The sequence below is a fragment of the Lactuca serriola genome, chromosome 5, assembly GCF_051521515.1.
Source record: "Lactuca serriola cultivar US96UC23 chromosome 5, Lser_US96UC23_V15, whole genome shotgun sequence".
NCBI lineage: Eukaryota > Viridiplantae > Streptophyta > Magnoliopsida > Asterales > Asteraceae > Lactuca > Lactuca serriola.
Genome location: NC_136412.1, coordinates 268,524,872 through 268,596,960, shown reverse-complemented (window position 1 = coordinate 268,596,960; position 72,089 = coordinate 268,524,872). Strand labels below are relative to the sequence as shown.

The window sequence follows — 72,089 nt, the reverse complement described above, 5'->3', positions numbered from 1 at the left end:
ACACCCTGTTCCGAAAGTATCCGTATTGGATTTCATAGGCCCGGGCTAAGGGCATTTCGGTCTTTTATGGGTCTTGAAGTTTTGATTCGAGAGGTTTGGGGTCAAGGTGTGTTGCTAGAAGCGTAGGGCTCCTTGCTACCTTTTTGTGGATATAAAGTTCATCGGAAATGAACTTAGAATGAATGCGTTATAGACTTTGAAGTTATTGACATTAATGGTCCCTTAATGGAAAAAGTGGCAAGGAAGGTGGCCAGCATGAGTACGCCCAACGTAGAGGGGTGAGGGATCGCGGGTGCAGAGAGGTGTACGCCCAACGTACACTCAGAGTCTCAAAACCCTAACTTTTAGGGTTGAACCACTATATAAAGAACATAACACCCTAGTTATCATCCTCCCTCTCATGTTCATACAGCCCCCACGAAACCCTAATCCTCTTTGAGTGTTCTTGGAGCATGGAAGGCTTGGTAAGAGCATTTTGGTGTTTTGGATCCACTCTTCAAAGAAGCAAAGGTCAAGGCAAGGTGTTGGTGTAAGGGAGAAGGTTCAGATCGGGGATTGTTGCTACACTTCAGACCTTTTTAAGGTATAAAGTCATGAGCTTGATGATTAATCTTTTAGATCTCTTTAGGGTGGGTTTATGGACTCTTTTAGTCCAAAGGATGGATCTTTGTGAGGAAATCCCGTTTGTGAGCTTAGGGTTTCCACCCTCATAGCTAAAAGGGTCCCTTAAGCAGCAAAGTTGCCATCTTTGAGGTCTTAATGAGCTCATGCATGAGTTAAGACAATTTCCATGGAAATAGAAAGTCATTTTTGAGTTTGGTCTAGTTTGGGGCATGCAAAGTCACCAAGTCAGTGACTTTATCGATTAAGACATGGAAAAGGACTTGGATCTGAGATTGTAGCTTCTAGATCGGAGTATTAAGCACTTAATGAGAAAACGGCTTAACAGGGGGTTACGATAAGCGTACGTGTAGGTACGCCCAACATACTTTTACTCAGTACGCTTAGCGTACGTTAGTGTACGCCTGCGTACTCTAATTGTTTGGGCTTTGAGTTATTGGGACTCGGATTGGGCCATGCTTTGGACTTTGGGCCTTAGTGGGCCAACAAAAGTCAGATAATATGGGCCAAGGAAATGTTTGTGCTTAGGTAAGGCCCATTAGAGGAATTGGGCCCAATTTAGCAAATTGGGCCATTAGTGGGCTACTAGTAGGCTTGGGAAGCTTACTTAGTATTGGGCCTTAGTTTTAGGCTTTAGATATGGACCAAGTTGGACTAGGGGTATCATGGTCATTTTACCCTAAGAAGGATTATCGTAATGGACAAAGTGATGTTTGACATTGGTAGTTCGGGAAGCCGAAGGGTCAGCAGTTCGGGAATCTGCCAGTCAGCAGTTAGAGGAGTATCAGCAGGGTTCAGCAGTGCGAGGTGAGTCTCCTTATTGTGTTAATAGGTCTACGACCATAATGCCGGCCCATTTAGTTTATGAGTAGGAATACCCGGGGGTTAGCCCTAGGCACTGTATGCTAGTGTGTGATTCATGATCAAGGTCCGATGTCGGGCGGGTGCCTGAGAAATGCTTGCATGATATTTTATACTTGTTGTCTGTGTGATACTCGTATGTGCCTGGTAGGGAGATGAGTGTGGGCGAGGTCCCATATCTCACCAATAGTAGAGTATGGACAGGGTTCCATATATCCTTAGTAGCAGAGCAGGGGCGAGGCCCGAGATAGGAGAGAGGTGAGTGTGGGCGGGGTCCCGTATCTCACTATCAGCAGGAGCATGGACGGGGTTCCATGACTCACCAGTAGCAGAACAGGGGCGGGGCCAAAGATAGGCGAGGCCTTAGTACAGGAATACAGTAGAGTATTTAGTTTATGTGTTATGTGATATGTTATATGTTTGTATGTGTTTAGCGGGCAAGGCACAGACACAGGTGGGGCCAAAGAGAAACAAATATGTATACTGAGCAGGGTTCGATGCTAGGCAGGGCCTGATGCCCGACCTAGTCCGATGTCGGGCGAGTCCCGATGCATCGGGCGGGGGGCCATTATGTGGTATGTGTTAGGTTGGGGAATTCACTAATCTTCATGCTTACGGTTTTTAGTTTTGGTTTCAAGTACTTCTGGTAGCGGAGGGAGGAGCTCGGGGTGATCGCATGGCACACACCATTGTTTGTTTAGCATGGGATGTTTTACTCTGATAAAATAAAATAATGTTTTTTGACATGATGCTCTGGTATGATATGTTTTGAATGAATGGTTGACACTTATGGGTTTATTATTAAATTAAAACGAAATTTTTGGTTATCATTTTTGGGATGTTACAAGTTGGTATCAGAGCCTTGGTTTGAGGGATTCGGGCACACTCTAGGGTGTGTCTAAACTCAAACTAAGGAAGTGGTATAATGTTTTCAAAAGACAAACCATGTTTATAAAGGGATTTTGAAAATAGAAAAGAACTTTAAAAAGAGAAAAGGGTGTGGTGCATGCAATCAGCCGAGCTCAAGTAAGTTCTCCCAAATTACCCATACATGTTTATGTTATGATATGATTATGTGATCAACATGCTAGATTTAGGGCTAAGGATCTAGTAGGATGCCTTATATGCTTGTATATGTGTTTGTGAACTGCATGCTAGTATCAGTTAGACACCGGTAGGACAACATGTTTAGGTTATGCCTGATTATATGAGCTTAGACTCGCATGCTAGTACATGTCCTTGATGTGTGAATAGAATTGCCTAATTATATTCTGGTTAGATTTCTTTTTGTCTGAATGCTACTTGCTTTGTGCTTTGTGGGACTCTGAGTGATGGGAGTTAGCCATTAGGTGAATGCGCCAAGTCACATGTGACCAAGGTTGAATAATCTCAAAGTGCTGGATTTGGCCCTATTGCGCAGCTCTTGTCTGAGTCCAACCATTGTAGGGAGGATTCCTTTACTCAAAGGATTATCTAACCCTCGTCACATGTGATGGTATTCAGGTAGTGGCTAATTGGCATTACGAAGATACCTTAAGTAGTTGAGGATTGGGTGTGGGTTGGAGGTTACCCTAGAGCAAGCCTATGATGAGAGAAGTGTTGGGAGCAGTGTCAGTAGCGATGAAAGGGACTTGGTGTAGTCGAGGCAATTCTTGAAGAAAGTACGGATAGATGTGGAAGGTAGTAGGGGCCCATACTAATGAAAGCAGAGGATTTGTACATGATTCAAGAAGGGTTAAGATAAGACCAGGGAACTTGTAGTGAGTGTGTGAGATCCCTTAGTAGTGATATGTATTTTGATGGTTGTTATGGCATGTTTTCAGCATGGTGACGCTACGAGGTAGGCCAGTGGGCGGATCAGGCGCCGGTGAGGGATCAGGCTCGGGTTCAAGAGCCGATCCGCTCAGGGAGCAGATGAGGGAGTTTATATTAAATGAGATTACCCGCAGTATTCTAGACCATACTCCTTTGATCTTTGTTATGATCAAGGAGGGAATACTATAGATTTTGGATGAGAGGCTAGGAGCCTTCCGCACTGAGATGGTGACCATGATGGGGGCGCGTACACTGACATTCCGAGAGTTTAGGGCTTGTGGAGCTCCAGATTACCATGGGGCAAGGGACCCTATTGCTAGCAGCAGGTGGTTGGCTGATGTCGCCAACACTTTTCGTACGAGCCAATGTCCCGAGGGGCACAAGGCCCGACTTGCCTCCTGTCTTCTGAAGGACAGAGCATGGGATTGGTGGGAGGAGGTTGGTCATGCCATTGGGGATGATTCCGCATTGGACGCGATGACATGGAGTGATTTGTCGACCAGGTGCAGGGCCGAGTTTGTACCAGTGATTGAGGTGCAACAGTTAGCACGAGAGTTTCAGGATTTGCGGCAAACTATAGAGACAATGGCGGAGATCACCGACATTTTCAGGGAGAGGGCTCTTATTGTTCCTCAGTATGTCGCGGATGAGGATATGAATAAGGCCCGATATCACGAGATGCCGAGGAGTGACATCAGGGAGTTTGTGAGCAGGTCCAACTACAAGACGCTGGAGGATATGATTGCTAGGGCCAGGGAGAGGGAGATCGATCTGGAGCACCTCAGGAAGAGGAAGCCGGAGGAGGCATCGATAGCCTCAGGTTCAGGCAAGAGACCCAAGGGGTTGGACGTGAGATAGAGGGATCATCAGGGACACAATCGTTGTGTCAAGTGTGGTAGGACGCATGAGGTTGCATGCAGGAGTGGTAGTGGTGGAGATTTTGACTGCTTCAAGTGCGGCCGGACTGGTCATTTCAGCAGGGATCAGGGCTTTTCAGTTGTCTACGGTGGAGACTCGAGCAGCACCGGACGTCGCAAGTAAGTATCTTTTGGCTTTCATGTTAGTTTTTATTTATGATCTTATTGGTATGGTACTGCATCTATGTTAGCAAATGTATGTTAGAATCCTAATTCTGTTCATGTTCGGATCATATGCCATCTGCATACCATGGGTTTCGGGCGATAGTTCATAGCAGTACCCTTTTCTTTTGGGTTGGTTTTCGGGACGCAGTCGACGTAGCAGGTGAGAGTGAAACTCGGTAAGTGTCTTGGTAGTCTACATGAGTCTACATGAGTGGTTCGGGTTTGGTATTGTTAAGTTTTGGAGCTCCAGCGATGGTAAGCATGGCTGACAGTAGATCGACCTTTTGGATGGAGAAAAGGATTAGGAATCCTTTCCAAGCTGGAACCTGTAGGGATCTAGTTGAATCGAAGTGGGGGAGTATTATCCCAATAGTAGGCGTTGGGGTAGGAGCGCAACATGGATGCGTTCACCTCCTGGCTAAGAAGGAAAGCAGTCGTGGCAGTCGTTGGATTGAGCAGCGGGGAGTCGGAAGTTTGAGAAACATCCTGATGTTGAGTTCATGTATTTGCATTAGTAGAGGACTGGTTGGGAAACCAGGTTGTTGTTTCCCGATAGCACGCGAGTTAGTCAGGATGTTAGTCTGTGGAGCGCACATTGTTGGACGTTTTTAGGCTGGTAGCTAGTAGTTAGAGGAGTGTGGGCGGGGGGGGGGGGGGGAATCTCCTAGTTAGTGGGTTGTGGGCGAGGCCCATATCTCCTAGTTAGTCGTATAGAGATCGGGAAATGATAGCTTGTTGAGGATTCAGGATGGTTTAGGATCCGTGTAGCCCTAGATAAGTGGGTTTGGGTGAGACCCGTGGGCGATGCCCGTAAGATTTTAGCAGTGCAGGTGGGACCTGGTAGAGACCTTAGAGTCAAGATAGGGGATCGAGGATCCCAAGACTTATGGAGCTAGAGTGGTAAGGGATATAGAGCAGTTTTAGTTAGCCGAAGTTTTCTTCGGAAGTCGCTGAGAGCGATTGAGCTTGGATGCAGTAACCGGCGGGAGTCCGGTAACCCAGTTTATGGCAGATTTGTTGGGACCAGGGTGGTCTCGGTTCGTCCGGAAAGCAGACAAGAGATAGCAGGACCTTCGATCGGGGATAACGTTAAGAGAATCCCCAGTAGAGCAACTAGTTGACTGAGAGGTGGTACGCCACTCACAGAGGGGTTGAATAATCTCAGAGGGAGGGTTTGACCATGTTTCACAACTCTCATATGAGTCTAACCGTTGCAGGGATGAATCTTTTACTCAAAGGATTATCTAATCCATTTGTTAGGTTGGGTGTTCAACACTGAGATATAGTATGAGGAAGCATTTGGGGGGTAGCATTGAAGTGACCAGCACTGGGAGTGTCTGGAAATGCAGATACATCGAAGAGTATGTCCTTCACAGAGATAGGAAAAGGAGTTGATTGTGTACCATTGCCTTGGGAAGGCCGTAGAGGCGCAGGGTAAAGGGTTGATCCCTTTGGATGCCAAGTGAAAGTACTCGGGGAGTACTGGAGGGATTGTCAGTTGGATAAGAGCCATGTTCTCAGGATTGTTAGTGTTCAGAGTGCTCGCGAGGTTTTTTACCTTCAAGGTTTAGTTTTAGCCGAGTGATCGGGCGAAAGGTCAATGGAAGTGATTCCTTGAGGATCGGACTCAGTAAGAGATGTATTCACCAGGCAGAAACATTGTGACCAGATTGCAGGATAGTTGGTCGTAGCGGACTTCGAGGACGGAGTCTGGTTTAAGTGGGGGAGAGTTGTAACACCCTGTTCTGAAAGTATCCGTATTGAATTTCATAGGCCCATGCTAGGGGAATTCCGGTCTTTGATGGGTCTTGAAGTTTTTATTCGAGAGGTTTGGGGTCGGGTATGTTGCTAGAAGCGTAGGGCTTCTCGCCACCTTTTCGTGGATATAAAGTTCGTCGAAAACGGACTTAGAATGAAAGAGTTATAACACTTTGAAGTTATAGAAATTAATGGTCCCTTAATGCAAAAAGTGGCAAGGAAGGTTGCAAGCATGAGTACGCCCAGCGTAAACTGGGGTACGCCCAACGTAGAGGGGTGAGGGATCACAGGTGTGGAGAGGCGTACGCCCAACGTACAAGAAGTACGCCCAACATACGCTCAAAGTCTCAAAACCCTAACTTTTAGGGTTGAGCCACTATATAAAGAACATAATGATGGGTTTTGAGCAAAACATCATTCCTATGGTGTACATGCAAACCCTAATAGCTTTTGGATCTACTTTGTCAAATGAACATGCAATTGAATATCCAAAGCTATAAACCCTAGATCTAGCATACAATTAATCATATTAACATATGAAAGGGTTTTAGATCTTACCTTGATTGTTATGTAGCAATAAAAATCTCAAATCCTCCTTTGTAATGGCTTTAGAAAGCTTAGAGTCACAAGTGTCACTCCTCTAATGGCTCACAAACACCAAGAGCAACAGGATGAAGAATGATAAGAAAGGAGACACCCAAAAACGTGTAGAAACCCTAAGGAAACTCCTGGCCACGTTTTTTATGTTATAAGGATCCTTAAATAGTGAGGTTATTAGGGTTATCTAACAAGGAAACCCTAATTTGACTGCTTAGGCCCTAAGCAACCCATGGACTCCCTTCTTAGAGGCCTTGGAAGATTTCTAATGGGTTTCCCCATAGAATTCATCCACTCCATCCTCTATGGAGTCCATTAGCCCAATATTCAACTATCACACAATTGACAGTTCTAGTCCCTTTTATTTAATTAATGTCTTTTAGCCATAAAATTAATTCTTATTAATTCTTGACTAATATTAATTAAACAATATGATTTCTCCTTTAATATATTATTCTCATAATATATTAATAAATCATAATTAATCCTCTTTCTCCATAATTCATCCTATCAAGTTGCTTTGGTGAAGGCAACCCAAAAGGACCATGCACCATCGGGTCAAGTACATACTAAAATAGTTATGGGCTTAGACACTAATCCAACAGTCTCCCACTTGGATAAGTCTAATAACTATTATTCATATGACTTCAGATCCTGATCTGCAATCGTAGCTTTCAAAAGCCGTTGTCAACTCTAATCCTATCAGAAGCGCGTCCTTTAGATAAGGGATCATATATTCCTCCATTCTAGATATTGTATAGACTGAGACATGGATTTAAATCATTCTCTCATCTATGTGTTGTTTCCTGATTTCCGATTTATGACGACTGACAACAGACTACAATTGAACACATCAACTTAGTCCCAGCTTGGCCAAGCGCTTAGACGTCATCACTAAATCATCGAGGGGACCACATATATCGCTTTCATCCTACTTTGGATAAAAGGAACGGATAAACTTTGATTCAATGCTTGCTTGCACTCACTCACCGAATCACACACAGCAGTATGTTTTATGACACCAAGTTACTGGTGCGTTTACATATTATCAATGTGTAACCGACTCGCAAGGTACAACTCACACATCTCGGTTTCAAGAATATAAGATATTATCGTCTTACCAATCACTCGTGATAAAATCCATGAAGTGATCCAAGTGAGCGTGGGTTTAATCCAATGCTCAAATCATATTCATAAGCACTCATGAACGTTGCAACAAACATTTGCTTATTTCTAATACACTTTAGACAATCCACACACCAATTCACGACAGTCTTCATTCATACCTACTTCCAACATATGAATAACTGTGGTCCGTTCGAATAATTTGATTGTTCTGAACCAATTTAATTATTCAGGAAGTCAAAACATGCAAAGTGAAACACAAGAATAATACTAATCCCATATGGCCCCAAACTCTGGGTATAAATAAAACATTTTATTTAATCACCATATTGATTACTCATTATTTGTTGTTTCGGGTAATCAACTTCTTACTTGAATTATTAATACACACTTCCCATGCTCTCAGCATGCACACAATGTTTACCTACGGTCCTTACTTTGTGAAATAGATCAACTGAACACATTTCCAATCATACTCATTTCATAATTCCTAATCCTTATCATAAGTATAAGAATATCAAATTCTTGTTACTTATGCTAGATTCTAACATTTTATGCAATGATTCTTTCGTAAATTCATAGCTCAAAATCATCAAGACTTGGCTAATCTCTATCAGAAACAATTCTATAGATATGATGTCTCTCACTCAAAGAGCATTCCTTTGAACATCCTTCTTGCATAAAAGTTTCTAATCTAGATATAGATTCTCAATATCAAACTCCCAATATGGAAACATTTCCATATTTGCCATATGACAATTCATTCTTAATAGAATCTTATCTATTCATAATAATGTCGACATGGTCCATCCAATACCATACTTTCAACTACTCACAAGCAACCAATCCTCAGCGAGCTTTGGATTGTCCTTTGATAGTTGTTTAATTATCTTAGTCAAAAACCGATTCTTGTCCTTTTTCCCTCTTAATGCGCTAGACATTTGAAAAATTTTAGAATGGTCAAATTTTATAGCATCTGCAATCGATCCTTTACCCGAAGCGTATGGGATACGATGCATAATGTCTTACATGCTATGTATCCTTAACTAAATTTATTAACATTCCACAACCTAGGCCTTTAGATTTGAAATGAAGCATAATATTCTCTTCCTTAATTATAGCAAAACAACTATTCAATCCTTACAACTTTACAAAGTATAACTCTTGTTTTCTATAATTAATATTGCTAACTTCCAATACTTGCCTTAATAATCATACAAGCACACCATTTATGCTCCCACTATCATGATGATTATTATCATATAAGCATAACACTTATGCTCCCACTAGCTTTGACATGTATTCAAAAAACAACTTAACTTCCAGAAAACAATACCTATTGAATTTCTTAAGTTCATATTTCTAATACCTAATGCTTTGATAATCCTTTATCTAAGCTTCTCAAACTTATACACTTTTCCCTTAGATAGTTCATATGTGTGTCTAAACAATTCTGACTAATTGCCAAATCTCACAATTCGAATTATGGAAAGGGATACCGTAACCATAATCGAATTCGAGAATACAATTTTCACAATCAATATCTTCTTAAAATCTCTCTTAGTGAGAGCATTTCCTCACAGTCATTTGCATGAAGGATGGAATCTTATGACACTTAGATTTTAATGGTGTATGTGTTCCTATCCATGCGGATTTGTCAAAACCAAAGTTTGCGACAAATCCAAACTCATATGGACTGAACTTTCTCAATCTTGATTTCTTGCCTTATGGTAACACGAGTGCCCACCATGTCTTCCAAGTAGTTTAGCAGCTCACCTTTCCTATCAATGTGCTTTTCATTGATCAAGGTGCTTGCCTTTTATGCGTTCAAATGAGAACTCATAGAACTCACATGCATAATTAACTCAATTGGAATGACACAAAAACAAAATAATGTCAACACGATAGGTTGTAAACCTCAAGTCGTGTGCTAGTGATGATCGATAAGGTTTATTCTTGATTTGTTCTTGAAACCTTTCAAGACCATTGAGACTCCCACTTACTCCTTGACATATAAGATTCTCTTGTCAATAAACATTTCTTGACAAACAAATATTCAAGAGTTAGTGTAGTTTTTATCAAGACAAAACACTTCACAAAATTGGTCCTAGTCGGCCTTTGTCTTGTCCAAGACATCACAACTTTCCAATTTCAAATGTGCAAAAAATAAGAAAACCTTTTCCAAATTCCACATTTGATGAATGTTATAAACCTTCTTGAGATTTGTCACTCAATTCACAATCCTAACTCCGAGACTTGTTTTTGGAACGAAGTATGATTGACTTCTTGATTTAACCATTTCTTCAATTTTTTATTCTTTTTCTTATACATACAATTGTACTAAGACTCACTTAGAGGATCAATTGTGACATGGTTCTTAATCATTAAGACCTATCATAAAACATAATAAAAAGTACTCTCCTTTCTTAATAGAGAAACTTTTATCTTTCTGCCTACTTGATTCTTCTTATTCGTTCTGCTATTGATTGAAGCTCTTTCAATCAACTCATAATTACACTTAATCTTATAATTATAATCATATTTACTAAACCTTTGGTAAATCATGACGAATATCTTTGTCACTCTTGTGGTGGACTTGATCAACACACAACTTTGTGTACTCGATCTCCTAGTCCTTCACTTGACACTTTGTCAACGAATTAGTCTAATTTCCAAATATGAAATTTCTCATTCATCATGCAACCAAGTTGTATGATTCCAAGTTTATGTCCAATTGAAACTTGGGCAATGATAAACTTTCCCTACTTGTTAAATTCTTGACATTTCCACAAATAACATAATTAAGAATCAAATCCATTATTGCTAATAATAGAAACCTTCAAACATCAATTTTTCATACACGCCATTGCAAGGATAAATAAGTAATATAAAATCAAAATTTATTTCATTGCGGAAAATTTTGTCCTTACAATGCAATTCAATTGAAAAACTATTTTAATACATATTTCTTAGCAATCTTATTCTAACTCCAAGTAGTAGCTCAAGAATCTAATCTTCAAGTAATGTGATCGAAATCCATTTCTTCACGATTAGATTCTGCTCACTTCTTCCATTAAGCTTCCTCTCTTTTCTTGATCCTACAAAACATCGAAATATAATCTTATCACATCATGTATTAAGAATCTAAAATAGGAACTTAAAAGAATTAGTTAATGGATTTTACCTAATGTATAGTCATACGTTTTGACTCTCCCATCTCTTAGATCTCTTAGGTAAATAGGACAGCTTCGTCTCCAATGCCCCTTCTCTTGGCAATAAAAGCAAATTGACTCTTTTGGAATAGCACACGGAACTACTTCTGACTTTGCCTTTCTTTTATGATCAAACTTTTCGATCATGGCATGCCTTTCGTCGCCATTGCCTATATCCATAGAGGTCTGGAAGGCATATCTACCAATCAACTTTGCTTTTCCAGTGCGCCAAATCATTGCTGATTCAGCAACAATAAGCATATATGTGATATCGATGAGGGTTACGTCGTGGTTCATCATATAGTACTCTCTTACGAACTCATTATATGAGTCAGGAAGTGACTGAAGAACCCAGTCAACAGCCAGCTCCTCACAAACAACAGATCCCAACATTCTTAATCTATAAATGTGTGACTTCATCTCTAGGACGTGTGCACACTGACGTTCCTTCTTCATGTTTACTTGCCAAAAGGGCTTGAGTGAGTTTGAACTTTTCAATCTTTTAAACTTGTGGGTTAAGGAGAACAATAGGAGGAGGTGGAGGAAGTGAAGCATGATCTCGTGTTCCTCGATCGAATCGTGGAATATCATCTTCATGTGAAAAGCTTGTTCCACGGGATTTGGGAAGACCATAGTTGTCATACTTTGACATCTACAAAACAGGAGAAAAAAAATCAAGTTAGTTGATTGATTGAGTCCTTAATAAGTCACCCAAATGAGATATTAAGGCTAGGACCCAACACAATACTCTACAACTTGGAAGAGGGAAGCCGTAACCCAAATTGCAGAACATTTGAAGGTAAGTGAATGACGATTCACTAATTTCCACCATGAAAAACGAAAAAGAAATTTAAGTTTTAAATCTATTGAAAATTCCTAGATCTTTTGAGATTCATTGAACTTTTCAATGGCATGTTTAAATCTCAATATGCCCTTCGATTTGTGACTGGGATGCCGAGGATCACAAAACAGGGTGTGAATAACCATGCAAACTTACATGGTGCCCTTAATGTTACAATCACCTATTTGATGTGCCGGTTAACCACACACGCTCCACCGAACTATGACAAACAATGAGTCACCCTTTGCTACCTTTGCTTAGAACCATTTAGTGTGTCGGTTAACCACACACGCTCCACTAACGTCTTCGCAAGGGCACAAAGTGTAATTTCATGGAATTGCATCAATTCACTTTTGCCTAAAGTAACTAAGATTGCGAATTTTGTAAAAGCATTTAGTTACTTTTGTACTTCATTATACTTATAATGGTAGGTTTCTGTCCTATCCTACTCGTTCGGCTAACGACCCTCCACTAGTCAAGAGTGCGGTGGGTAAGAGTGGATACCCATTCAATCGCCATTTTATAGGCAATTTCCTTAAACACCCCTTATAGACTAGCTTCGTGAATGAGGCCTACTAACGGTAAGACTGACTGTTTACTCATACATATATAATAGTAGACTTTTAATGTTATATATAGTATAGGGTGTATTTTACACTTTTAAAATACTAGGTGGTCTAATTTAATAAATTATACTTTTAATTTAATTAAATGTAAACCAAAACTTTATGGATTTATTAAGTCTCTTTTAATTATACACCTCAATTAATTAATAAAACCATAAGGGTGTGATTTGAACTTTTCAAAACAATACTAGGGTTTTAGAATTTAACATTTTTAAATTAAACTTTTAATCAACTTTTAAATTCCAAAACTTGAGGGCAAGTTTTGAAACATTTCAAAACATTAGGGTTTAACTTATTTAAATTTCAAAAACAAAACTTTTAAGTTCAAATTTAAACTATAAAACCTAAATGGATTAATTTGAAACTTTTCCAAACTTTGTCAAGAATATTCTAGATCACAAAATTCAATTAACGCAATTAACAATTAATTGGTGGTTATCTAATTTGACCTAGTCCAAATTCTTGCAAGATGATTCACCAAATAATTCAAATAAATAAATCTAATCATATAAGGTAACAAATATTTGATTAATTGGTAATTATCTTCTATTTTGGTAAGGATATTCACCCAAAATCAATAAAAATCGGATTTTATTCATCAAAAACGTTTTCGGTAATAATCCTAGCCAAAATAGCACAAAATCCCGATTTTCCCTCTTTCTAACCAGCTGACTCGTCGAGTCAGGCATGGACTCGGCGAGTTCACCATGAACTCGGCGAGTTCAGCCCCCAGAAACCCTAAATTTCGAATTTTAAGCAAGGATAATCCATAATAGCATCAAATACATCAAACAAACAGCCATGGCTCTGATACCACTGATGGGTTTTGAGCAAAACATCATTCCTATGGTGTACATGCAAACCCTAATAGCTTTTGGATCTACTTTGTCAAATGAACATGCAATTGAATATCCAAAGCTATAAACCCTAGATCTAGCATACAATTAATCATATTAACATATGAAAGGGTTTTAGATCTTACCTTGATTGTTATGTAGCAATAAAAATCTCAAATCCTCCTTTGTAATGGCTTTAGAAAGCTTAGAGTCACAAGTGTCACTCCTCTAATGGCTCACAAACACCAAGAGCAACAGGATGAAGAATGATAAGAGAGGAGACACCCAAAAACGTGTAGACACCCTAAGGAAACTCCTGGCCACGTTTTTTATGTTATAGGGATCCTTAAATAGTGAGGTTATTAGGGTTATCTAACAAGGAAACCCTAATTTGACTGCTTAGGCCCTAAGCAACCCATGGACTCCCTTCTTAGAGGCCTTGGAAGATTTCTAATGGGTTTCCCCATAGAATTCGTCCACTCCATCATCTATGGAGTCCATTAGCCCAATATTCAACTATCACACAATTGACAGTTCTAGTCCCTTTTATTTAATTAATGTCTTTTAGCCATAAAATTAATTCTTATTAATTCTTGACTAATATTAATTAAACAATATGATTTCTCCTTTAATATATTATTCTCATAATATATTAATAAATTATAATTAATCCTCTTTCTCCATAATTCATCCTATCAAGTTGCTTTGGTGAAGGCAACCCAAAAGGACCATGCACCATCGGGTCAAGTACATACTAAAATAGTTATGGGCTTAGACACTAATCCAACACATAACACCCTGGTTATCAACCTCCCTCTCATGTTCATACAGCCCCCACGAAACCCTAATCCTCTTTGAGTGTTCTTGGAGCTTGGAATGCTTGGTGAGAGCATTTTGGTGTTTTGGATCCACTCTTCAAAGAAGCAAAGGTCAAGGCAAGGTGTTGGTGCAAGGGAGAAGGTTCATATATGGGATTGTTGCTTCACTTCAGACCATTTTAAGGTATAAAGTCATGAGCTTGATGATTAATCTTTTAGATCTCTTTAGGGTGGGTTTATGGACTCTTTTAGTCCAAAGGATGGATCTTTGTGAGGAAATCCCGTTTGTGAGCTTAGGGTTGCCACCCTTAGAGCTAAAATGGTCCCTTAAGCAGTAAAGTTACCATCTTTGAGGTCTTAATGAGCTCATGCATGAGTTAAGACCATTTCCATGGAAGTAAAAAGTCATTTTTGAGTTTGGTATAGTTTGGGCATGCAAAGTCACCAAGTCAGTGACTTTATGGATTAAGACATGGAAAAGGACTTGGATATGAGATTGTAGCTTCTAGATCAGAGTATTAAGCACTTAATGAGAAAAAGGATTAACATGGCGTTACGCTAAGCGTATGTGCAGGTACACCCAACGTACTCAACATTTACTCAGTACGCTTAGCGTACGTTAGTGTACGCCCCGCGTACTCTAACAATTTGGGCTTTGAGTTATTGGGCCTCGGATTGGGCCATGCTTTGGACTTTGGGCCTTAGTGGTCCAACAGAAGTCAGATAATATGGGCCAAGGAAATGTTTGGGCTTAGGGTAAGGCCCGATTTAGCAAATTGGGCCATTAGTGGGCTTGGGAAGCTTACTTTGTATTGGGCCTTAGTTTTGGGCTTTAGATATGAACCAATTTGGACTAGGGGTAGAATGGTCATTTCACCCTAAGGAGGATTATCGTATTGGACTAAGTGATGTTTGGCATTGGTAGTTCGGGAAGCCGAAGGGTCAGCAGTCCGAGAATCTGCCAGTCAGCAGCCAGTAGAGTATCAACAGGGTTCAACAGTGCGAGGTGAGTCTCCTAGTTGTGTGAATGGGTCTACGACCATAATGCCGGCCCATGTAGTTAATGAGTAGGAAGACCCGAGGGTTAGCCCTAGGCACTATATGCTAGTATGAGATTCCGGATCAAGGTCCAATGTCGGGCGGGTGCCCGAGAAATGTTTGCATGATAATTTATACTTGTTGTCTGTGGGATACTCGTATGTGCTTGGTAGGGAGGTGAGTGTGGGCGAGGTCCCGTATCTCACCAATAGTAGAGTATGGACGGGGTTCCCTATCTCATTAGTAGCAGAGCAGGGGCGAGACCCGATATAGGAGAGAGGTGAATGTGGGCGGGGTCCCATATCTCACTATCAGCAGGATCATGGACGGGGTTCCATGACTCACTAGTAACAGGACAGGGGCGGGGCCCAAGATAGGTGAGGCCTTAGTATAGGAATGCAGTAGAGTGTTTAGTTTATGTGTTATGTGCTATGTTATATGTTTGTATGTGTTTAGCGGGCGAGGCCTAGAGACAGGCGGGGCCTGAGAGAAACAAATATGTATACCGAGCGGGGCTCGATGCCAGGCAGGGCTTGATGCCGGGCGTGGCCTAATGTCGGAGCTAGTCCGAAGTCGGGCAAGTCCCGATGCAGCGGACGGGGGCCCAATATGTGGTTATGTATGTGGTATGTGGTAGGTTGGGTAACTCACTAAGCTTCGTGCTTACGGTTTTCAGTTTTGGTTTCAGGTACTTCCGATTGCGGAGGGAGGAGCTCGGGGTGATCGCATGGCACACACCATTGCTTGCTTAGCCTGGGATGTTTTACTCTGATAAAATAAAATAATGTTTTAGACATGATGCTCTGATATGATATGTTTTGAATGAATGGTTGACACTTATGGGTTTATTATTAAATTAAAACGAAATTTTTGGTCATCATTTTCGGGATGTTATAGGTTGATTGTTTGAGGTTTAAACATAATAATTATATTATTGTGGGTTGAAAACCCTATGTACTCACCAGGTTTCCCAACTTGACCCACTCAAGCTTATTTGAACCACAGGTGCCGATACGAAGTTACATTACACTTAGAGATTAAAGAGGTGTAGATCATTAGTGTAAACGAATGTAAGTTCCGTTTATGCTTTTGTTTCTGTATTAACAATGGCATCCCAAATGTTTTAAATGAACAAAAATACATTTCTTTGGAAATGCTTTGATAATGTATTTATCATGTTTTACTAGGAACAAATTCCGCAACTTTTTTATTAAAAGAAGTACTCTGATTTTTATAAAGCATAAACAAAATTGGTCTTTTCTGGCCGAGAAAAATGGGGATGTGACATATAGATCCAGACTCTTGGCCTCATTTCAAGCGCATTTAAGGTATCAAGTTCCTACCTTGGCTTCTTGTTATGTTTTATGGGTTTAGGGCTAGATTTGTGCTTATTTTTGGGTTTTGAATCCTCCTTGTGAGTTTGAGCCACTCCAGGAGCTAAGATTGCTAGATCTATCCCTTTCTAAGTTTATAAGTTCGTAAAAATGGTATCTTGATCATGGCTTTTGGTCCGTGCATGTTCTAGTTGGGTTAGAATGGGCCTTAATGGATTAAGATGGTTGTTGGGTCCCATTAAGTCATGCAAATGCATAAAGGTGTCGACTTTATGCATTAAGATCTTTATTTTAAGGTTCTCTAAAGTTTGGGTGCAAAGTGCTTAAGTGGTTAAGCCATAAATCGGTGTTAGAGTAAGTCGGGTTACGCCCCGTGTAACTGGGCGTACGCCCAACGTAACTGGGCGTACGCCCAATGTGCCTAGTTTTGATCGCGACCAGGATTCATCGAGTACACCCAATGTAGCTGAGTGTACACCCCACGCATAATGCTCAACTAGGCTTTGGATTTGTTGTGTTTTGGGCTTCGCATCTTTCGGCCACCTTGTTGCTTTGGGAATTTCGGGCAATCTGAGATCAACTTTTTGGGACTAAGGAAATTATTGGGCTTTAGGATAAGGCCCATATGGGGTTGTGCCCAATTTGGAAAATTTGGCTGTAAGCGGGCCTTTGTGGATCTTTTGGGTTTTGGGCCTTTTAGTTTATGGATTTAGGCCTCGATTTTGGTTCGAGTTAGGCCAGGGTTAAAATGGTCATTGTACCCTAGATATGGATTATGGACCATAGATTGGAATCAATTGCTAATTGGGTGTTATCTGTTCTGATAGCTCGGGGAGTCGTCAGGGCAACAACTAGAGATCTCTTTCAGTGAGCTTCAACATTCGAGGTGAGTCTTCTTACTATACTTACCTGTGTGGTAGCTTGTGTAACCGGAGGGTCTTGTTTTCTTATATTGAGATACATGTTATTGCATTTCTGTCCTTGTGACTTATGCTATTATATTGTTTGAGTTGGGACCGGAGGGTCCATACCGAGACGTAAGACCGAAGGGTCTTCACCGAGACATGTGGCCGGAGGTTCCTTATCGAGATATAGCCACGAGAGGCTAATTATTTATGTATGTGGTATTTTAGGGAATTCACCAAGCTTCGTGCTTACAATGTTGCTTGAAATATGTTTCGGGTACTTTGTAGATTCTGGGAAAGCGGAGGCATGATTTTACACATTCCCCGGCTCATGATGTCTTATGGATTTTGAGATACTCTGATAGTGTTTTGACAATGATTTATAACTTATGTAATGACTTGATTTTATGAATAATGTTTGGCGAAATAAAAAATATCAAAAATTTGTTTTGAAATTCGGGCGTTACATGATCAATGTATAAGTTGTCCGTTGATAGTGCGTTTTCCTGTATTATTTCTTTTGGAAATGGAGCAAGATTTTTTTTATCAAGCAACGATGGGATGATACTGCTTGGAGATGGAATTGGAATCGTTCAATTGTAGGTGGGACGGTATTTTCTCACCTTATGGAATTGTTGGATCTTCTTGCTAATTTCAACACTTCCATTTTTAGTGATAGATGGATTTGGGATGCAGGAGGTGATGATCAATTTTCAGTTTCATATGCTCGAAGAGTTATTGATGACAATTATTTGTCTGATGGAGTGACAACAACTAGATGGAACAAGTACCTTCCTCAACAACTAGATGGAACAAGTACCAAGCTTAACTTAGTTGACAAAGGTATTGACATTCCTATGATGGTTTCTTGTATTTGCGGTTCAAATTTCGAAGATATTGGCCATATATTGATCTCTTGTATAGTTGTTGAGGAGCTTTGGAAGTTTTTGAGCAAGTGGTGTGATATCTCTATTCCAAGTTTTCATGGGGTCGAAGACGTCATTGTTTGGTTAGGTTTTATTCGTTTATCTAACATGAAACTGGGAGCGTTGGAAGGCCTAATCATGACAATGTGGTGGCTTTTATGGAATTTTTGAAATGATACTCTTTTGCTTATCAAATAGTTAGACGGAAGATGTTAACTGATAGTTTGGTTAATTATTCTTATAATTGGTTTGTGTGTATGAATAGAAAAGTGAGTGTTAGTTAATTGTCGTGGTTTTTAAACCCTAGTTTAACTATTTTGTTGTAACTGGATTCTGATAGCTTTTTTTAGCCTTTTTTTATTAATTTCATTCAGCTGTTAAAAAAAAGGATGTATAAATAGAGGAGGCATAAACAGATAGACAATTCTTACTTAAATCGAATAAAACTGATTAGTTATTGTGGATTTTTGAAATCTTCACCAATATTTACCAAAAATTAACATGTATTTGATGTGACCTATGCTTTACTTGTGAATTTTGGTAAGACATGCACTTTAGGCTGGAGGGAGTGGTGGCATCGAAACCGCACTCCATTCACCGCCACATATGGGCCATGTTACTTTTTACCACACAAGTGTGGTTTCTTGCCACACCAAGGGAGTGATGTCACACTTTTATTTTCTCTTATTTTTGTTTTTTTATAACTATTTTAATTTAATAAAACCTTTTTTTTAATAAAAAAACATAATTATTCATTACTTGAAAATTAAAAAAACATTACATTGAAAATTCAAAAAACATTACATTGTATTACGAAAAAAAACATACATAACACTAAAATAATCCTAGAAACTTAAAAAACCACAAATAAAATAACTAACGCATACTACATGTGCTACATGTTGAGAGAGAAAAATGAATTTTTTTCTATTAATTTTAAGAGAGAATGGTGATTTTTGTTTGAAAAACAATGAAGTGGGTAATATAATTTATAGGAAAGAAAGGAAAAATGAAAGAAAAAATATTAAATATTCGAAATTTTGACCGTTCAACGTCTTATTCCCCCTAACCAATCAAATTGCACGGCTATAAAGGGCCGACTACGGCCTAAACCGCAGGATACCGCGGTCAGGGGGTGGTGTGCGCGGCCGAGGTGGCAAAGCCGCGACCACTCCCTCACGCCTTACATCACGAGGTTAAAGAACGGTTGAGGTATACATAAGTATCATATGAAAATACCATTACTGAAAACTTTATTAGGAAAAATAAAATTTAGAATGTCTAAGTTGAGGAGACCATGATAACTTATTGAGTTATTTCACTTTTTCAATCTTTTATTACCCTTTTCTCTCACGCTAGAAATAAGAAATCTCCATGCCTAATAAAAGCCTCTATACACTGCCACGTGGCATCTTTTTACACCTGCTCTATGCCACGTGTCAATCTCAGAAATACTATTTCACTGATTTTCCCGCTCATACAATTCTTCAATCTTCAATTGTCAATAACTCTTCCCCTAAGATTAAGGAAATTTGTTTTCATATCCAATACACTGCATTCAAATTAGGTATTCTATATGTAAACAAAAATTTCAAACTTTAATAGATATATGCAATCCCTTAAAATCAGCTAATCATAATCCTCCAACATACAAATATTGATTCCCGTTTATTATCTTCTTCACTTCTTCATTGGCGTCTTGAAACTTATCATTCAAGAATTCTTTGTCGTCTCTACAAACTACTGAAGGTACATCTCCATCTGTTTATTAGTCTACAACAAAAAAAAAATTAGTGATTTGTGTTTTTGTGATCTATAAAAACTTATTTACTTTATTTCTTTTTCTTTTCCTTCTGTTACGATTCTTCTTCTCAATATCTTACTTATTTTGAGGAATTGACTTTCATATATCATTCTACTTTCGTTAAATATGTTATATGTTTTGTTAGAAGGAGATACCATACTTATGAAGAAAAGGGCATATTTGTCCTATTTTTCTTAAACAAATAATGTAAGATGTTTTTGCATACCATCAAATATCCTGTTGCATTTGTAATTTCTGTAAAAGTTGACAAATGATCATTTATGTCATGTTGTTCATGCCACATAGATCTTTCTGAAAATGTTTATCACCAACAGGACCATTTGTGTAAAAAAACTGCTGCCATAGTGACGATTTCTGTCAATGAGTGTTATAACAGAAAGCTTAAGTTTTTCATTTGTTACATCTCTATACATTTTTTTTATCATTTATAAATGAAAAAAGTTCGAAAGAAAAAAAAAAAAAACACCAAGTTAGTACTTCTTATTTGGTTTTTTATGTTGATTACTTTTATCTTTGCTTTATAAACATACGTGGTACTCTTATTTAGTTTCTTATGTTCATAACAAAGGTACTTTGATAACAAACATAATATTGTATATTTTCATATCTAGGGTGAGTTTTGTATAAGTAACCATTTTTGTATTTATTTTGATTTTTGTCAATTTACTTTCAAATCATGGACTATTTATGTAATTTCTATTACTTAAGCAAAAAACAGGGACAATTTGTTAAAAAAAGTAACAATATGTGTGAGTTTGTAATATATATTAAAGTACATTACTATTTACTTTTAAAATGGATAATTTCTGTTAATTTTAAAAATAGGGACCATTTATGTAAAATATATTTTCACCTATTTACATATTTATGCAATTGACACGACTTATGAAATGTTTCATATATTGGTCTTAAATGAAATGTGTTCTTTTACAAATATAGCCATGTCTTTTGAAAGTACATTATTGTAATTTCTGTTACTTAATAAAAAGCTTTGCAACTTTACAAAAGAAAAATACATTTACAACTTATAGCAATGTACTTTGAAAGTACATTGCTATAAATTGTAAAAAAATATGGATATTTCTAACGTTGGACAATTTTACCCTTTATGCCATTGTGTACCATAAGTGGACAACTTTAAGCTTCGGTTCAGAAAAAGACCATGTAACATATATCAAATGGTGACACATTTTGAAAGTACCCGCTAGAACACGTTTATTTAGCACTTAGATAATTTTACCCTTTATGTCATTGTTAACATAATACGTACTCACCATTAAGTGGCATTTGATGAATTTTTAATTTTGAAAAACATGGACCATTTTCGTTAAATAAATTTTCTGTGAATTTTTATACTTTATACCCTAAAAGTAGAAGTAATTTCTGTTACTTTTGAAAAACAGCAACCATTTCTGAATTTTGTTTTCATTTATTTAAAAGAAAGTTTTATAACATATATCAAAGTACTTTCAATGTACATTGCTATAAATTCTAAAAAAGTTGTTTTCTTTTTAAGTAAATTTTTTTCCCCTTTCATTCAATTTTATTTCTTACATCAATGTATTTGAAACCAAACTTACCACGTTCTGCATCCTTTATGTTTTCACCATTTCAAATACCAACTTCACACTTAATAGCCGAACAAAAATATCATCATTTAATCCAAACCGAATACGTTTATCTAAAAGAAAACAACAAGACCCTTAACAAAGGGGTTATGCGTAAGTACCTCATTTGACTACAACAAAATTTTAAGGCATTATATTAAATATTTGGATTTTTAAAGACACCAACAAAACAAATTATATACTTAACTTTTACAATCTTTTTTTTTCTTTTCATTTTTATCATAATACTTGTGTTTATTAGAACAAGATTCCAAAATAAAACAAACACCCATTTATCGAATGTATAACCGAGTTTTTACCCAAAATCATATACTAAATCCCTTAAATACAGGAGCGAGAATTTGATTTTTTTGAGAGATACAATAGACAATTTAGGATTCAATTTCGCCCCAAAATCAACGAATAATACTTACATTCTACATGTCTAAACTTTTGTATTCCATAAGTTGTTCATCTTCTCAAAAAAAAAAAAAAACCTAATTCTTTACCGGTTCTTAATTGCCGTCGCCACTTCATCGGTTCAATATCCAATAGGACTGCCAATAAATAGCAAAATCAGATTACGTTTTTGAATAACACGTTTTCAATATCACTCCTACATCTAACATACAGTTTAATTTACTCCCTGTAGGTTTAGTCTTATTTTTATCTTAGCCCTTCTATTTTATTGAATATTTAAGTTATGCCAATGTAGTTGTTTTTTAAACAAAGTCATCTTAACTATTTCTTTTTCCCTTTACGTTAATTTACACTAAATTATTATAATTATAAAAATAATAACCGTGGTTTCCACGGGTTATAACCTAGTTTTACTTATATATATCGCCTATGACTTTTTCCCTTAAATCCTCCCCTCGTCATCGCATAATCAAAATTATAATCACTAAGGTCCAATGGAAATCATAGTCTTTGAGTCCTTTGATTTCATGTTAGCTTCGCCTCCAAAATGTTCTTATCATCGCATGAAAGAAACTTTTTGGGTGCTTTTTGAGTTTTCTTTCTTTTGCTACTTTGTTCCAATTCACGTAGATAATGTGTTTTAGCCTAAATGCACATGGTTTAAATTTAGAAAAATGGAAAAAAGATTCAACCTCCTGAATTGGGGTTAAGTTAAACTCCCAATAACATGTAAAGAATGGAGAGAAAAAATAACTTGAATATCCTATAATAAGCCACCATTCATTCTTATTTCATCAAAACGGATTCACCCTCCCGAGCTTGAGCCTAATCAATGATTTCTTCAAGTCTATTCAACACAAATAATAGGTAAATATTGAGTTTTGATGGAAATTGAACAAATAAAATATGGTTGAACCCAAAAATTACTTTTGAATCGATGAATCACGATCGTAAAGCCTTAAACACAAGACATCAAGAAAAGAAAATATAGAATCGGGATGGAATCACAGCCAAAAAGAGTAGTGTGGAGGGAACAAACTTAGGTTTGCCTGAAGTTGTCAAAGAAGATGACCATCAATTTCTGATTCTCCGTTCTTCCATAAGCAAGATATGTGTTTTATAGAGAGACCCAAGAATAAAAGCGATTGAGGTAATATATGGAGGCGATGAAGCTTAGTAAATGCAATTCAAATTTAAAAACGATTTTGCTTCCTGATTTCTTGGGATTTCATAGTTGTTTCATTGATTTCGTCCAGGGTATGGCGTCTATAAGAGCACAACAAGGGTATGATCGGATATTCAGTTTTAGAATATATGCAGGAAAATAAGTCGGAGGGGGCTGACAAATTGCCATGTGGCATTAGATGCACTCTTTTATTAGAGCAGGGGAGGGGATAGGGGATTGAAACATGAAGATCAAATGAATTTGATATTTGGATTTTATATATGATCTTACTTGAGTGCTTATGCTTGAATAGGGTTCATAGGAAATGTTGCAAATGAATCCTTTAAATTAGGAACTTCTGACCATGCTATTATCAGGGCCGGTCCAAACATATATGGGGCCCGGGGCGAAAAGAAAAAAAGAGTCTCTCAAATACAAATATAATAAAGATTCAAAAAATTATCATTACTCTTCAATATAGACGTTCTCAATTAGAAATAAAAAGCAAACTAAATTGTTTATATTTTGAGCTAAATTGAGTTTCAACCAACTTTAGGTCCTAAAAATCATTTCGGTATATATATATATATATATATATATATATATATATATATATATATATATAGTCCATAAATTTTGGGCCCCCTGGAGTCGTGGGCCCTGGGCGGTCGCCCGGGTTGCCTACCGTGTGGACCGGCCCTGGCTATTATAGAAGTTCAGTGTGATCTTAAGCTCATAATAAAATTAAAAGTATGAAGGAGATGTAAGAACTTGTAACATAGTTCTATCCAAGAAATGAAAAATGAAATTAACACAAATTTGGAATAAAATTTGTTACTTCATGCTATTCCATAGATACGTGCAATTAAGAGGCGCCTCCAAATCCAAGTCAAAAATTCATTTAGAAGTAGTGTTTTTGACATGAAAAACTCCAAATGCTTAAAAAAAATGAAAGGTCTTTCTCAGTCAAAGGTAAAAGTCAAAGAGATCTGTTTATGAGATAGCAACGAAGGTTAACGTCCAGAAATTTCTTAGCCAAAAAGAATATTGAGAGTTATGTAAATATATTGAATATTCAATGGTGATGGATGCCTTAACGCCTGTGCTTTATAGAAATCAGTTATCAAGCTATTTTAAATAGATAATTTTGTTCGATTCGAGTTGATTAGTAGCTGATTTCGTTGCAATTTGGAGGGACGAAGCTTTAGTAATCCATAACTTTGGCCCTTATTTCGATCATCGATTTTTGTGAAGAAGAAGATTTTACTGCTGCGTTTTGTAACGATTTAGATAGGTTTGCTGATTTTGTTACGAATGTTGTGGATTGAAGAACGATTGGATGAAATGTACCAATACAATAATAACGATGATATTTTTTTGTTAAGGAAAAGGCAAGAAGAAAGGTATCCCACATCGGATGAAAAAAGCAAGAAGCCAAGAGAAAGCTGTGTATAAATTAAGAAGCCATGGACTAAAATAAGCATACCTTTCTCGGCCTTTTGGCTAAGATCAAGTGTAGTATCTGTTCTTATCAGTTTAATATCTGATATGTGGGCCATCGGCCCACTCGATATTAATCTTATTTTTTATGGGGGAAGGCCCGTTACAGTAGCTTGCTGCTGGGGTTCTTCATGCGTCGCCTTGGTCTTACACTACAGCCAAGGCCCGGCGCACCCCTCCAATACTCAGTTCAACCTCTTCCGAGATATATATGAAATTAAGACTAGTTTAAAATTATATCGTTACAACCAATAAAACAAGAATGCTGCACTCGTGTAAATACCATAAAAAGACTACTTTGATGAGCAACATCAAATTTTTATTTTTATCTTAAACCTAAAATTCGTGACTTCAAAGATACATCAAATTTACTTTTTAATATATATAAACAATGAATTTATCAAAAGACTTCTAGCTCATTAACATCACGTATTGTCATTTCTTTTTGAGATCTAAACTCAATCTTACCCAAGATATATGTGAAATTAAGAATAGTTTAAAATTATATTCGATTTTTGTTTTAAAAAAATATAAACAACGAATTTATAGATATTTGTCACATCAATGTTGTAGCCTTCATCACTTGTGTTTTGCATTGTTAATAATAATAATTGTTTACGTATAACAATATGGCATGATAAACTTTGTGCCTGTATTATAAGAAAATTTCAATGTGTGATAACTTCAAGTGTATCTACCAATACAATACAAATTACAACAAAAAAACGAATTATTAAATTAATATTTATTAGTTCTAACTATTATTTTTTACTAGGTTATAACTCATCTAATGCACAGTTGATAAATTAAAATAACGTAGATAATAACTGTAACAAAATAAGTGGACTAAAAGATTATTTATAATTGATTACCACACATTTTGAGTTTTAAAATTTATATTAATAATGTTGATTTTGAAGGACTTAGAAGAAGATTTAAATTTAAATGTAAAATCATAAAAAAAAAAGATATATTTGTTATTTTTAGAGAGCAGGAAAAAAAATTATAAAAAAATAGCAAGTGACAATACTAGAATTTTTTATTAGAAAAAAGAGATTGAATAAGAGGTTATTGTTCATTACATAATTGTTGTTTCTTTTGGTCCTTTACTCCATGTGTTCCTAATTAGAAACACTCCTCGATATTTGGATTCAATTTGTTGTTCAATCAACTTTGAGTTGCTAGAAAGGAATTTATCGAACAGGCTAAATTTGATGACACTCTAGAAAAAAAATCGTTGAATAAATTGAAAACATGAATCCATAATTGATGAGAGAAATCGGTGTAAACCTGTGCTCCGGTGAATCGAGATGAGGGTGAGAGAGAGAACCAATCTTCCATTCCAAAATGAAGAGCACAACCCATAATAGATGTTTTTCAACTACTGATTTCCAATTGTGTTTTGAAATTTCTATTTATACTCTCAGGTATTAGTCCTAAGCACAGAAAATCTAATGAGACTACAACCATATAATACAAATAATATAGGACTTGGTTTCGTCGAAGAAGGAGAACATAGATGGTGGTGGTGTGATTTTGGCTGCATTGAGAAATGGAGGCCATCGTGAAACGGCAAAATGGATGAAAAGTGGCAATAGAGCCATTTTGTTCTTTTTGTTTATTTATTTGTATTTTATTTTTCACATTATCTTTCTCTTCTTCTTTTCTTTTTACCCTAATAAATGAAAATGATTTTGTCAAATGTCCTTTTTTCTTTTTACCCTAATAAATGAAAATGATTTTGTCAAATGTCCTCTATATAATGTATTATGCCACATGACATTTTCTGGTTATTTTGATTTTATCATTTTCCACTTGGCAATTTCTGCTTTTTTTCCTTTTTCTTAAATATTGAAAACCACAGTTGACTGAACGTATGTTATATATGTTATGTATTGATTGTATTAAAATCTCATAATGATTGCTATACAAATATATATTTCCTTCCTTTTTAAATCCATCATATCATTTATCTATTCCTCGAATCCACAGCTAATCTTTGATAAAAATTCCAAAATTATACACTTTTGAATGAAAGGAATTCAAACGGTGATATCAATCATGCTATTTTGTTGTTGTTCTAACCTTTACTCTGCATAATCAAAATTGATTACACCACCATCTACACAAGGTTAGAAAATCATTCTGATTTAATGATGACCTTCTTTTGCAAAGCAGTTTATTATTGAATAAATGCAAAGTTTATGTATTTTTGTTATCTTTTCGTTGCATTTGTCCGTGTTGATGTAAGACTACTATTTGAATCCTTTTGTATGTTGTAATGCATATATGGTGTTTGATAGCATGCCTCAAAGAAATATGGTCATTAACAGTTTAATCAATTGATTTGGTTCTATTTTGTTGCTTCGTCCCTGTTGACAGAAAAGTTTAACTGGTGTGGTAATCATGTCACTAAGTTAACTTCTTATGTGCTTGCCATACATACATGACAACTCTGCCCCTGCCCTTAAATATATGTGGTTGCTAATATGAATTATAGTTGGTGAAATTCATAGAAACTAATAGTAATCCCTCAAGTAATCTGAAAGACTGAAAAAAAATATATGATGTGCTTGATTCAGTTCAGTTGATTTGTTTGTTTTATGAAAGTTGAATTTTTCAATTTTTACTTCCACATTTATACCCTTTTGGTCATATATTTTTGAGGTTGTTTCTATTGCAAATCAGTTGAAAGAGAAGTTGGCGTATATTGTGATTGATTTTAACCAATAACTGCAAAAATCTAATACTTGTTCTGCTGTGGACAAGAGCTTTGAGTTGCTGGAAACACAGGTTTTATACTATTGGGAATAACGTTTCAGTTGCCCGGATGTTTTGTTCCAGCAATTGATGATCAGAATGGAAGGTGTTGAGATTTCATGATATGACTATAATTCATGATTCTTTGATGCCCCATTTACCTAGATCATGGTTCTCTTACTGTTATACAAATTTTCCTTGCTTAGTCCGGAATTGGACCATTTTGCCCCTAAGATTTCATCATATTTGCTACGTTTTTTTTTTTTTTTTATTTTTTTTTTATTTTCTTTTCTGTTGATGAGGTTCTTATACTTAGAATTAAACAGATTGTGGATATCAATAAAAAACAGAAGCATGTAAAAAATTGAGGTTTGTTTCATTGATTCCATATCGTTTTTGGTTCCGGGTGTGACTAGATCTTCAAATCTTGGAGCACTTTGTGTGTATCAAGTGTTATGGAGTACATAGAAGCCTCATAATGCATATATCGAATGTATAGTTCAACCTCATTTATAATATTAATATATAAATACGTAGACTTAATGCATTTTGCAAAAAAGTGATTTCTATAGATTTGAATATGACTTTTAGTATTTATTAATATGAAGACAAACTAATTGTTAATACAAAGGATTAGACATCATGTCGTTTCAGTGGCATAGAAAAAAAATAGAATTTACTAGCTATAATATTGAGGTTCTTGATTATGAATGTATGTTCTTCTGGAGATTAACCATGGAAACCTGATACAATATTTGTTTATTAGAATAGTTTGGGTTTGATGGTGGAAATGTTTGGATTTCAATAGCACATTTGTCCAAAAAAATGTTAGCGTAGTTATATAAATAGAAGAAATGAATAATCTGGAGCATGAAAGGTTTTTTTGAAGGAAGAGGTATTTTGGGAATAAGAGAAAAGTGCAGGAAAGCATGTGTAAAAATCATAATATTAAACTTTTTTTTAGTGGCCTTATTTCATGTTTACAATGTTGATGTTGAAAGGAAATCTTCATATTCTAATAAAAGAATAGTTTTATTCTCCTTTTGACATGTGTCATCTTATTAAACTTCTTAATTAATGCATGTTTTATTCTTCTTTTGTCATGTGTCACCATATTATGTCTCCTAATTAATACTTGCCACATGTCAACCTATTGATTATTATTTTAAATTTTAAATTTTCCACTCTATCTACATTAAATTAATAGCATTAAAATAAAATTAATACAAATTATAAAGTCATATAATTTCACATATTTATTTAAAATCAATAATTATAGTTTTATATAACTAAAAAATCTCCTAATTAACAATTGATTAATAACTTTGAATTTTCACTAAAAAAGCTTAATTAATTTTGTAACCGTGGTTTCCACGGGTTATAAACTAGTACATTGATATACATGTGATCCATATAAGCTACATGTTTGTCATATTATGTCTTTCTTGTTTTAATAGTTAACACTATCTAGATTTCTCACCATAGTGAATTATTGCATCCCCACTTAAAGCATCAAAACATATTTTGTTCAATAAAGCAACAGTATAAAATTTATGTGTAAACAATTCTTTGTGCTAAATGCAACAAATGTTACTGAATCATACTTTAAGTGCAAGTAAGTTCTTATGATAAACAAATAAATGGAAGTAAGTTCATTATTTTATATTGTGTGAATAACTTTATTTTTTATTCTTTTTGAGTCGTTATATATGAAGTCTTTCCAATTTGTGACAATGTTTCTATTTAGGTTTGTTGTAATCAGGGGCAAATGAGAATTACAGTGTACTTTTCTTTTGTTTATTATTATAGCCTCAAATGCTTTGCTTCATTTAAATTTTATAGCATCATATTACTATATAAAGATAATTATTTGGAAATGTATTGTAATTTAAATTAACAACTATATAAAGATATTTATTCATCGTTTTTTTGTATTTATTTCGAATTTCTATTTTAAAAAATGCTTAGTATTTACACTTTTATATATAATTTTTTTAATCAGCCCGTGTAATACACGGGTCTCACACCTAGTAATTTTATTAAATATGTATCTATTAATTTAATTCATCTTTAATCATTGATTGCTTTAAAAGAAAATAATTAAGTTATCCTTATATTCGTGTAATATTTAATAAAAACTCTTTCATCTAGTTTGTAATTATTTAAACACATGTAATATTTATAAAAGAAAGTACTTAACAATAATATTAAAAAAATATATATATAAAATGATATACATAATTAAAATCATTATTATCAAATTTAGAGTTGAATGATTATTATGTGGATAGTTATAAAAAATGGAAAATGATATTAATTAAATATACCATAAAAGCTTAAAACTGTTGGCTGCAGTAACTTTTCTTCTTTTTCATAAATTGACACGAGACTTTTCTTTTGTGTTTTTTTTTAACATGGAAGTATTCTCCTTTCTTATTTTGCCGCGCATGAAAGTCTTCTCTTTTCTTATTTTGCCCTTGTAACTTGTGCTCTCTTCCTCAAAGTCTATTGCCGCCTCTCATTCTAGACCGCCATATTTTCCGATTCTTATATTTTCTTCTTTTATCTGTTTTGATTGTGCCGCCCTTCTCCTCCAATAAGAATCTCCACCGCCATTGACTGCGTCTCTGAATATGTTCCTCATGCTTATCGAATTTCTTCACTTGATAACTCCTCCGCTCTATTCCCATTGTTGCATTCCAATCGAACGATGAGGTCGACTTCTACTACTCCTCACTATTTCAGTTTATTCCAATTTCGTTTTATCTCGGCTTTTAATTATTTGGTTTTAAGAAACAGGTACCAGTCGATCTGAACCCTAGAAATCGGTTTGTTCACCATATGGTTGACTATGGTTTAATCAGCCAGGTACCGATGCCCTTTCTTTCATCTTTGGTTTTCTCAGTTTCATAAGTTAGGGTTGAGTTTTGGGCTTATGATGTGATTTTCAGTGTACAAACGTTTAATCAGCCAGGTAGCATTGCCCCTTACTATTTGGAGTTGCTTTCTTATTTCTCGTCTTCGTAGCAGGTATGATTTCATTGTTTCTAATTCTATCTATCTGTCTTCCAAACTCGATTGCTTCAAAAATTTAGTGATGATTTCTCTTATCATGTCATTTGTGTATGTTTCCTAGGGCTAAATTGAGAATGGAAAGAAAACAAATATTGCCCAGGAAGAGAGAGAAGGGAGATGGAGGTTGTCTTCATCTCGCTCTCAATAAATCAAAAAATAAAGAAAACAAATACCTCTTGCAACGTATGTCAAAACTTATAAGAGATTGACAAGTGGCAAAAAAAACCTTTATTTATTAGAAAGGATGATGATTAAGACCAAATGAACCGACTTTGTCACTTCTGATTGTGTTTTCCGTGTATTTGAAAATTATTTATTATAGCATCTCATTTTTCAATCATTAAGTTAAAAGGAAACAACTTTTTACTTAAGGAACCACCTAAAAAGCTGATGGAAAAAGTATCACACAAACCAATGGTGCAACCGGTACAGTACGAAAGGACCATGAAACAAAGTGGGCCACACCCGTATCGATTGATCCATCTTCGGTAAAGACAAGCTTACAAACATCCCAAAACCCTAACCATGTTAAGAGGGTATTTCATACTTTCAAATCACATTACACATTACATCAAACTTGATTCAACAATATAAGCGACCGAATAACAAATTATCATATTGTCGCATCAATCATGTTCTTTCTTTATAGAAAAACCAAACGTCTCATCAAACATATACACATAAAATCCGTAACAAAGTTAAACATCCTTTTAAATCCAACAAAATTTAGCCTCTGTTACACGTTCCAAGAGTAACAAAACCTCCTCTTCCTGTGCTTCAAACTCAGCCTTGAGTTTATTCAATGCATCATGCCTTTTTGTCTGATTTAACAACATACTATTAAATTTATAAAACAAAAAGAGCAATCAAAAAGATTACAAAAGTAAAAAATTGATACCCTAGTCGCAAAACAGTGTTATAAATTGCAAAAAACAACAAAGTACTTTACTCTTTTTACTGATATAGGTAACATACTTTTATTTTTACCCATAATACCAATATAATTACATTTTTTTACATATAATAGCAACACATGTACGATTTTCACCGATTGCAAACATCTGTGGGCTTTCGAAATAAAGGCCCAAATTGCTTAAACTTAATTACTTATTTACGTTAAGTTTTATGTTTTAACAATAATATTGCAATTTAGCTTAAGTTTAAAAATATAATTTCGAAATATGGATGAAAGTTAAACAAAAATGATTTGAGGTTATTTAAAAAAAACGATAAGAGAAAATTCAACCAACCAAGCAACTTTTTTTGTTCACATGATAATCATAATGTCATTCAAAATAATTCTCTAAAACTCATTCAAACTTAATAAATCTTTTATTTGATATGTAATTTGCAATAATGTGTCAAATTGACCAACATAAAAGTTTTGTAATATTTTAGTAATTTTTATTGCCATAATTGAATAGAATTATTAAATTGTAAACATAACCAAAATATAACGGTTATTTTATTATTTTAAATATTGAAACATCGCTACAACCAATAAAACAAGAATGTCGAATTCGTATAAATATGAAAAACTACTTTGACGAGCAACATCAGATTTCTTTTTTATCATAAACCTAAAATTCGTGACTTCAAAGATACATGAGAGTTACTTTTTAATATATATAAACAATGAATTTTTCAAAAAACTCCCAACTAATTAATATCATGTGTTGTCATTTTTTTTTTATATCGAAGTTCAATCTCCTCCGAGATATATATGAAATTAAGAATAGTTTAAAATTATATCGCTACAACCAATAAAACAAGAATGCTGCACTCGTGTAAATACCATAAAAAGACTACTTTGATGAGCAACATCAAATTTTTATTTTTATCTTAAACCTAAAATTCGTGACTTCAAAGATACATCAAATTTACTTTTTAATATATATAAACAATGAATTTATCAAAAGACTTCTAGCTCATTAACATCACGTATTGTCATTTCTTTTTGAGATCTAAACTCAATCTTACCCAAGATATATGTGAAATTAAGAATAGTTTAAAATTATATTCGATTTTTGTTTTAAAAAAATATAAACAACGAATTTATAGATATTTGTCACATCAATGTTGTAGCCTTCATCACTTGTGTTTTGCATTGTTAATAATAATAATTGTTTACGTATAACAATATGGCATGATAAACTTTGTGCCTGTATTATAAGAAAATTTCAATGTGTGATAACTTCAAGTGTATCTACCAATACAATACAAATTACAACAAAAAAACGAATTATTAAATTAATATTTATTAGTTCTAACTATTATTTTTTACTAGGTTATAACTCATCTAATGCACAGTTGATAAATTAAAATAACGTAGATAATAACTGTAACAAAATAAGTGGACTAAAAGATTATTTATAATTGATTACCACACATTTTGAGTTTTAAAATTTATATTAATAATGTTGATTTTGAAGGACTTAGAAGAAGATTTAAATTTAAATGTAAAATCATAAAAAAAAAAAGATATATTTGTTATTTTTAGAGAGCAGGAAAAAAAATTATAAAAAAATAGCAAGTAACAATACTAGAATTTTTTATTAGAAAAAAGAGATTGAATAAGAGGTTATTGTTCATTACATAATTGTTGTTTCTTTTGGTCCTTTACTCCATGTGTTCCTAATTAGAAACACTCCTCGATATTTGGATTCAATTTGTTGTTCAATCAACTTTGAGTTGCTAGAAAGGAATTTATCGAACAGGCTAAATTTGATGACACTCTAGAAAAAAAATCGTTGAATAAATTGAAAACATGAATCCATAATTGATGAGAGAAATCGGTGTAAACCTGTGCTCCGGTGAATCGAGATGAGGGTGAGAGAGAGAACCAATCTTCCATTCCAAAATGAAGAGCACAACCCATAATAGATGTTTTTCAACTACTGATTTCCAATTGTGTTTTGAAATTTCTATTTATACTCTCAGGTATTAGTCCTAAGCACAGAAAATCTAATGAGACTACAACCATATAATACAAATAATATAGGACTTGGTTTCGTCGAAGAAGGAGAACATAGATGGTGGTGGTGTGATTTTGGCTGCATTGAGAAATGGAGGCCATCGTGAAACGGCAAAATGGATGAAAAGTGGCAATAGAGCCATTTTGTTCTTTTTGTTTATTTATTTGTATTTTATTTTTCACATTATCTTTCTCTTCTTCTTTTCTTTTTACCCTAATAAATGAAAATGATTTTGTCAAATGTCCTTTTTTCTTTTTACCCTAATAAATGAAAATGATTTTGTCAAATGTCCTCTATATAATGTATTATGCCACATGACATTTTCTGGTTATTTTGATTTTATCATTTTCCACTTGGCAATTTCTGCTTTTTTTCCTTTTTCTTAAATATTGAAAACCACAGTTGACTGAACGTATGTTATATATGTTATGTATTGATTGTATTAAAATCTCATAATGATTGCTATACAAATATATATTTCCTTCCTTTTTAAATCCATCATATCATTTATCTATTCCTCGAATCCACAGCTAATCTTTGATAAAAATTCCAAAATTATACACTTTTGAATGAAAGGAATTCAAACGGTGATATCAATCATGCTATTTTGTTGTTGTTCTAACCTTTACTCTGCATAATCAAAATTGATTACACCACCATCTACACAAGGTTAGAAAATCATTCTGATTTAATGATGACCTTCTTTTGCAAAGCAGTTTATTATTGAATAAATGCAAAGTTTATGTATTTTTGTTATCTTTTCGTTGCATTTGTCCGTGTTGATGTAAGACTACTATTTGAATCCTTTTGTATGTTGTAATGCATATATGGTGTTTGATAGCATGCCTCAAAGAAATATGGTCATTAACAGTTTAATCAATTGATTTGGTTCTATTTTGTTGCTTCGTCCCTGTTGACAGAAAAGTTTAACTGGTGTGGTAATCATGTCACTAAGTTAACTTCTTATGTGCTTGCCATACATACATGACAACTCTGCCCCTGCCCTTAAATATATGTGGTTGCTAATATGAATTATAGTTGGTGAAATTCATAGAAACTAATAGTAATCCCTCAAGTAATCTGAAAGACTGAAAAAAAATATATGATGTGCTTGATTCAGTTCAGTTGATTTGTTTGTTTTATGAAAGTTGAATTTTTCAATTTTTACTTCCACATTTATACCCTTTTGGTCATATATTTTTGAGGTTGTTTCTATTGCAAATCAGTTGAAAGAGAAGTTGGCGTATATTGTGATTGATTTTAACCAATAACTGCAAAAATCTAATACTTGTTCTGCTGTGGACAAGAGCTTTGAGTTGCTGGAAACACAGGTTTTATACTATTGGGAATAACGTTTCAGTTGCCCGGATGTTTTGTTCCAGCAATTGATGATCAGAATGGAAGGTGTTGAGATTTCATGATATGACTATAATTCATGATTCTTTGATGCCCCATTTACCTAGATCATGGTTCTCTTACTGTTATACAAATTTTCCTTGCTTAGTCCGGAATTGGACCATTTTGCCCCTAAGATTTCATCATATTTGCTACGTTTTTTTTTTTTTTATTTTTTTTTTATTTTCTTTTCTGTTGATGAGGTTCTTATACTTAGAATTAAACAGATTGTGGATATCAATAAAAAACAGAAGCATGTAAAAAATTGAGGTTTGTTTCATTGATTCCATATCGTTTTTGGTTCCGGGTGTGACTAGATCTTCAAATCTTGGAGCACTTTGTGTGTATCAAGTGTTATGGAGTACATAGAAGCCTCATAATGCATATATCGAATGTATAGTTCAACCTCATTTATAATATTAATATATAAATACGTAGACTTAATGCATTTTGCAACAAAGTGATTTCTATAGATTTGAATATGACTTTTAGTATTTATTAATATGAAGACAAACTAATTGTTAATACAAAGGATTAGACATCATGTCGTTTCAGTGGCATAGAAAAAAAATAGAATTTACTAGCTATAATATTGAGGTTCTTGATTATGAATGTATGTTCTTCTGGAGATTAACCATGGAAACCTGATACAATATTTGTTTATTAGAATAGTTTGGGTTTGATGGTGGAAATGTTTGGATTTCAATAGCACATTTGTCCAAAAAAATGTTAGCGTAGTTATATAAATAGAAGAAATGAATAATCTGGAGCATGAAAGGTTTTTTTGAAGGAAGAGGTATTTTGGGAATAAGAGAAAAGTGCAGGAAAGCATGTGTAAAAATCATAATATTAAACTTTTTTTTAGTGGCCTTATTTCATGTTTACAATGTTGATGTTGAAAGGAAATCTTCATATTCTAATAAAAGAATAGTTTTATTCTCCTTTTGACATGTGTCATCTTATTAAACTTCTTAATTAATGCATGTTTTATTCTTCTTTTGTCATGTGTCACCATATTATGTCTCCTAATTAATACTTGCCACATGTCAACCTATTGATTATTATTTTAAATTTTAAATTTTCCACTCTATCTACATTAAATTAATAGCATTAAAATAAAATTAATACAAATTATAAAGTCATATAATTTCACATATTTATTTAAAATCAATAATTATAGTTTTATATAACTAAAAAATCTCCTAATTAACAATTGATTAATAACTTTGAATTTTCACTAAAAAAGCTTAATTAATTTTGTAACCGTGGTTTCCACGGGTTATAAACTAGTACATTGATATACATGTGATCCATATAAGCTACATGTTTGTCATATTATGTCTTTCTTGTTTTAATAGTTAACACTATCTAGATTTCTCACCATAGTGAATTATTGCATCCCCACTTAAAGCATCAAAACATATTTTGTTCAATAAAGCAACAGTATAAAATTTATGTGTAAACAATTCTTTGTGCTAAATGCAACAAATGTTACTGAATCATACTTTAAGTGCAAGTAAGTTCTTATGATAAACAAATAAATGGAAGTAAGTTCATTATTTTATATTGTGTTAATAACTTTATTTTTTATTCTTTTTGAGTCGTTATATATGAAGTCTTTCCAATTTGTGACAATGTTTCTATTTAGGTTTGTTGTAATCAGGGGCAAATGAGAATTACAGTGTACTTTTCTTTTGTTTATTATTATAGCCTCAAATGCTTTGCTTCATTTAAATTTTATAGCATCATATTACTATATAAAGATAATTATTTGGAAATGTATTGTAATTTAAATTAACAACTATATAAAGATATTTATTCATCGTTTTTTTGTATTTATTTCGAATTTCTATTTTAAAAAATGCTTAGTATTTACACTTTTATATATAATTTTTTTAATCAGCCCGTGTAATACACGGGTCTCACACCTAGTAATTTTATTAAATATGTATCTATTAATTTAATTCATCTTTAATCATTGATTGCTTTAAAAGAAAATAATTAAGTTATCCTTATATTCGTGTAATATTTAATAAAAACTCTTTCATCTAGTTTGTAATTATTTAAACACATGTAATATTTATAAAAGAAAGTACTTAACAATAATATTAAAAAAAAATATATATAAAATGATATACATAATTAAAATCATTATTATCAAATTTAGAGTTGAATGATTATTATGTGGATAGTTATAAAAAATGGAAAATGATATTAATTAAATATACCATAAAAGCTTAAAACTGTTGGCTGCAGTAACTTTTCTTCTTTTTCATAAATTGACACGAGACTTTTCTTTTGTGTTTTTTTTTAACATGGAAGTATTCTCCTTTCTTATTTTGCCGCGCATGAAAGTCTTCTCTTTTCTTATTTTGCCCTTGTAACTTGTGCTCTCTTCCTCAAAGTCTATTGCCGCCTCTCATTCTAGACCGCCATATTTTCCGATTCTTATATTTTCTTCTTTTATCTGTTTTGATTGTGCCGCCCTTCTCCTCCAATAAGAATCTCCACCGCCATTGACTGCGTCTCTGAATATGTTCCTCATGCTTATCGAATTTCTTCACTTGATAACTCCTCCGCTCTATTCCCATTGTTGCATTCCAATCGAACGATGAGGTCGACTTCTACTACTCCTTCTCACTATTTCAGTTTATTCCAATTTCGTTTTATCTCGGCTTTTAATTATTTGGTTTTAAGAAACAGGTAGCAGTCGATCTGAACCCTAGAAATCGGTTTGTTCACCATATGGTTGACTATGGTTTAATCAGCCAGGTACCGATGCCCTTTCTTTCATCTTTGGTTTTCTCAGTTTCATAAGTTAGGGTTGAGTTTTGGGCTTATGATGTGATTTTCAGTGTACAAACGTTTAATCAGCCAGGTAGCATTGCCCCTTACTATTTGGAGTTGCTTTCTTATTTCTCGTCTTCGTAGCAGGTATGATTTCATTGTTTCTAATTCTATCTATCTGTCTTCCAAACTCGATTGCTTCAAAAATTTAGTGATGATTTCTCTTATCATGTCATTTGTGTATGTTTCCTAGGGCTAAATTGAGAATGGAAAGAAAACAAATATTGCCCAGGAAGAGAGAGAAGGGAGATGGAGGTTGTCTTCATCTCGCTCTCAATAAATCAAAAAATAAAGAAAACAAATACCTCTTGCAACGTATGTCAAAACTTATAAGAGATTGACAAGTGGCAAAAAAAACCTTTATTTATTAGAAAGGATGATGATTAAGACCAAATGAACCGACTTTGTCACTTCTGATTGTGTTTTCCGTGTATTTGAAAATTATTTATTATAGCATCTCATTTTTCAATCATTAAGTTAAAAGGAAACAACTTTTTACTTAAGGAACCACCTAAAAAGCTGATGGAAAAAGTATCACACAAACCAATGGTGCAACCGGTACAGTACGAAAGGACCATGAAACAAAGTGGGCCACACCCGTATCGATTGATCCATCTTCGGTAAAGACAAGCTTACAAACATCCCAAAACCCTAACCATGTTAAGAGGGTATTTCATACTTTCAAATCACATTACACATTACATCAAACTTGATTCAACAATATAAGCGACCGAATAACAAATTATCATATTGTCGCATCAATCATGTTCTTTCTTTATAGAAAAACCAAACGTCTCATCAAACATATACACATAAAATCCGTAACAAAGTTAAACATCCTTTTAAATCCAACAAAATTTAGCCTCTGTTACACGTTCCAAGAGTAACAAAACCTCCTCTTCCTGTGCTTCAAACTCAGCCTTGAGTTTATTCAATGCATCATGCCTTTTTGTCTGATTTAACAACATACTATTAAATTTATAAAACAAAAAGAGCAATCAAAAAGATTACAAAAGTAAAAAATTGATACCCTAGTCGCAAAACAGTGTTATAAATTGCAAAAAACAACAAAGTACTTTACTCTTTTTACTGATATAGGTAACATACTTTTATTTTTACCCATAATACCAATATAATTACATTTTTTTACATATAATAGCAACACATGTACGATTTTCACCGATTGCAAACATCTGTGGGCTTTCGAAATAAAGGCCCAAATTGCTTAAACTTAATTACTTATTTACGTTAAGTTTTATGTTTTAACAATAATATTGCAATTTAGCTTAAGTTTAAAAATATAATTTCGAAATATGGATGAAAGTTAAACAAAAATGATTTGAGGTTATTTAAAAAAAACGATAAGAGAAAATTCAACCAACCAAGCAACTTTTTTTGTTCACATGATAATCATAATGTCATTCAAAATAATTCTCTAAAACTCATTCAAACTTAATAAATCTTTTATTTGATATGTAATTTGCAATAATGTGTCAAATTGACCAACATAAAAGTTTTGTAATATTTTAGTAATTTTTATTGCCATAATTGAATAGAATTATTAAATTGTAAACATAACCAAAATATAACGGTTATTTTATTATTTTAAATATTGAAACATCGCTACAACCAATAAAACAAGAATGTCGAATTCGTATAAATATGAAAAACTACTTTGACGAGCAACATCAGATTTCTTTTTTATCATAAACCTAAAATTCGTGACTTCAAAGATACATGAGAGTTACTTTTTAATATATATAAACAATGAATTTTTCAAAAGACTCCCAACTAATTAATATCATGTGTTGTCATTTTTTTTTTATATCGAAGTTCAATCTCCTCCGAGATATATATGAAATTAAGAATAGTTTAAAATTATATCGCTACAACCAATAAAACAAGAATGCTGCACTCGTGTAAATACCATAAAAAGACTACTTTGATGAGCAACATCAAATTTTTATTTTTATCTTAAACCTAAAATTCGTGACTTCAAAGATACATCAAATTTACTTTTTAATATATATAAACAATGAATTTATCAAAAGACTTCTAGCTCATTAACATCACGTATTGTCATTTCTTTTTGAGATCTAAACTCAATCTTACCCAAGATATATGTGAAATTAAGAATAGTTTAAAATTATATTCGATTTTTGTTTTAAAAAAATATAAACAACGAATTTATAGATATTTGTCACATCAATGTTGTAGCCTTCATCACTTGTGTTTTGCATTGTTAATAATAATAATTGTTTACGTATAACAATATGGCATGATAAACTTTGTGCCTGTATTATAAGAAAATTTCAATGTGTGATAACTTCAAGTGTATCTACCAATACAATACAAATTACAACAAAAAAACGAATTATTAAATTAATATTTATTAGTTCTAACTATTATTTTTTACTAGGTTATAACTCATCTAATGCACAGTTGATAAATTAAAATAACGTAGATAATAACTGTAACAAAATAAGTGGACTAAAAGATTATTTATAATTGATTACCACACATTTTGAGTTTTAAAATTTATATTAATAATGTTGATTTTGAAGGACTTAGAAGAAGATTTAAATTTAAATGTAAAATCATAAAAAAAAAAAGATATATTTGTTATTTTTAGAGAGCAGGAAAAAAAATTATAAAAAAATAGCAAGTAACAATACTAGAATTTTTTATTAGAAAAAAGAGATTGAATAAGAGGTTATTGTTCATTACATAATTGTTGTTTCTTTTGGTCCTTTACTCCATGTGTTCCTAATTAGAAACACTCCTCGATATTTGGATTCAATTTGTTGTTCAATCAACTTTGAGTTGCTAGAAAGGAATTTATCGAACAGGCTAAATTTGATGACACTCTAGAAAAAAAATCGTTGAATAAATTGAAAACATGAATCCATAATTGATGAGAGAAATCGGTGTAAACCTGTGCTCCGGTGAATCGAGATGAGGGTGAGAGAGAGAACCAATCTTCCATTCCAAAATGAAGAGCACAACCCATAATAGATGTTTTTCAACTACTGATTTCCAATTGTGTTTTGAAATTTCTATTTATACTCTCAGGTATTAGTCCTAAGCACAGAAAATCTAATGAGACTACAACCATATAATACAAATAATATAGGACTTGGTTTCGTCGAAGAAGGAGAACATAGATGGTGGTGGTGTGATTTTGGCTGCATTGAGAAATGGAGGCCATCGTGAAACGGCAAAATGGATGAAAAGTGGCAATAGAGCCATTTTGTTCTTTTTGTTTATTTATTTGTATTTTATTTTTCACATTATCTTTCTCTTCTTCTTTTCTTTTTACCCTAATAAATGAAAATGATTTTGTCAAATGTCCTTTTTTCTTTTTACCCTAATAAATGAAAATGATTTTGTCAAATGTCCTCTATATAATGTATTATGCCACATGACATTTTCTGGTTATTTTGATTTTATCATTTTCCACTTGGCAATTTCTGCTTTTTTTCCTTTTTCTTAAATATTGAAAACCACAGTTGACTGAACGTATGTTATATATGTTATGTATTGATTGTATTAAAATCTCATAATGATTGCTATACAAATATATATTTCCTTCCTTTTTAAATCCATCATATCATTTATCTATTCCTCGAATCCACAGCTAATCTTTGATAAAAATTCCAAAATTATACACTTTTGAATGAAAGGAATTCAAACGGTGATATCAATCATGCTATTTTGTTGTTGTTCTAACCTTTACTCTGCATAATCAAAATTGATTACACCACCATCTACACAAGGTTAGAAAATCATTCTGATTTAATGATGACCTTCTTTTGCAAAGCAGTTTATTATTGAATAAATGCAAAGTTTATGTATTTTTGTTATCTTTTCGTTGCATTTGTCCGTGTTGATGTAAGACTACTATTTGAATCCTTTTGTATGTTGTAATGCATATATGGTGTTTGATAGCATGCCTCAAAGAAATATGGTCATTAACAGTTTAATCAATTGATTTGGTTCTATTTTGTTGCTTCGTCCCTGTTGACAGAAAAGTTTAACTGGTGTGGTAATCATGTCACTAAGTTAACTTCTTATGTGCTTGCCATACATACATGACAACTCTGCCCCTGCCCTTAAATATATGTGGTTGCTAATATGAATTATAGTTGGTGAAATTCATAGAAACTAATAGTAATCCCTCAAGTAATCTGAAAGACTGAAAAAAAATATATGATGTGCTTGATTCAGTTCAGTTGATTTGTTTGTTTTATGAAAGTTGAATTTTTCAATTTTTACTTCCACATTTATACCCTTTTGGTCATATATTTTTGAGGTTGTTTCTATTGCAAATCAGTTGAAAGAGAAGTTGGCGTATATTGTGATTGATTTTAACCAATAACTGCAAAAATCTAATACTTGTTCTGCTGTGGACAAGAGCTTTGAGTTGTTGGAAACACAGGTTTTATACTATTGGGAATAACGTTTCAGTTGCCCGGATGTTTTGTTCCAGCAATTGATGATCAGAATGGAAGGTGTTGAGATTTCATGATATGACTATAATTCATGATTCTTTGATGCCCCATTTACCTAGATCATGGTTCTCTTACTGTTATACAAATTTTCCTTGCTTAGTCCGGAATTGGACCATTTTGCCCCTAAGATTTCATCATATTTGCTACGTTTTTTTTTTTTTATTTTTTTTTTATTTTCTTTTCTGTTGATGAGGTTCTTATACTTAGAATTAAACAGATTGTGGATATCAATAAAAAACAGAAGCATGTAAAAAATTGAGGTTTGTTTCATTGATTCCATATCGTTTTTGGTTCCGGGTGTGACTAGATCTTCAAATCTTGGAGCACTTTGTGTGTATCAAGTGTTATGGAGTACATAGAAGCCTCATAATGCATATATCGAATGTATAGTTCAACCTCATTTATAATATTAATATATAAATACGTAGACTTAATGCATTTTGCAACAAAGTGATTTCTATAGATTTGAATATGACTTTTAGTATTTATTAATATGAAGACAAACTAATTGTTAATACAAAGGATTAGACATCATGTCGTTTCAGTGGCATAGAAAAAAAATAGAATTTACTAGCTATAATATTGAGGTTCTTGATTATGAATGTATGTTCTTCTGGAGATTAACCATGGAAACCTGATACAATATTTGTTTATTAGAATAGTTTGGGTTTGATGGTGGAAATGTTTGGATTTCAATAGCACATTTGTCCAAAAAAATGTTAGCGTAGTTATATAAATAGAAGAAATGAATAATCTGGAGCATGAAAGGTTTTTTTGAAGGAAGAGGTATTTTGGGAATAAGAGAAAAGTGCAGGAAAGCATGTGTAAAAATCATAATATTAAACTTTTTTTTAGTGGCCTTATTTCATGTTTACAATGTTGATGTTGAAAGGAAATCTTCATATTCTAATAAAAGAATAGTTTTATTCTCCTTTTGACATGTGTCATCTTATTAAACTTCTTAATTAATGCATGTTTTATTCTTCTTTTGTCATGTGTCACCATATTATGTCTCCTAATTAATACTTGCCACATGTCAACCTATTGATTATTATTTTAAATTTTAAATTTTCCACTCTATCTACATTAAATTAATAGCATTAAAATAAAATTAATACAAATTATAAAGTCATATAATTTCACATATTTATTTAAAATCAATAATTATAGTTTTATATAACTAAAAAATCTCCTAATTAACAATTGATTAATAACTTTGAATTTTCACTAAAAAAGCTTAATTAATTTTGTAACCGTGGTTTCCACGGGTTATAAACTAGTACATTGATATACATGTGATCCATATAAGCTACATGTTTGTCATATTATGTCTTTCTTGTTTTAATAGTTAACACTATCTAGATTTCTCACCATAGTGAATTATTGCATCCCCACTTAAAGCATCAAAACATATTTTGTTCAATAAAGCAACAGTATAAAATTTATGTGTAAACAATTCTTTGTGCTAAATGCAACAAATGTTACTGAATCATACTTTAAGTGCAAGTAAGTTCTTATGATAAACAAATAAATGGAAGTAAGTTCATTATTTTATATTGTGTGAATAACTTTATTTTTTATTCTTTTTGAGTCGTTATATATGAAGTCTTTCCAATTTGTGACAATGTTTCTATTTAGGTTTGTTGTAATCAGGGGCAAATGAGAATTACAGTGTACTTTTCTTTTGTTTATTATTATAGCCTCAAATGCTTTGCTTCATTTAAATTTTATAGCATCATATTACTATATAAAGATAATTATTTGGAAATGTATTGTAATTTAAATTAACAACTATATAAAGATATTTATTCATCGTTTTTTTGTATTTATTTCGAATTTCTATTTTAAAAAATGCTTAGTATTTACACTTTTATATATAATTTTTTTAATCAGCCCGTGTAATACACGGGTCTCACACCTAGTAATTTTATTAAATATGTATCTATTAATTTAATTCATCTTTAATCATTGATTGCTTTAAAAGAAAATAATTAAGTTATCCTTATATTCGTGTAATATTTAATAAAAACTCTTTCATCTAGTTTGTAATTATTTAAACACATGTAATATTTATAAAAGAAAGTACTTAACAATAATATTAAAAAAATATATATATAAAATGATATACATAATTAAAATCATTATTATCAAATTTAGAGTTGAATGATTATTATGTGGATAGTTATAAAAAATGGAAAATGATATTAATTAAATATACCATAAAAGCTTAAAACTGTTGGCTGCAGTAACTTTTCTTCTTTTTCATAAATTGACACGAGACTTTTCTTTTGTGTTTTTTTTTAACATGGAAGTATTCTCCTTTCTTATTTTGCCGCGCATGAAAGTCTTCTCTTTTCTTATTTTGCCCTTGTAACTTGTGCTCTCTTCCTCAAAGTCTATTGCCGCCTCTCATTCTAGACCGCCATATTTTCCGATTCTTATATTTTCTTCTTTTATCTGTTTTGATTGTGCCGCCCTTCTCCTCCAATAAGAATCTCCACCGCCATTGACTGCGTCTCTGAATATGTTCCTCATGCTTATCGAATTTCTTCACTTGATAACTCCTCCGCTCTATTCCCATTGTTGCATTCCAATCGAACGATGAGGTCGACTTCTACTACTCCTTCTCACTATTTCAGTTTATTCCAATTTCGTTTTATCTCGGCTTTTAATTATTTGGTTTTAAGAAACAGGTAGCAGTCGATCTGAACCCTAGAAATCGGTTTGTTCACCATATGGTTGACTATGGTTTAATCAGCCAGGTACCGATGCCCTTTCTTTCATCTTTGGTTTTCTCAGTTTCATAAGTTAGGGTTGAGTTTTGGGCTTATGATGTGATTTTCAGTGTACAAACGTTTAATCAGCCAGGTAGCATTGCCCCTTACTATTTGGAGTTGCTTTCTTATTTCTCGTCTTTGTAGCAGGTATGATTTCATTGTTTCTAATTCTATCTATCTGTCTTCCAAACTCGATTGCTTCAAAAATTTAGTGATGATTTCTCTTATCATGTCATTTGTGTATGTTTCCTAGGGCTAAATTGAGAATGGAAAGAAAACAAATATTGCCCAGGAAGAGAGAGAAGGGAGATGGAGGTTGTCTTCATCTCGCTCTCAATAAATCAAAAAATAAAGAAAACAAATACCTCTTGCAACGTATGTCAAAACTTATAAGAGATTGACAAGTGGCAAAAAAAACCTTTATTTATTAGAAAGGATGATGATTAAGACCAAATGAACCGACTTTGTCACTTCTGATTGTGTTTTCCGTGTATTTGAAAATTATTTATTATAGCATCTCATTTTTCAATCATTAAGTTAAAAGGAAACAACTTTTTACTTAAGGAACCACCTAAAAAGCTGATGGAAAAAGTATCACACAAACCAATGGTGCAACCGGTACAGTACGAAAGGACCATGAAACAAAGTGGGCCACACCCGTATCGATTGATCCATCTTCGGTAAAGACAAGCTTACAAACATCCCAAAACCCTAACCATGTTAAGAGGGTATTTCATACTTTCAAATCACATTACACATTACATCAAACTTGATTCAACAATATAAGCGACCGAATAACAAATTATCATATTGTCGCATCAATCATGTTCTTTCTTTATAGAAAAACCAAACGTCTCATCAAACATATACACATAAAATCCGTAACAAAGTTAAACATCCTTTTAAATCCAACAAAATTTAGCCTCTGTTACACGTTCCAAGAGTAACAAAACCTCCTCTTCCTGTGCTTCAAACTCAGCCTTGAGTTTATTCAATGCATCATGCCTTTTTGTCTGATTTAACAACATACTATTAAATTTATAAAACAAAAAGAGCAATCAAAAAGATTACAAAAGTAAAAAATTGATACCCTAGTCGCAAAACAGTGTTATAAATTGCAAAAAACAACAAAGTACTTTACTCTTTTTACTGATATAGGTAACATACTTTTATTTTTACCCATAATACCAATATAATTACATTTTTTTACATATAATAGCAACACATGTACGATTTTCACCGATTGCAAACATCTGTGGGCTTTCGAAATAAAGGCCCAAATTGCTTAAACTTAATTACTTATTTACGTTAAGTTTTATGTTTTAACAATAATATTGCAATTTAGCTTAAGTTTAAAAATATAATTTCGAAATATGGATGAAAGTTAAACAAAAATGATTTGAGGTTATTTAAAAAAAACGATAAGAGAAAATTCAACCAACCAAGCAACTTTTTTTGTTCACATGATAATCATAATGTCATTCAAAATAATTCTCTAAAACTCATTCAAACTTAATAAATCTTTTATTTGATATGTAATTTGCAATAATGTGTCAAATTGACCAACATAAAAGTTTTGTAATATTTTAGTAATTTTTATTGCCATAATTGAATAGAATTATTAAATTGTAAACATAACCAAAATATAACGGTTATTTTATTATTTTAAATATTGAAACATCGTTACAACCAATAAAACAAGAATGTCGAATTCGTATAAATATGAAAAACTACTTTGACGAGCAACATCAGATTTCTTTTTTATCATAAACCTAAAATTCGTGACTTCAAAGATACATGAGAGTTACTTTTTAATATATATAAACAATGAATTTTTCAAAAGACTCCCAACTAATTAATATCATGTGTTGTCATTTTTTTTTATATCGAAGTTCAATCTCCTCCGAGATATATATGAAATTAAGAATAGTTTAAAATTATATCGCTACAACCAATAAAACAAGAATGCTGCACTCGTGTAAATACCATAAAAAGACTACTTTGATGAGCAACATCAAATTTTTATTTTTATCTTAAACCTAAAATTCGTGACTTCAAAGATACATCAAATTTACTTTTTAATATATATAAACAATGAATTTATCAAAAGACTTCTAGCTCATTAACATCACGTATTGTCATTTCTTTTTGAGATCTAAACTCAATCTTACCCAAGATATATGTGAAATTAAGAATAGTTTAAAATTATATTCGATTTTTGTTTTAAAAAAATATAAACAACGAATTTATAGATATTTGTCACATCCATGTTGTAGCCTTCATCACTTGTGTTTTGCATTGTTAATAATAATAATTGTTTACGTATAACAATATGGCATGATAAACTTTGTGCCTGTATTATAAGAAAATTTCAATGTGTGATAACTTCAAGTGTATCTACCAATACAATACAAATTACAACAAAAAAACGAATTATTAAATTAATATTTATTAGTTCTAACTATTATTTTTTACTAGGTTATAACTCATCTAATGCACAGTTGATAAATTAAAATAACGTAGATAATAACTGTAACAAAATAAGTGGACTAAAAGATTATTTATAATTGATTACCACACATTTTGAGTTTTAAAATTTATATTAATAATGTTGATTTTGAAGGACTTAGAAGAAGATTTAAATTTAAATGTAAAATCATAAAAAAAAAAGATATATTTGTTATTTTTAGAGAGCAGGAAAAAAAATTATAAAAAAATAGCAAGTAACAATACTAGAATTTTTTATTAGAAAAAAGAGATTGAATAAGAGGTTATTGTTCATTACATAATTGTTGTTTCTTTTGGTCCTTTACTCCATGTGTTCCTAATTAGAAACACTCCTCGATATTTGGATTCAATTTGTTGTTCAATCAACTTTGAGTTGCTAGAAAGGAATTTATCGAACAGGCTAAATTTGATGACACTCTAGAAAAAAAATCGTTGAATAAATTGAAAACATGAATCCATAATTGATGAGAGAAATCGGTGTAAACCTGTGCTCCGGTGAATCGAGATGAGGGTGAGAGAGAGAACCAATCTTCCATTCCAAAATGAAGAGCACAACCCATAATAGATGTTTTTCAACTACTGATTTCCAATTGTGTTTTGAAATTTCTATTTATACTCTCAGGTATTAGTCCTAAGCACAGAAAATCTAATGAGACTACAACCATATAATACAAATAATATAGGACTTGGTTTCGTCGAAGAAGGAGAACATAGATGGTGGTGGTGTGATTTTGGCTGCATTGAGAAATGGAGGCCATCGTGAAACGGCAAAATGGATGAAAAGTGGCAATAGAGCCATTTTGTTCTTTTTGTTTATTTATTTGTATTTTATTTTTCACATTATCTTTCTCTTCTTCTTTTCTTTTTACCCTAATAAATGAAAATGATTTTGTCAAATGTCCTTTTTTCTTTTTACCCTAATAAATGAAAATGATTTTGTCAAATGTCCTCTATATAATGTATTATGCCACATGACATTTTCTGGTTATTTTGATTTTATCATTTTCCACTTGGCAATTTCTGCTTTTTTTCCTTTTTCTTAAATATTGAAAACCACAGTTGACTGAACGTATGTTATATATGTTATGTATTGATTGTATTAAAATCTCATAATGATTGCTATACAAATATATATTTCCTTCCTTTTTAAATCCATCATATCATTTATCTATTCCTCGAATCCACAGCTAATCTTTGATAAAAATTCCAAAATTATACACTTTTGAATGAAAGGAATTCAAACGGTGATATCAATCATGCTATTTTGTTGTTGTTCTAACCTTTACTCTGCATAATCAAAATTGATTACACCACCATCTACACAAGGTTAGAAAATCATTCTGATTTAATGATGACCTTCTTTTGCAAAGCAGTTTATTATTGAATAAATGCAAAGTTTATGTATTTTTGTTATCTTTTCGTTGCATTTGTCCGTGTTGATGTAAGACTACTATTTGAATCCTTTTGTATGTTGTAATGCATATATGGTGTTTGATAGCATGCCTCAAAGAAATATGGTCATTAACAGTTTAATCAATTGATTTGGTTCTATTTTGTTGCTTCGTCCCTGTTGACAGAAAAGTTTAACTGGTGTGGTAATCATGTCACTAAGTTAACTTCTTATGTGCTTGCCATACATACATGACAACTCTGCCCCTGCCCTTAAATATATGTGGTTGCTAATATGAATTATAGTTGGTGAAATTCATAGAAACTAATAGTAATCCCTCAAGTAATCTGAAAGACTGAAAAAAAATATATGATGTGCTTGATTCAGTTCAGTTGATTTGTTTGTTTTATGAAAGTTGAATTTTTCAATTTTTACTTCCACATTTATACCCTTTTGGTCATATATTTTTGAGGTTGTTTCTATTGCAAATCAGTTGAAAGAGAAGTTGGCGTATATTGTGATTGATTTTAACCAATAACTGCAAAAATCTAATACTTGTTCTGCTGTGGACAAGAGCTTTGAGTTGTTGGAAACACAGGTTTTATACTATTGGGAATAACGTTTCAGTTGCCCGGATGTTTTGTTCCAGCAATTGATGATCAGAATGGAAGGTGTTGAGATTTCATGATATGACTATAATTCATGATTCTTTGATGCCCCATTTACCTAGATCATGGTTCTCTTACTGTTATACAAATTTTCCTTGCTTAGTCCGGAATTGGACCATTTTGCCCCTAAGATTTCATCATATTTGCTACGTTTTTTTTTTTTTATTTTTTTTTTATTTTCTTTTCTGTTGATGAGGTTCTTATACTTAGAATTAAACAGATTGTGGATATCAATAAAAAACAGAAGCATGTAAAAAATTGAGGTTTGTTTCATTGATTCCATATCGTTTTTGGTTCCGGGTGTGACTAGATCTTCAAATCTTGGAGCACTTTGTGTGTATCAAGTGTTATGGAGTACATAGAAGCCTCATAATGCATATATCGAATGTATAGTTCAACCTCATTTATAATATTAATATATAAATACGTAGACTTAATGCATTTTGCAACAAAGTGATTTCTATAGATTTGAATATGACTTTTAGTATTTATTAATATGAAGACAAACTAATTGTTAATACAAAGGATTAGACATCATGTCGTTTCAGTGGCATAGAAAAAAAATAGAATTTACTAGCTATAATATTGAGGTTCTTGATTATGAATGTATGTTCTTCTGGAGATTAACCATGGAAACCTGATACAATATTTGTTTATTAGAATAGTTTGGGTTTGATGGTGGAAATGTTTGGATTTCAATAGCACATTTGTCCAAAAAAATGTTAGCGTAGTTATATAAATAGAAGAAATGAATAATCTGGAGCATGAAAGGTTTTTTTGAAGGAAGAGGTATTTTGGGAATAAGAGAAAAGTGCAGGAAAGCATGTGTAAAAATCATAATATTAAACTTTTTTTTAGTGGCCTTATTTCATGTTTACAATGTTGATGTTGAAAGGAAATCTTCATATTCTAATAAAAGAATAGTTTTATTCTCCTTTTGACATGTGTCATCTTATTAAACTTCTTAATTAATGCATGTTTTATTCTTCTTTTGTCATGTGTCACCATATTATGTCTCCTAATTAATACTTGCCACATGTCAACCTATTGATTATTATTTTAAATTTTAAATTTTCCACTCTATCTACATTAAATTAATAGCATTAAAATAAAATTAATACAAATTATAAAGTCATATAATTTCACATATTTATTTAAAATCAATAATTATAGTTTTATATAACTAAAAAATCTCCTAATTAACAATTGATTAATAACTTTGAATTTTCACTAAAAAAGCTTAATTAATTTTGTAACCGTGGTTTCCACGGGTTATAAACTAGTACATTGATATACATGTGATCCATATAAGCTACATGTTTGTCATATTATGTCTTTCTTGTTTTAATAGTTAACACTATCTAGATTTCTCACCATAGTGAATTATTGCATCCCCACTTAAAGCATCAAAACATATTTTGTTCAATAAAGCAACAGTATAAAATTTATGTGTAAACAATTCTTTGTGCTAAATGCAACAAATGTTACTGAATCATACTTTAAGTGCAAGTAAGTTCTTATGATAAACAAATAAATGGAAGTAAGTTCATTATTTTATATTGTGTGAATAACTTTATTTTTTATTCTTTTTGAGTCGTTATATATGAAGTCTTTCCAATTTGTGACAATGTTTCTATTTAGGTTTGTTGTAATCAGGGGCAAATGAGAATTACAGTGTACTTTTCTTTTGTTTATTATTATAGCCTCAAATGCTTTGCTTCATTTAAATTTTATAGCATCATATTACTATATAAAGATAATTATTTGGAAATGTATTGTAATTTAAATTAACAACTATATAAAGATATTTATTCATCGTTTTTTTGTATTTATTTCGAATTTCTATTTTAAAAAATGCTTAGTATTTACACTTTTATATATAATTTTTTTAATCAGCCCGTGTAATACACGGGTCTCACACCTAGTAATTTTATTAAATATGTATCTATTAATTTAATTCATCTTTAATCATTGATTGCTTTAAAAGAAAATAATTAAGTTATCCTTATATTCGTGTAATATTTAATAAAAACTCTTTCATCTAGTTTGTAATTATTTAAACACATGTAGTATTTATAAAAGAAAGTACTTAACAATAATATTAAAAAAATATATATATAAAATGATATACATAATTAAAATCATTATTATCAAATTTAGAGTTGAATGATTATTATGTGGATAGTTATAAAAAATGGAAAATGATGTTAATTAAATATACCATAAAAGCTTAAAACTGTTGGCTGCAGTAACTTTTCTTCTTTTTCATAAATTGACACGAGACTTTTCTTTTGTGTTTTTTTTTAACATGGAAGTATTCTCCTTTCTTATTTTGCCGCGCATGAAAGTCTTCTCTTTTCTTATTTTGCCCTTGTAACTTGTGCTCTCTTCCTCAAAGTCTATTGCCGCATCTCATTCTAGACCGCCATATTTTCCGATTCTTATATTTTCTTCTTTTATCTGTTTTGATTGTGCCGCCCTTCTCCTCCAATAAGAATCTCCACCGCCATTGACTGCGTCTCTGAATATGTTCCTCATGCTTATCGAATTTCTTCACTTGATAACTCCTCCGCTCTATTCCCATTGTTGCATTCCAATCGAACGATGAGGTCGACTTCTACTACTCCTTCTCACTATTTCAGTTTATTCCAATTTCGTTTTATCTCGGCTTTTAATTATTTGGTTTTAAGAAACAGGTAGCAGTCGATCTGAACCCTAGAAATCGGTTTGTTCACCATATGGTTGACTATGGTTTAATCAGCCAGGTACCGATGCCCTTTCTTTCATCTTTGGTTTTCTCAGTTTCATAAGTTAGGGTTGAGTTTTGGGCTTATGATGTGATTTTCAGTGTACAAACGTTTAATCAGCCAGGTAGCATTGCCCCTTACTATTTGGAGTTGCTTTCTTATTTCTCGTCTTTGTAGCAGGTATGATTTCATTGTTTCTAATTCTATCTATCTGTCTTCCAAACTCGATTGCTTCAAAAATTTAGTGATGATTTCTCTTATCATGTCATTTGTGTATGTTTCCTAGGGCTAAATTGAGAATGGAAAGAAAACAAATATTGCCCAGGAAGAGAGAGAAGGGAGATGGAGGTTGTCTTCATCTCGCTCTCAATAAATCAAAAAATAAAGAAAACAAATACCTCTTGCAACGTATGTATTGTATCACTATTCATCTCTTTAGATCTTGATTTTACCATTGTGTGCGACTGTGTCAGACTACATATGTATTATTCTTGAATTCTACATGCTTACCATGTCATCACATAAGAAACCCACCAGATCAGTTGCCCATTTACTTCATACAATCTTTATGAGATATTTCTATTGGTACATGTTTTTAAGTAGATGTTGATACGTTACTGCACTATAACACAAATAAATAAAAATACAATAACAAACGTTACTGTTCCATAAAAACTTGATTATTACATAAGAATAGGGTAGAAGTTGTACATTTTTGTTTCTCTTTGTAATTATTCCATAGAAGCTGTACATTTACACAAATAAATGTAACTATAACTTTTTCCCCTATTTCTCTTCTTATACATTCCATAACTTCAATCTCCATTTTTTATTTCTGTCCCTAATTTTGGATATTCAATCATCTGCACATATTGATGCGCTCTTAACCGACACGTTTGTGACTAATATAAAGAGGGTAACCGTGTAAATTGTTGTTGACTTATTTTTTTCATCGTTATCTCTATGAAGATTTCAAATTGAAAAACACTCAACACCTATGACATAAAAACTCAGAGTTGTGTTGTTTTTTTCCTTTTCACCATCGCGTTTGCTCAGTTCCTTCTCTCCCGTTGCATAAATTACTGTTACCCCGTCTCATTTTTGGGTGAACTGGTTAAATATATGCATAAATTAGTTTATAATAACTAAATACATGCATAAAATTGGATGATTTGGTCTTTTTATGTGAATATGCTTGATGAAATTGACAACTTCATGAAAGTTCCACAACATCTGATCAATTTTACAACTATATGTGATATAGGAGTTTGGCCAAATCGAGCAGCTGTTCCAGCCTCCAGGGTATTGGAAAGCTACAGGGACAAATAAAGTGCATTTGTTGAAAATTTGATCTGAAAACATTGATCCTGCTATTTGTGAGACAAGACGAAGAAAAGGATGGGACAATTACATAGGAAGCTATCAACGCTGGTTATGCTATATTTGAGACACAAGTATTATTCAGGTTAATTTTAGTTTGGATTCTATGTATACAAGTAGTATTGGTATTGATCATATATGTTAAAGTTAGATCTTTTTTTTTATTTTGATTTGTTTTTAATTTTTATTTATGTTTAATTCAATCTATGTTCATCTGTCACCACTTAGACCATCCGTCTTCACCATTGTCGCCTGCTCTCTCCTTCGACGACACTTCCCAGTCTACATCAGTTAAGTCATCTTCTAATTCTAACCCAACTCCTGAGAAGTTGAAAGATTCAAGTTTTCTTTGGACATCTGGATGATGTTCTTGATTTGTCTTGGTCCAAACCACACCATTTGTTGTCATCTTCAATGGACAAAATTGTGTGGTTGTGACAGTTGACTAGCAATTCATGTTTGAAGATCTTTTCACACAATGACTATGGTAAGCAAATACATATAAACAATTAAGTTTATATATGTATTATTGTATATATATCTCTTTATGAAGTATGATTACTAAGGGTGTATCTTTTTAATACAGTAACTTGCATCCAATTCAATCCTGTTGATGAGAGATGCTTCATTAGTGGATCACTTGATTCCAAAGTCCGGATTTGGAGTATTCCTGATCATCAGGTCGTTTATTGGAATGATATGCAATTATGCATGAAATGGTCACTGTTGCTTGCTATACACTAGGCAGTCAGGTTGACATACAATGTTGACCATTTTTTAATAATATTTATGGTTTCGTATTTTTGTCCAACATATATTTTTATTGATTCATGAAGGTTGCATTAGTTGGGTCCTACAAAGGGAGTTGCTGTTTATATGACACAACTGGTACTTATATTTTTATGTTCAATTTTTTATATTTTTTTAAAATTTTTTCCTGTTTTCAAGTGTTGGTAACTTTTATTTACTTTTTAGAAAATAAATTACAACAGAAAGTGAGGTTAACATGCAGAACAGAAAAAAGTCGCGCCACAAAAAGATCACCGGTTTTCAGGTGAAAATTAAGAGTTATTATAACGGCTTTTGGTTGTATCATGTTGAAATGACCAAAATACCCTTTACAGTTTGCTCAAGGTACTCCATCGGAAGTGCTAATCACTTTTTAAAAGCAAAACGAGTTTTATTTACTATCTTTGTTGATGGTAATTATTCTACAGGAAGGAAATTACATTGTTGAAGTCCGGTGCATGGAGGTTGATTGCAGACATTATTCTAATCAAAGGATCTTATGCATGTAGACCCTCTCTTCTTTTCACTATCTTTCGGTTCCAGAAGTGAACGTATGTTGTTTCATCAATGCAGTTGTAATGAATGTGAATATAAATTAAGTTCATAGTGTTTACTATCAAAATAAACGACTTTTGTACACAAAAGAAAACCATTCTCTACTTAACACAACCCCATTTTTAAAGTGAAGTGAACCAAATACAAAACAAAAATCCATCAACGTTTAGGTAAACTTCATCCAACCCAGCGCCAATGATGCATCTAATTCCTACTAGTTTGGTATTGAAGATTAAAACAAAACAAATTAATAAGCTAAAAAATAATAAGTATTTGAAAGTTAAACAAGGCGATGCTTGTTATTTTAGAGTCAAAACGCTTGTAGGATGCGGACCACATCTACAAACATCCGTAGAAGAAGAGGTAGACCAAATGTTTGCAATCTGTAAGAAGAAGACTCTTTGTTTTTTAACTTCTACAAACTGTCGAAATAGACTAAAATTTAAATAAATTGATTCAATACCAAAATTTAAATAAATATAGTTTAACAACATTGAAATAAAATAACAATTACAGTTCAAGACTCTCTTTAGTAAACCTATTTTAGTAATTTTATATTTTGTACAACCTTTTTTAAACGTTGTCAATAACTATTTGAATCTAATTTACAACTCTTATAAAAAAAATACAATCTAATGAAGCTAAAAAAATATAAGTATATAAAAAATTTGGACGTTAAAAAAATATAAGTAAAACATATTAGCAAAAACATAAGCTATAAAAAACATTTTGAAACTTTTTTTTTGAAACCTCTAAAAAGAAATTATCTTTGTTAAACACTTTAAATAACATTTTAAAATTTTAAAACATTTTTATTTCGTTTTTCTCAACATTTCTATGTTGTAGAAAAAAATTAAAATAGATGTAATTTAAAAAAAAAAGCTTGTGAAAAAGTTTAAATATATTATAAATAAAGATTGTAAGAAAAGTTATAAAGATTAAGTAAAAAAATCCAAAATAATCAAAAACATTTAAAGTGTTATAAAAAATATAAAAAACCTTATAAAAAAGTTATAAAATGGTAGTGAACAAATATGTAAAATAAGTCTATAAAAAAATTGTAGAAAAAGTTTTAACAAGTTGTAAAAAATTAATATTGGAAAATTTCTATAAAAAAAATTCGGACCAAATTTTTAGGGTTTTATATTTTTCTTTGTTTTGTATAGGTCTGCGAGAAATGTCTTTCCGCCTCAAGACATTGGTCCATGTCTTTACTTGCGTAGATGTTTTTACATTTGTAGTATTTTAAGAAAACAAATATACTTCAACACTCCGCAGACGTAGATGTTTTTTCCGCCCACAGACATAAGTGCTCAAAAAAAACATTTTCCAAAAAACAAATAACACCTAAAACCAGAAAGTAATTGCCATGTTTTCAAACTACAAGAATGGTCCCTAGACTAGAGGGAGTGGTGGTGTTTATGTTAAACTATCGCATTATTTTTCTAATTCCAACTAAACTTAGCATGATTATAAAGAGTGGTAGTGAGTTTGATATTCGATTTGAAAAAAGAAACTAAAATAAATATAAGGTAATCATAACCCACCACAGTTTCTCTCTCTCCCCTCTACGCTAATGAACCAACATGTAAAAATTGGTGAATCCCCTTAACATGCGCTAGGGGGAGGTGTTGGCGCATGCCAAGACCCTTGGCCTGCAATCTTAAGTATGAGAAAATCACATAAACGTTTCCTTCAAAATCATCTAACGATTCATAGGTTTGAGAAAATTTCAGAAATTGTTAGAATGAGCCATATATAATAGAATAATTACAAAAATGGACAATGTATAAAAGAAAATTACGGCTTTGTTAGACCATGCGGTATGGATCATCACAACGCCGTTAAAGTTGATGTGGAATACTCGCAAAGTCATAATAACATGAAGAACAACACCCATAATCTTGTTAAGGCAAATCTCGTGGTAACGACAATGGAGCGCAACGGTGAATTCAACCAATCAAATCATTTTCTCTCTTCTTCTCTTTACTTCTTAACATGTTATAACATATGAATACTATTCCCATTTTTAGTTATTGTTGTGGTCACATACGAAGTCACAAATTTTGAATGTTATAACACCATCAATAGCCAATGGTCTAAGAGAAACTTAATTATTGTGTAATAAAAATATTACTTAAGTGGCCCCTATATAATACCTTAATTATAGAAATGATCTCTTGCATACAAAAATATAATAATGGCCTCAATGTAATAGCAAAATTATATAAATGGTCAGCTCGTAAAAGAAAATTACAGAAACTATGTCGAAAATATATAATTAATAAATCCATCATAACGTACGAACATCCCGAGTAATTAATTGCAGCTTTTACTCAAGCTATGAAATGTCAAAAACATGATCAAATGTCCTTTTTATTTATTTAGAAGTGTTTGAATTTGTGAGCTTCGAGTCAAGCATTTACAGTTGGTGTATTTATTTATTTATTTTGGTTGTTTTAATTAAGTATGAACACCTGATTGGCTGATTATAGATGTGCTTATATTTTTGCGCTTTGGGTCAAGCATTGTCCAGTGGGCTTTTTTCCCTTTCTCTATTTGGTTGTTTTAAATAAAAACAGTATTGTCGTTTTTCTTTATGGATTTTCATCCTATATTTATTTAGGGAATTTTAGTTATTAAGGTAATTAATTTTTTGGTTTGTTCATAAATAGTTAATTAATTTTTTTTACATATCTAGATAATAAATTTTTTGGAAGTGTTCACACATGGCCGATCCTAAGAAATCAAATATCAAACAGAGGCCCTGGACAAGCCAAAAAAATGAGCCCTTATCATTATTGTAAGTTTTGATTTTTAAATAAAAATATATAATAAAAAAAATTGGGCCCCTGTGCGGCTGCTCACTTTGCCCTCCCACAATGCCTCATATGTGTTCATATATGACTATTATGACCGACGGTAATATGTTACTGTCTTTTTAATTTTTTTTGTACACATCTAACTGACAAACTTTTTCTTTAACACATTTGTGTAACTTCTTTTTTGTACCACACCATTTTGATAAATATCTTTTTAAAATACACTGCTTTGATTAAAAAAAAACTCAAGATTTGACAGGGAAAAAAACACATCGTCGTTTTATAGAAGTAGCTTTTATCTGGAAGCCAAGATACCCGGGGCGGTCCGGAATCCGGATAGACTGTAAGCCCTGCGAGGTAATCTAGTCATTTCAAAGGCCTGGAGAGCGGTCTAGATAGGCTGTAGGCCCTGTGAGGCGGTCTGGTCATGTTGAAGGCTCTGAGAACGGTCCAGATAAGCTGCAGGCCCTGCGAGGCGGTCCAGTCAGACTGAAATATGCATGTTGTTATACGTATGGTTGTGTGTGATATATGGGGGAACTCATTAAGCTTTGGCTTACAGTTTATTTCAGGTACTTTAGATAATCGGAGAAAAGCAAATGTACGATCGTACACATCCTTCGGTGACTTATTTTGGAGATATTATGATACATTGATATTGGAAGTTTGGAACATTTGTATTTGATCTTGAGTTCTTATGATTTAGGTTGATTGAAAACAATGATTTCTCTTTAATTAAAAATGATTTCTTTTTGAGATTTTGGGATGTTAAAGGATTTTTTTTGAAAATTTTGACTGTTTGACTTTTTAACCGAGTTAGACCGCCTATGACCCCCCAGGACCGCCTAGGGTAGCCTAGGACTGCCCATGACCGACTCCAACTAGTTTGACCTACTAGCATTAATCACAGACAGTAAGAGGTCGACTAGTACCAAGGCACCGCCATGTTGTGACCAAAAACGACTCCCAACATGTCGTGACCAATATAAATGCTCATAAAAATTGTTTTAAGGAAATTTAATCGAATCTATTAATATTGCAAACATTATGATCGATTACCTTAATAAAAATATAACTTGATTTATCAGGATAATTACCTTTTTGTTTTGTTCGTATTTGGGTAACTTCTTTTTTTGTATACATCTAGGTAACGAACTTGTTGAAAATGTTCACATATGACCATTGACCATTATGATCGGATGTAACCTACTATAACCAGTCATAATGGTCATGTATGAACACTTTTAAAAAGTTTGTTACCTAGATGGGTACAAAAAAATAGTTACCCAGTTGTGAAAAACCTAAAAAGTTAATTACCTTAATAAGTCAATTTCTCGTTTATTTATTAGGCATTATTACACAATATTAGTATAAACCTTTTTAATTGAAGATTTTTATGAACATTTATAATAGAATATTTTTTTGAGAAGTTAAATATTAATAATTGAGTCCAAAAAAAATGTTTCTTTATCAGTGAAATGAATTGTTTTCTAGACCAGTAACATCAATAACTTCTATTCTATTGAATCATTTTTTAAGTTTTATATTAAATGGCTTATAGCCTAATAATATTAGGAGTTGACAAAAACGTGTCCCTCAATTTCATCATTTTTTTAATTTTTTTTATTATATAGCTAATGTTGTGCAATGAGATAAAAGCAAGATCAATTTTAGATTTAGTAATATTTATTCTAAGAGTAAGTTAAATACTTGGTCCATGTGGTTTACATGAAATAATACTTTTTGTCCAACTTTTGGCAAAATAACACCAATGGTTCTTATAGAGGGTTTTGGTAACATACATGGTCCCTGAAACTGTTAACCCTTTTACGAGAAGGAAGTTGGTGTTTTTGGAGTAGAAGATTGTTCATGTTTTGATACGATAAGAATAGGGTTGTTGTTGTTTGATGTTTCTTTGACTTCTTTTTTATTGATTGTGACGGTTTTATCTTTTGTAGCACCACCATCTGGTTTCATAAAGTCTCCTCCGACGAGAAAACAAAGCTCGGGATCTATTTGTGCTTTTTGACCATATGATAATTAACTGAACCTGGAAGGTGACTTGTTGGAGCTTTGCATTTCACAGATGTTGCTATAGAGTTGTTCGATGGAGATGTCGCCGACCAGATTTGAGGTCAAATTATTGGCAATAATTTCAGGTATTTAGAATAATTTTGATTTGAATTACAAGGTGTTAATCTCATAGAGACAAATGATTGAACACCTTATGTATACATGAATATGACAACAAATAACAGTAGCCAAATTGTATGGCAGTGACATTATGGTTGTGAGGGTGCTGGCAGCAGCTATGGTGTGGTGGTGGTGGTGATCAATGATGATGGTGGTGATTGGTGGTGGTGGGGCTGATGGTGGCAAGTGGTTAGTGGTGGGGTGGAACCAATGGTAGATGAACATTTTGTTTTTTAAAGATATTTAACAACCCTTTCTCTTAGGGATGTCAGAGAGGAAGACCACCAGTGTTATCAAAACCCTCTATAAGGACCAATGGTGTTACTTTTCCAATAGTAGGACTAAAATTGTTATTTCGTTCAAACCATATCTAGTGTAATTTACGAAATAACATCATAAATAGTCCCTGTGGTTTCCCAAAATCTGAAGTTTAGTCCCCGTGGTTTAAAAACCTCATAGATGGTCCATGTGTTTTCAAAACTTTTGATGTTTGGTCCTTTTTGCTAACTCCGTTAAGTTTGTCAGTTAACTGAAGGGTATTTTCGTCATTTCACCACCACATGGACCATTTATGATATTTTCAGTTATTTTTTTATAAGAAAAAACTAAATATAAGTATTTAATATATAAACTCTCTCCCCCTCTCTCTCTCCCTCAGGTGCCCTGTTCCAGAAAAGAGACATAGGTACTTCCGGTGAGTACCATTCCATTACTGACCATTGATTTCTCCATCCCAAAACACCACACATTTCTCCTCCCTCTATTCCAGAAACATCACACACGACCCCCCCTTTTCCCTCCTGTCATCTCCAACCAAAGCAACCTTTTAGCACCGACGATCTTGAACCCAATTCGTCTCCAACTGTTTGATTTGACAAAGTTCCGGCTGTTTGAGACAAGATAAGAGGAGATAAGAGTTCTTTACAATCCTTAACCATATGCATGATTAATCAAACAAACTAAGAATCAATTGATTTCAATCACAGTCAAACAAAGCCAATAGTCAAATAACCCAAGAATCCAACAGAGCCAAGAATTAAAGAAGCAAGCCGATAATGAAAAACAGTTAAACAAATACTAGAATCAAATTTATAGGATGAGCTATCGATTTTAATGTCTGTAAACAGACAAACCAAGAATCAAACACAGTCAAACAAAACCAAAACTTTAAGACAAAACTTCATTTTGGATGGAAGAGGAATCAAAAAATTAACCAAGAACATCAGGTACCGATTTGTGTGTGCGTGTGGGTTTTTAAATTATTCCTTAGATGATCAGACAACCATCGAGATGATCAGAGGGGGTAAGGAGCCTGGTTGTAGATAGGGGAGGAGGGCATACCCATTAAATTTGCAGAAAACACGAAAAGGAAAAGAGGAGGAGTGGATTTGATCAAATAAAAAACAGTGAAAAGGGAGGGAGGGCATACTTGTAATGTAAATGAATCGGAGGATTGGAGCTCAATTTCTTCAGAAGATCGCTATTTTCCAAACTGGTAACCCTAGGTTTAGCCAATTTTTCATCTGGATTGAATTTCTTAACACATATAGACACTTTATTAGCTTGATAAGAACCAGAAGGAAGATTCGAGGTGAAAACAGTAACCGATTTTAAGCCTATCTTTGCTTTATCCAATTGTCCTTCCAATGACGTAGAAACATCGAGATCAAGATTTGGAGGGAAACCCTCCATAAAACCGAACGACAACTAGGTACAAGAATGGAGAAGAAAATATGGGTCGTGATGGGAGCTGGTCCGATGGAGCAACACAAGCAGTAACAACAGCACATGTGAGGATGTTTGGCTAGCTCCGATCTGCAACAAAGAGTGAGAAACATGATGGTGGTGGTGGCCGGTGATATAAGAACGAAAGGAAGAGAGAGAGAGAGAGAGAGAGAGAGAGAGAGAGAGAGAGAGAGAGAGAGGGTATAACTCCTGTAGATATTATTATTATTATTTTTATAAAATAAAAGAAAACATCATAAATAGTCCCTATGGTAGTGAAATGACGAAAATGCCCTTCAGTTAACGGATAAAACTTAACGGAGTTAGCAAAAAGGATCAAACATCAAAAGTTTTGAAAACACAGGGACCATCTATGAAGTTTTTAAACCACAGGGACTAAACTTCAGATTTTGGGAAACCACAGGGACCATTTATAATGTTTTTTCGTAATTTACTCTTATTTTAATTTTGGTGTATTTTGATATATTAATTTTATTTAATGTTATTATTAAGTTTTTTTTCTTTTTTTTAGAAGTATTATAAATGTTTAAAAAACAACAAATTATAGAAAAGCTTTATAAAATATTTCCTAAATATTAAGGTAAAGCAAGTAATTTAAAAAAATGATAAAAAGTTTGAATTAACAACATTTTGTTTAGTAAAACTAATAGAATAACCGAATAATGATATGATTGAAATTTGATTTTTAGTCAAACTATTTTATGTAGTATATTAAAATTTAAAACAGGGAAATTCCTTTTAGCTTTTATAATTCAGATTTATACCATGTAAAACTATGCTACTGGTGTACAAAAACAGTTCACAGTTTCACACTATCTTGTTCCCAGTATATATAAAAAAGCATTGGAATTTCGACAAAACTACCAGTGTTAGTGTGTTACTTTGACTTGTTCCAAAAGTCCAAAACTTTTATGGTTAAATAGGGCACACATGTTAAAATATAAAAAACTAAAAGCAAATTTTTAAAACAAAGGCTTCTAATAAAACCATTTACTTCCAATACGCTCCCCTTTTCAGGGTTTTGACTTCTCTCTTTCTACTTTCTCTTTTCCCGTATCACATAAAGAAAAAGCACCTCTTTCTCTACCTACAATGTCTTTCTTCTATACCGTTTTCTCATTCTTCAAATTATCATAAATTATGAAAAAAAATCAAGTTTTATATTAGTTTTCATGGTGGATTTCACAAAAACATGGTTTATATAATCAAGACATACATGTAACACATCCAAAATTAAACAAGAACAAATTTATTGAGATAATAAGAAAATATAATACAAACAAATTAAAGGCATTTGAACTCAATAATTGGGATAGTGGAGAATCTATATATTCTTTTTAGTTGTATATATCACTTGATACTTTTGTTCTTGTGTTAATGGAGTTATAGATAGATAGGGTTACATTTGATGTTTTTTATGAGATTCCCAACTTATGCTACCTAACTATCAAGTATCAATAATCTTGTGCATGGATAGCAAACAACACGCCAAACCCAAATTACTAAAAGTTATATGGACACAAGCATCCTTCTTTTCAGAATCATGAGGGTATTTTTGGAATTATTGGATACAAACAAAGAAAAAAGGATTAATAAATCTTACTGTAAAAGATATTACAACTTTAACCATATATAAAGCATAAAGTGGATTATTTGTTTAAAACTTGTTAGATAAAATATTTAGAGTTTGTTTTTCCAATTATACCCTTTGGTGTTCCATGATCATCTTTCTTTCGATAGGAGTTATATTTGTACAAACTTCTTTACTTTTTTCTTTTTGAACAACAATATTATTAAAAATCTAACCTACCCCGTTAGATTTTAAATCTTCTACTCCTATTGTTAACCCAAAAAAGCAACACTATATTACAAGGTTTAACAAAGGGCATATGAACTATTATAGTATTGTTGGTTGTTGAATATGTTTTATTTTGCACAAAGGGTATAATAGTAATTTAAGGGTGTTGGCGGGAAGCAAAGAGCAAGGGCCAGAGGCCAGAAATAATAAGAGAGAGGGATAGATAAGCTAAGCTTTACAGCTAGTAGATGCAGTTGCTTTGAAGGGAGATATCACAGGGAACATGACACCTCTTGGACCCATTTGCCTTTGATGATAAAAGACACCTTACACCCCCACTTTATTATTGGTGTATCAAATAAGGTGCCACGGACCCAACTTAATTTACACACAAACACTATTCATTCTATTTTATTTTATTTTATTTTTACCGTCGTCTTTTGTAAGTTAAGCTAGACGATATATTGAGTTTTGAAAGTGGTTAAAAAATATAAAAACTTATGATCATGTAATTAATTGTAATAAAACCAACTCTAGAATATAAAGTTTTGATATATTTTTGTTGTTTGAATTTGTAACTGGCAACTTTGAGAGGTCATAAATTATGATTATTCAGGAAAATTATGAAAATTTCAGAAATATCATTATATATTTTATATTTTATTGGATAAGTCATAATAACAAATATATATATATATATATATATATATATATATATATATATATATATATATATATAAAATCAAATGGTTTGGTTCGGGTATCCGCGGATACCTATATATCAAAACCAAAAACCGACCCGTTGATATCCGTTTTTTTCGGTTTCGATTTTTTTCGGTTATAGTTTTTTTCGATTTCGGTTTTTTCGGTTTTGGATTGGCCGGTTCGGCTCGGTTTTGCGGTTTTTTTGCACACCCTCAGCCTAAGCTTCCCTAATCAAGCTCACAAGTGGAGAATCCACATATATTCTCATACATGTTGTTGAAACAGAGGATCACACCGACTTGCAGCTTAGGGCGTCCGCAACCACGTTCGCTTTACCCGGATGGTAAAGGATCTCGCATTCATAATCATTGACTACGTCCAGCCACCTGCGTTGCCTCATGTTTAGGTTCGGCTGATCCATGATGTGTCTTAGACTCTTGTGGTCTGTATAAATGGTACATCGGACCCCATAGAGATAATGTCTCAAAATCTTGAGAGCGAATACCACCGCTCCTAACTCCAGATCATGTGTGGGATATCTCGTCTCATGCGGCATTAGCTGCCACGATGCATAGGCTATCACCTGTCCTCTCTACATAAGGACCGCTCCCAATTTGGTGATCGATGCATCACAAAACACCACAAAATCCTCGACTCCTTCAGGGAGTGTCAACACTGGCGCCTCGAAAAGTCGATGTGTCAGCGTCTCAAATGCAGTCTGCTGCTTAGGGCCCCGCTGGAAATCCAACCCCTTCCTCGTCAGACGAGTGAGGGGTACCACAATCTTGGAGAAATACTATATGAATCTTTGGTAGTACACGGCCAATCCCAAAAAGCTCCTGATACCCGAGGGAGATTTTGGAACCTACCACCTCATAACTACCTCGATCTTGGCCGGATCGACCAAAATCCCCTCCTGGTTAACGAGATGTCCAAGGAACTATACCTCTTGTAACCAAAACTCGCACTTTGAGAACTTGGCAGACAGTCGTTCTCACCTCAAAACTCCCAATAGCTCACGGAGAAGCTCCCCATGTTGCTCTCTGGTCTTGGAGTATACCAAGATGTCATCTATAAACACAATGACCATATGATCGAGCATCAGTATGGAAACCCGATTTATCAGGTCCATAAATACTGCCGGCGTGTTGGTGAGCCCAAACGACATCACCACGAGATCGTAATGTCCATAACCATTCCAGAACGCGGTCTTCTCCACGTCCTCCTCCATAAACCTGACCTGATGGTATCTGGACCTTAGGTCTATCTTGGAGAACCAAGATGCTCCCTACAATTGATCGAAAAGATCATCTATCATCGGGAGTGGATAACGGTTCTTCACCGTCAACTTGTTCAACTTCTGGTAGTCAATGCACATCTGATGTGAACCATCCTTTTTCCTGACAAAGAGAGTTGATGCTCCCCACGGAGAACTGCTCGGACGAATGAACTACTTGCCCAGCAGTTCCTGCAGCTGTGATGACAACTCCTGCATCTCAGGTGGTGCTAATCGGTACAACGCCTTGGCGATAGGTGATGGGTTTTGAGCATTCTAACACTTCCTAAGTGTACATGCAACCCTAATAAACCTTGGATCTATGTTTGTCTAAATACATGCAAAATATGATTTCCAAGGTTCAAAATCCTATCTAGCATACATAGGGAACTTTATCCTAAAAGGATGGCTAGAATTACATACCTTGTAGTTGATTTGATTCCTTGAAAACCTTGAGAGCCTAGCACCCCAAGTGTGATGCCTCAAATGCTTCACACAACACCAAATGCCTTTGGAATGACTTTTGAGAGAATGCAAACACTCAAAATCGGCCTAGCTCTCTCTTGTACTTGTGTGTAGCCCATTTTTGGTGGAGAAGGTGTTACTTATATAGTGTGACACATCTAGGGTTACACCATGTAAACCCTAATGTGTCATGACTCTTCATTTCCATAACCCATGGGTTTGTAACTCCCATGGAGCATCCTATGGGTTTAACCCAACTTGATAATCCATGGAGCCTTTTAGCCCACTATACAAGTTATGGATGATTTACATAATCAACCCATGTATTTAATTAGTTATCTTTTGATCACTTAATTAATTCCAAATTAATTCATGATCAATACTAATTAAATTATACTATTAATATATTAGAACTTATAATATATTAATAAACCACAAGTGTTATTTCACTCATTTAGTCTATCCAAATGCATGATGCCATGAAACTCAAATGGACCATGCCGAGTCGGTTCAAGTACATACCAAAAATAGTTATGGACTTAGACACCTTATCCAACAGTCTCCCACTTGGATAAGTCTAATAACTATAACTGCAAGTATGACTCCAGGAACCAATCAATAGTCGTAGCTCTTTCAAGGTCTCTCGGAACTGAGAAGAGGATGATACACCATTTAAGATAAGTGATCATATAATCCTCTGTTCTAGATATCAGTCGGAAAAATACATGGAAAAACGTCTTACTTATTGTCCAACAGTTTGTTTCCCGATTTCTGATTTGTTTGACAAAGAACTTAATTGAACACATCAACTTAATTCTGACCGGGCCCGATACATAGGTTAAAACAAAATCTTCGAGGGGCCCAGATATCAGCTTCTAATCCAAGAAGGAACAGATAAACTTCGACTCATATGATTGCTCTACTACTTATTGAATTATACACAAAAACACATTTTATAACATCGAGTTACCAATGTGTTTTCGTACAATCAATGCATAACTGTGACATCCCCAAAATCACGGCCAGAAAAGACCGGTTTGTTTATGCTTTGTTTAAAAATCAGAGTTACATTTTAAATGAAAGTGTTGCGGAATTTGTCCCAAAACAAAAATATGATAAAGATTTATCAAAAGCATTTCCATAGAAATGTATTTCATTAAAAGACTCGGGATGTCATGTTCGTACAGATCAAAAGCATAAACAGTACAATATAAGCCTTACTACATTATTTCATATCTACAGGCCTATATCCGTAATTCCTCGTCCAAAACATCACACCTATGCTCATGCGCCACTACCTGTAATACATAAAACTGAGTGGGTCAGGCTTGGGAGCCTGGTGAGCACATAGGGTTTTCAACCCACAATAAATAAGTTTATTAATTTCATCAATCAGCAATAACCCGATTACCCGTTCCCGTTATCCTCACTTTACGTCCCTAAACACCTATCATAAGGGACCTAGCCTAAGGATCATCATCGGGACGAACACTACTGCTAAGGGGCTTCCTCGGCAATAAATGTCCTAAAGGCAACCATGTGGGGGATGGAGTACACCGGTGAACACATCGTTCACAAACACCTACAGGTTGCGAGCCTGCTAGTGTTCTACTGGACTGTCTAGAAGAGTCCGTGGTCGTCATCCATACTCCGCTAGATGACAGAAACAACAACATCAACATCGAGGCCTCTCATCATTTTATCACACATCACCTATTACATCTACCCATGTTTTACCCCAACATTTTCGTAGATATAAAATACATATACAGTTTAAATCATTGAAAACATGTATAACAACGTTCATCCAGCATAGATAGCAAGTAATCAGATAATATGCACACATAGCACGTAATTTATAAAATACTTCATATCTATGTGTAAGCTGAAAGTAACTATGCACTCACTTGAAAGGTGGTGACTCAGCACTTGGACAGCGCTTCGATACTCTCAAAACGATATTCCTTCGATAAAACCTAGTACCAATACCACTAGGGTTTAGTCTAACGATAACCGCGATTAATTAATAGTCTAGCTATTATTATTATTATATAAGCGTTAAACGATACTTATATAACCCATAATAATAGCCCAAGTACTTATTATAAGGTCCTAATAACATTACTATATTAAAACGTAAGCTAAACTAAAGATAGGTTAGGCGTAGCTCACTTACAGCGGGTTTTCTCGAAAACCGGGCTTCGCTGGAGCAGCGTTCCCGAGCCGAAAGGCTCTTTTCTTGGGACTCTGGGAGCCTCGGGGCTTCCTTCGGGTGCTAGGGGGTTTACCTAGGCTTTTAGGGGGGTTAGGGAGGTTAGAGAGAGAATGTAGAGAGAGAAAGAAGTGGGGAAAGGTGTGAGAAATGAGAGAACCCGACACTTCTATTTATAGGGTGAAATCCTGACGGACTCGCCGAGTCGGTTCACTGACTCGCCGAGTCAGTGCCAGGTGTCATCATTTGATGGCTTTCCTTGGGGAGAAAGCCTTGGCCCATATTCAGCCACGTCACCCCTTTTGCAGCAGCACTCTACTAACTTCTAAACCCCGTAACTTTCGCATACGAGCTCCGTTTTCGACGTTCTTTTTTTCTACGCGTAGGTAAAAACAAGATCTACAACTTTCATTTAGACTCCGTCGGCTAATTCTCGACCGATCTCAAATTTAACAGTAAGAGGCGTTTAGACTGTTAAATGACCGCAAAGAATTCATAACTCCTTCATACGAACTCCGTTTTCGTCCATCTTTTTACCGTTGAGTTCCTATTAATGAGATTTTCAACTCTCATTTAGGTCGCGTAAGCCAAAAACCGCTCGAACAAAAATTCGAGTTTTGGGTCGTGCACTGCTAAGCCGAATCTTAGAAAAATCATAACTTCCTCATACGAAGTCAGATTTGGGCGTTCTTTTTATCGACGTTCTTATTTTAACATATTCTACAACTTTCGTTTACATTGCTAAGGCTAAATCTCACTCTATCGTAAATTCACTATTTACGCTTCCCGGTGTCGTGCCGGTTTTGCCGTAAAACTTCGACGGGTCATAACTTCTTCGTTATAACTCGGATTTCGGCGTTCCTTATATGCACGGAAACCTTGAGACATATTCTACAACTTTATGCAGAGATATCGGGCTTATCTCACACTTTAATTTTGACGCTTATTTTTATTATTTATTAATTATACACTTATAATTAAATAATAAACACATAAACACACATAATTCACATAATACTCAAATATTTCATCTTTATTACTTCAAAAAGAGTTACAAGAGTTGACCTAGACTATTACATTGACAAAAATGCTTAGCCCTGAAACCCGGACGTTACAATAACCAACTCATAGGCAACAAATCATATCTCTAGGTTTGAAGACTTATATGATATTACCGTTTCACGATAACTTGAGGTAAATTCCATGAAGTGATTCCAATGAGTGTGGGTTGAGTCCAATGCTCAGAACTTATGAGCACTCATGAGTGTTGTAGCCATGTCCAACAACTTAGACCTTTGCAACCAATCATGACAGTCATGATTCATACCTACTTCCGACATATGACCGGCTGTGGAGGTTCGAATAATATGATATACCAAACATAATTATTCTGGAAGTCAAAACATGCAAAAGAAATATAGTAAACGATTGACAAGAGATAGCAACACTTTACTCATAAATAAACACACCTTTTATTCATCATCAAATGTCAATAACAACTTTACAAATTTCAAAATTATATAACTACTAAAACTAATATCATCCTTCAGCCCTATGCTCCGAGCATGCTGGAGATGCTTAACACGAGTCAGTCCCTTCGTGAGGGATCTGCTGGATTCTCATCCGATGATACCCTTTTTTCCACAAGGACTCCTTCTTCTATTCGATATCTGATGAAATGGTATTTTCTGTCGATGTGTCTGGATCTCCCGTGATCCCTTGGTTCCTTGGCTAAGGCAACTGCACTTTCACTATCACAGAAAATTTCCATTGGCTCCTTAATAGCTGGTACAAATCCAAGGTCTCCAATGAAGTTCTTCAGGCATATCGCCTCCTTTGCTGCCTCGCTTGCTACTATATACTCTGATTCGCAAGTTGAATCAGCCATTGTCTCTTGCTTGGAACTCTTCCAAGAAATTGCTCCCCCGTTTAAGGTAAAGCCCCAACCTAACTGAGAGCGGAAATTATCCCTATCAGTCTGAAAGCTAGCATCACTATACTCTACAACTCTCAAGTCATCACTCCCACCGAGAGTAAGGACCCAGTCCTTAGTCCTCCGTAGGTACTTGAGGATATTCTTTACCGCAGTCCAATGTGCCTTGCCAGGGTTCCCCTGATACCTACTAACCATGCTTAAAGCAAAGGCTACATCAGGTCGAGTACACGTTATAGCATACATGATCGATCCTACAGCCAAAGCATAAGGTATTCGACTCATTTCTGCTATCTCAGCCTCAATACTTAGGCTTTGTGTCTTACTCAATCTGGTGTTACTCTAGATGGGTAACTCTCCTTTCTTGGAGTCCTACATGTTGAACCTCTTCAGCACCTTATCCAAGTAGGTACTCTGACTAAGTCCAATTAGTCTTTTACTCTGGTCTCTCAAGATCCTTATCCCTAGAATATAGTCAGCTTCTCCTAGGTCTTTTCATAGATAAACACTTCCCAAGCCAGGACTTAACTTCCTGCAGAGTTGGGATGTCATTTCCTATGAGTAGTATGTTATCCACATACAATACCAAAAATCTAACTATACTCCCACTAGCCTTGACATATACACAAGATTCATCTTCACTCCTAGAAAAACCAAACTCCTTGAATTTCTCATCAAAGCAAAGATTCCATCTGCAAGGTGCTTGCTTTAATCCATAAATGGATTTCTCAAGCCTACACACTCTATTAGGGTACTATGTATTGACAAAACCCTCTGGCTGACTCATGTAAACATCCTCAACCAACTTTCCATTAAGGAAAGCGGTTTTGACATCCATTTTCCATATTTCATAGTCATGAAATGCTGCTATGGCTAACAAAACCCTAAAAGACTTAATCTTGGCCACTGGAGAAAAGGTCTCATCATAATCAACTCCCATATTTTGTGAGAAACCCTTTGAACTAGTCATGCCTTATAAGTGTGTACATTACCATCCTTGTCGGTCTTCTTCTTGAAGATCCATTTGCACCCTACAGTATTACGACCTGGTACATTCTCAACCAAGTTCCAAACTTGATTGTCATACATGGACTGTATCTCGCTGTCCGTTGCCTCTTTCCACTTGGCTGACTCGGGGCCTGCCATGGCTTCCGCATAACTATTAGGTTCATCCAGACCTATCAGTGTCTCATCACTGATAAGTGTATCACCTTCCACAGTAATATGGAATCCATAGTAATGCTCAGGTGCATTCCTAACCCTTGTGGAACGCCTCAGAGGTACAGACTTGTCAATTGGCTCAATAGGAGTTTCCTCCTCAAGTTGAGTGCTAGGGTTTGAAGTTCCTTCACCACTTGACTCTTGAATTTCTTCAAGGTCAACTTGCCTCCCACTGTTTCCTTGGCTTATGAACTCTTTCTCTCTCTCTCTCTCTCTCTCTCTCTCTCTCTCTCTCTCGAAAGACAACCCTCCTAGCTACAAAGGCCACGTTTTCATTAGGTCTGTAGAGGAGGTAATCAAAGGATTGTTGTGGGTAGCCGATGAAAATACACCTCTCACTTTGAGGTTCGAGCTTATCATGAGTCTCGTGTCTCACAAAAGCCTTGCAACCCCAAATCTTGATGTGGTCTAGTTTGGGTACTTTACCAG

The 72,089-nt window shown here is 33.6% G+C and overlaps 4 long non-coding RNA genes and 1 other non-coding gene across 11 annotated transcripts; all 5 read left to right on the top strand.

Annotated features, from left to right (window-relative positions):
- The first annotated feature begins 24,894 nt into the window (after positions 1-24,894).
- On the top strand, positions 24,895-25,091 carry LOC145056312 (U2 spliceosomal RNA). The gene has a single exon (XR_013685794.1). It is a non-coding gene; the product is annotated as a U2 spliceosomal RNA (small nuclear RNA).
- A 5,014-nt stretch (positions 25,092-30,105) lies between these two features.
- LOC145051622 (uncharacterized) lies at positions 30,106-30,931 on the top strand. The gene is made up of 4 exons (XR_013683736.1): positions 30,106-30,387; positions 30,479-30,540; positions 30,624-30,702; positions 30,809-30,931. It is a non-coding gene; the product is annotated as an uncharacterized LOC145051622 (long non-coding RNA).
- A 6,533-nt stretch (positions 30,932-37,464) lies between these two features.
- On the top strand, positions 37,465-38,280 carry LOC145051621 (uncharacterized). Its single transcript, XR_013683735.1, has 4 exons — positions 37,465-37,733; positions 37,821-37,889; positions 37,973-38,051; positions 38,158-38,280. It is a non-coding gene; the product is annotated as an uncharacterized LOC145051621 (long non-coding RNA).
- Positions 38,281-44,803: 6,523 nt separating this feature from the next.
- On the top strand, positions 44,804-45,400 carry LOC145051620 (uncharacterized). Its single transcript, XR_013683734.1, has 3 exons — positions 44,804-45,081; positions 45,169-45,237; positions 45,321-45,400. It is a non-coding gene; the product is annotated as an uncharacterized LOC145051620 (long non-coding RNA).
- Positions 45,401-52,234: 6,834 nt separating this feature from the next.
- Positions 52,235-55,360, top strand: LOC145054252 (uncharacterized). 7 transcript variants are annotated; one of them, XR_013684731.1, is made up of 10 exons: positions 52,235-52,427; positions 52,515-52,583; positions 52,667-52,745; positions 52,852-52,973; positions 53,830-54,030; positions 54,174-54,432; positions 54,532-54,697; positions 54,782-54,833; positions 54,921-54,999; positions 55,163-55,360. It is a non-coding gene; the product is annotated as an uncharacterized LOC145054252 (long non-coding RNA). The 7 variants fall into 7 exon arrangements; XR_013684732.1 differs by having other exon boundaries at positions 52,686-52,745; positions 53,830-54,432; XR_013684734.1 differs by having other exon boundaries at positions 52,852-52,913; positions 53,830-54,432.
- The last annotated feature ends 16,729 nt before the right edge of the window (positions 55,361-72,089 follow it).